Here is a 72,089-nt window from a genome sequence, read left to right on the forward strand (position 1 = left end):
GCTTAATGAACATATAAGAAATAAGTTTCACACAATGCTTCTGTGTAGTTTTTATTTGAAGATATTATTTTTCCCAATAGAGGCCTCTTAGCGCTCAGAATGTCCAATTGCAGTTTCTACAGAAAGAGTGTTTCAGAAAGGCTCAATCAAAAGTAAGGTTCAACTCTGTTAGTTGAATGCACAGAACAGAAAGAAGTTTCATACAATGCTTCTGTGTAGTTTATATTTGAACATATTCTTTTTTCCACTATTACCCACTTAGCGCTACGAATGTCCAGTTGCATTTTCTACAGACAGAGTGTTTCAAAACTGTTCAATCAAAAGTATGGTTTAACTCTGTTAGCTGAATGCTCAGATCAGAAAGAAGTTTCACAGAATGCTTCTGTGTAGTTTATATTTGAATATATTCCTTTTTCCACTACTACTCTCTTAGCGCTCCAAATGTCCAGTTGCATTTTCTACAGAAAGAGTTTTCAGATCTGCTCAATCAAAAGTATGGTTTAACTCTGTTAGCTGAATGCACAGATCAGAAAGAAGTTTCACAGAATGATTCTGTGTAGTTTATATTTGGAGACATTCCTTTTTCCACTATTACCCTCTTAGCGCTCCGAATCTCCACTTGCATTTTCTACAGAAAGAGTGTTTCAGAACGGCTCAATCAAAACTAAGGTTCAACTAGTTAAGTTGAACAAACAGAACAGAAAGATGTTTCAGACAATTCTTCTGTGTAGTTTTTATTTGTAGACATTCTTTTTCCCAATATAGGCCACCTAGCGCTCAGAATGTCCAATTGCAGTTTCTACAGAAAGAGTGTTTCAGAACGGCTCAATCAAAAGTAAGGTTCAACTCTGTTAGTTGAATGCACAGAACAGAAAGAAGTTTCATACAATGCTTCTGTGTAGTTTATATTTGAACATATTCTTTTATCCACTATTTCCCACTTAGTGCTACGAATGTCCAGTTGCATTTTCTACAGACAGAGTGTTTCAAAGCTGCTCAATCAAAAGTATGGTTTAAATCTGTTTGCTGAATGCTCAGATCAGAAAGAAGTTTCACAGAATGCTTCTGTGTAGTTTATATTTGAATATATTCCTTTTTCCACTACTACGCTGTTAGCGCTCCAAATGTCCAGTTGCATTTTCTACAGAAAGACTGTTCAGATCTGCTCAATCAAAAGTATGGTTTAAATCTGTTAGCTGAATGCACAGATCAGAAAGAAGTTTCACAGAATGATTCTGTGTAGTTTATATTTGGAGACATTCCTTTTTCCACTATTACCCTCTTAGCGCTCCGAATCTCCACTTGCATTTTCTACAGAAAGAGTGTTTCAGAACGGCTCAATCAAAACTAAGGTTCAACTAGTTTAGTTGAACAAACAGAACAGAAAGAAGTTTCACACAATTCTTCTGTGTAGTTTTTATTTGTAGACATTCTTTTTCCCATTATATGCCTCCTAGCGCTGAGAATGTCCAATTGCAGTTTCTACAGAAAGAGTGTTTCAGAAAGGCTCAATCAAAAGTAAGGTTCAAGTCTGTTAGTTGAATGCACAGAACAGAAAGAATTTTCACAGAATGCTACTGTGTAGTTTATATTTGAATATATTCCTTTTTCCACTATTACCCTCTTAGCGCTCCGAATCTCCACTTGCATTTTCTACAGAAAGAGTGTTCAGAACTGCGCAATCAAAAGTATGGTTTAACTCTGTTAGCTTAATGAACATATCAGAAATAAGTTTCACACAATGCTTCTGTGTAGTTTTTATTTGAAGATATTATTTTTCCCAATAGAGGCATCTTAGCGCTCAGAATGTCCAATTGCAGTTTCTACAGAAAGAGTGTTTCAGAACGGCTCAATCAAAAGTAAGATTCAACTCTGTTAGTTGAATGCACAGAACAGAAAGAAGTTTCATACAATGCTTCTGTGTAGTTTATATTTGAACATATTCTTTTTTCCACTATTACCCACTTAGCGCTACGAATGTCCAGTTGCATTTTCTACAGACAGAGTGTTTCAAAACTGCTCAATCAAAAGTATGGTTTAACTCTGTTAGCTGAATGCTCAAATCAGAAAGAAGTTTCACAGAATGCTTCTGTGTAGTTTATATTTGAATATATTCCTTTTTCCACTACTACGCTCTTAGAGCTCCAAATGTCCAGTTGCATTTTCTACAGAAAGAGTGTTCAGATCTGCTCAATCAAAAGTATGGTTTAACTCTGTTAGCTGAATGCACAGATCAGAAAGAAGTTTCACAGAATGATTCTGTGTAGTTTATATATGGAGACATTCCTTTTTCCACTATTACCCTCTTAGCGCTCCGAATCTCCACTTGCATTTTCTACAGAAAGAGTGTTTCAGAACGGCTCAATCAAAACTAAGGTTCAACTCTTTTAGTTGAACAAACAGAACAGAAAGTAGTTTCACACAATTCTTCTGTGTAGTTTTTATTGGTAGACCTTCTTTTTCCCAATATAGGCCTCTTAGCGCTCAGAATGTCCAATTGCAGTTTCTACAGAAAGAGTGTTTCAGAACGGCTCAATCAAAAGTAAGGTTCAACTCTGTTAGTTGAATGCACAGAACAGAAAGAAGTTTCATACAATGCTTCTGTGTAGTTTATATTTGAACATTTTCTTTTTTCCACTATTACCCACTTAGCGCTATGAATGTCCAGTTGCATTTTCTACAGACAGAGTGTTTCAAAACTGCTCAATCAAAAGTATGGTTTAACTCTGTTAGCTGAATGCTCAGATCAGAAAGAAGTTTCACAGAATGCTTCTGTGTAGTTTATATTTGAATATATTCCTTTTTCCACTACTTCTCTCTTAGCGCTCCAAATGTCCAGTGGCATTTTCTACAGAAAGAGTGTTCAGATCTGCTCAATCAAAAGTATGGTTTAACTCTGTTAGCTGAATGCACAGATCAGAAAGAAGTTTCACAGAATGATTCTGTGTAGTTTATATATGGAGACATTCCTTTTTCCACTATTACCCTCTTAGCGCTCCGAATCTCCACTTGCATTTTCTACAGAAAGAGTGTTTCAGAACGGCTCAATCAAAACTAAGGTTCAACTAGTTTAGTTGAACAAACAGAACAGAAAGAAGTTTCACACAATTCTTCTGTGTAGTTTTTATTTGTAGACATTCTTTTTCCCATTATAGGCCTCCTAGCGCTGAGAATGTCCAATTGCAGTTTCTACAGAAAGAGTGTTTCAGAAAGGCTCAATCAAAAGTAAGGTTCAAGTCTGTTAGTTGAATGCACAGAACAGAAAGAATTTTCACAGAATGCTACTGTGTAGTTTATATTTGAATATATTCCTTTTTCCACTATTACCCTCTTAGCGCTCCGAATCTCCACTTGCATTTTCTACAGAAAGAGTGTTCAGAACTGCGCAATCAAAAGAATGGTTTAACTCTGTTAGCTTAATGAACATATCAGAAATAAGTTTCACACAATGCTTCTGTGTAGTTTTTATTTGAAGATATTATTTTTCCCAATAGAGGCATCTTAGCGCTCAGAATGTCCAATTGCAGTTTCTACAGAAAGAGTGTTTCAGAACGGCTCATTCAAAAGTAAGGTTCAACTCTGTTAGTTGAATGCACAGAACAGAAAGAAGTTTCATACAATGCTTCTGTGTAGTTTATATTTGAACTTATTCTTTTTTCCACTATTACCCACTTAGCGCTACGAATGTCCAGTTGCATTTTCTACAGACAGAGTGTTTCAAAACTGCTCAATCAAAAGTATGGTTACTCTGTTAGCTGAATGCTCAGATCAGAAAGAAGTTTCACAGAATGCTTCTGTGTAGTTTATATTTGAATATGTTCCTTTTTCCACTACTACGCTCTTAGCGTTCCAAATGTCCAGTTGCATTTTCTACAGAAAGAGTGTTCAGATCTGCTCAATCAAAAATATGGTTTAACTCTGTTAGCTGAATGCACAGATCAGAAAGAAGTTTCACCGAATGATTCTGTGTAGTTTATATTTGAAGACATTCCTTTTTCCACTATTACCCTCTTAGCGCTCCGAATCTCCACTTGCATTTTCTACAAAAAGAGTGTTTCATAACTGCTCAATCAAAAATATGTTTTATCTCTGTTAACTGAATTTACAGATCAGAAATAAGTTTCACAGAATGCATCTGTGTAGTTTTTATTTGAAGATATTCTTTTTCCCAATGTAGGCCTCTTAGCGCTTAGCATGTCCAATTGCAGTTTCTACAGAAAGAGTTTTTCAAAACGGCTCAATCAAAAGTAAGGTTCAACTCTGTTAGTTGAATGCACAGAACAGAAAGAATTTTCACAGAATGCTACTGTGTAGTTTATATTTGAATATATTCCTTTTTCCACTATTACCCTCTTAGCGCTCCGAATGTCCACTTGCATTTTCTACAGAAAGAGTGTTCAGAACTGCGCAATCAAAAGTATGGTTTAACTCTGTTAGCTTAATGAACATATCAGAAATAAGTTTCACACAATGCTTCTGTGTAGTTTTTATTTGAAGATATTATTTTTCCCAATATAGGCCTCTTAGCGCTCAGAATGTCCAAATGCAGTTTCTACAGAAAGAGTGTTTCAGAAAGGCTCAATCAAAAGTAAGGTTCAACTCTGTTAGTTGAATGCACAGAACAGAAAGAAGTTTCATACAATGGTTCTGTGTAGTTTATATTTGAACATATTCTTTTTTCCACTATTACCCACTTAGCGCTACGAATGTCCAGTTGCATTTTCTACAGACAGAGTGTTTCAAAACTGCTCAATCAAAAGTATGGTTTAAATCTGTTAGCTGAATGCTCAGATCAGAAAGAAGTTTCACAGAATGCTTCTGTGTAGTTTATATTTGAATATATTCCTTTTTCCACTACTACTCTCTTAGGGCTCCAAATGTCCAGTTGCATTTTCTACAGAAAGAGTGTTCAGATCTGCTCAATCAAAAGTATGGTTTAACTCTGTTAGCTGAATGCACAGATCAGAAAGAAGTTTCACCGAATGATTCTGTGTAGTTTATATTTGAAGACATTCCTTTTTCCACTATTACCCTCTTAGCGCTCCGAATCTCCACTTGCATTTTCTACAAAAAGAGTGTTTCATAACTGCTCAATCAAAAATATGTTTTATCTCTGTTAACTGAATTTACAGATCAGAAATAAGTTTCACAGAATGCATCTGTGTAGTTTTTATTTGAAGATATTATTTTTCCCAATGTAGGCCTCTTAGCGCTTAGCATGTCCAATTGCAGTTTCTACAGAAAGAGTGTTTCAGAACGGCTCAATCAAAAGTAAGGTTCAACTCTGTTACTTGAATGCACAGAACAGAAAGAATTTTCACAGAATGCTACTGTGTAGTTTATATTTGAATATATTCCTTTTTCCACTATTACCCTCTTAGCGCTCGGAATGTCCACTTGCATTTTCTACAGAAAGAGTGTTCAGAACTGCGCAATCAAAAGTATGGTTTAACTCTGTTAGCTTAATGAACATATCAGAAATAAGTTTCACACAATGCTTCTGTGTAGTTTTTATTTGAAGATATTATTTTTCCCAATAGTGGCCTCTTAGCGCACAGAATGTCCAATTGCAGTTTCTACAGAAAGAGTGTTTCAGAAAGGCTCAATCAAAAGTAAGGTTCAACTCTGTTAGTTGAATGCACAGAACAGAAAGAAGTTTCATGCAATGCTTCTGTGTAGTTTATATTTGAACATATTCTTTTTTCCACTATTACCCACTTAGCGCTACGAATGTCCAGTTGCATTTTCTACAGACAGAGTGTTTCAAAACTGCTCAATCAAAAGTATGGTTTAAGTCTGTTAGCTGAATGCTCAGATCAGAAAGAAGTTTCACAGAATGCTTCTGTGTAGTTTATATTTGAATATATTCCTTTTTCCACTACTACTCTCTTAGCGCTCCAAATGTCCAGTTGCATTTTCTACTGAAAGAGTGTTCAGATCTGCTCAATCAAAAGTATGGTTTAACTCTGTTAGCTGAATGCACAGATCAGAAAGAAGTTTCACAGGATGATTCTGTGTAGTTTATATTTGGAGACATTCCTTTTTCCACTATTACCCTCTTAGCGCTCCGAATCTCCACTTGCATTTTCTACAGAAAGAGTGTTTCAGAACGGCTCAATCAAAACTAAGGTTCAACTAGTTTAGTTGAACAAACAGAACAGAAAGAAGTTTCACACAATTCTTCTGTGTAGTTTTTATTTGTAGACATTCTTTTTCCCATTATAGGCCTCCTAGCGCTGAGAATGTCCAATTGCAGTTTCTACACAAAGAGTGTTTCAGAAAGGCTCAATCAAAAGTAAGGTTCAAGTCTGTTAGTTGAATGCACAGAACAGAAAGAATTTTCACAGAATGCTACTGTGTAGTTTATATTTGAATATATTCCTTTTTCCACTATTACCCTCTTAGCGCTCCGAATCTCCACTTGCATTTTCTACAGAAAGAGTGTTCAGAACTGCGCAATCAAAAGTATGGTTTAACTCTGTTAGCTTAATGAACATATCAGAAATAAGTTTCACACAATGCTTCTGTGTAGTTTTTATTTGAAGATATTATTTTTCCCAATAGAGGCATCTTAGCGCTCAGAATGTCCAATTGCAGTTTCTACAGAAAGAGTGTTTCAGAACGGCTCATTCAAAAGTAAGGTTCAACTCTGTTAGTTGAATGCACAGAACAGAAAGAAGTTTCATACAATGCTTCTGTGTAGTTTATATTTGAACATATTCTTTTTTCCACTATTACCCACTTAGCGCTACGAATGTCCAGTTGCATTTTCTACAGACAGAGTGTTTCAAAACTGCTCAATCAAAAGTATGGTTTAACTCTGTTAGCTGAATGCTCAGATCAGAAAGAAGTTTCACAGAATGCTTCTGTGTAGTTTATATTTGAATATATTCCTTTTTCCACTACTACGCTCTTAGCGCTCCAAATGTCCAGTGGCATTTTCTACAGAAAGAGTGTTCAGATCTGCTCAATCAAAAGTATGGTTTAACTCTGTTAGCTGAATGCACAGATCAGAAAGAAGTTTCACGGAATGATTCTGTGTAGTTTATATATGGAGACATTCCTTTTTCCACTATTACCCTCTTAGCGCTCCGAATCTCCACTTGCATTTTCTACAGAAAGAGTGTTTCAGAACGGCTCAATCAAAACTAAGGTTCAACTCTTTTAATTGAACAAACAGAACAGAAATTAGTTTCACACAATTCTTCTGTGTAGATTTTATTTGTAGACATTCTTTTTCCCAATATAGGCCTCCTAGCGCTCAGAATGTCCAATTGCAGTTTCTACAGAAAGAGTGTTTCAGAAAGGCTCAATCAAAAGTAAGGTTCAACTCTGTTAGTTGAATGCACAGAACAGAAAGAAGTTTCATACAATGCTTCTGTGTAGTTTATATTTGAACATATTCTTTTTTCCACTATTACCCACTTAGCGCTATGAATGTCCAGTTGCATTTTCTACAGACAGAGTGTTTCAAAACTGCTCAATCAAAAGTATGGTTTAACTCTGTTAGCTGAATGCTCAGATCAGAAAGAAGTTTCACAGAATGCTTCTGTGTAGTTTATATTTGAATATATTCCTTTTTCCACTACTACTCTCTTAGCGCTCCAAATGTCCAGTTGCATTTTCTACAGAAAGAGTGTTCAGATCTGCTCAATCAAAAGTATGGTTTAACTCTGTTAGCTGAATGCACAGATCAGAAAGAAGTTTCACCGAATGATTCTGTGTAGTTTATATTTGAAGACATTCCTTTTTCCACTATTACCCTCTCAGCGCTCCGAATCTCCACTTGCATTTTCTACAAAAGGAGTGTTTCATAACTGCTCAATCAAAAATATGCTTTATCTCTGTTAACTGAATTTACAGATCAGAAATAAGTTTCACAGAATGCATCTGTGTAGTTTTTATTTGAAGATATTCTTTTTCCCAATGTAGGCCTATTAGCGCTTAGCATGTCCAATTGCAGTTTCTACAGAAAGAGTGTTTCAGAACGGCTCAATCAAAAGTAAGGTTCAACTCTGTTATTTGAATGCACAGAACAGAAAGAATTTTCACAGAATGCTACTGTGTAGTTTATATTTGAATATATTCCTTTTTCCACTATTACCCTCTTAGCGCTCCGAATGTCCACTTGCATTTTCTACAGAAAGAGTGTTCAGAACTGCGCAATCAAAAGTATGGTTTAACTCTGTTAGCTTAATGAACATATCAGAAATAAGTTTCACACAATGCTTCTGTGTAGTTTTTATTTGAAGATATTATTTTTCCCAATAGAGGCCTCTTAGCGCTCAGAATGTCCAATTGCAGTTTCTACAGAAAGAGTGTTTCAGAAAGGCTCAATCAAATGTAAGGTTCAACTCTGTTAGTTGAATGCACAGAACAGAAAGAAGTTTCATACAATGCTTCTGTGTAGTTTATATTTGAACATATTCTTTTTTCCACTATTACCCACTTAGCGCTACGAATGTCCATTTGCATTTTCTACAGACAGAGTGTTTCAAAACTGCTCAATCAAAAGTATGGTTTAACTCTGTTACCTGAATGCTCAGATCAAAAAGAAGTTTCACAGAATGCTTCTGTGTAGTTTATATTTGAATATATTCCTTTTTCCACTACTACTCTCTTAGCGCTCCAAATGTCCAGTTGCATTTTCTACAGAAAGAGTGTTCAGATCTGCTCAATCAAAAGTATGGTTTAACTCTGTTAGCTGAATGCACAGATCAGAAAGAATTTTCACAGAATGATTCTGTGTAGTTTATATTTGGAGACATTCCTTTTTCCACTATTACCCTCTTAGCGCTCCGAATCTCCACTTGCATTTTTTACAGAAAGAGTGTTTCAGAACGGCTCAATCAAAACTAAGGTTCAACTCTTTTAGTTGAACAAACAGAACAGAAAGAAGTTTCACACAATTCTTCTGTGTAGATTTTATTTGTAGACATTCTTTTTCCCAATATAGGCCTCCTAGCGCTCAGAATGTCCAATTGCAGTTTCTACAGAAAGAGTGTTTCAGAACGGCTCAATCAAAAGTAAGGTTCAACTCTGTTAGTTGAATGCACAGAACAGAAAGAAGTTTCATACAATGCTTCTGTGTAGTTTATATTTGAACATATTCTTTTTTCCACTATTACCCACTTAGCGCTACGAATGTCCAGTTGCATTTTCTACAGACAGAGTGTTTCAAAACTGCTCAATCAAAAGTATGGTTTAACTCTGTTAGCTGAATGCTCAGATCAGAAAGAAGTTTCACAGAATGCTTCTGTGTAGTTTATATTTGAATATATTCCTTTTTCCACTACTACTCTCTTAGCGCTCCAAATGTCCAGTTGCATTTTCTACAGAAAGAGTGTTCAGATCTGCTCAATCAAAAGTATGGTTTAACTCTGTTAGCTGAATGCACAGATCAGAAAGAAGTTTCACAGAATGATTCTGTGTAGTTTATATTTGGAGACATTCCTTTTTCCACTATTACCCTCTTAGCGCTCTGAATCTCCACTTGCATTTTCTACAGAAAGAGTGTTTCAGAACGGCTCAATCAAAACTAAGGTTCAACTAGTTTAGTTGAACAAACAGAACAGAAAGAAGTTTCACACAATTCTTCTGTGTAGTTTTTATTTGTAGACATTCTTTTTCCCATTATAGGCCTCCTAGCGCTGAGAATGTCCAATTGCAGTTTCTACAGAAAGAGTGTTTCAGAAAGGCTCAATCAAATGTAAGGTTCAACTCTGTTAGTTGAATGCACAGAACAGAAAGAATTTTCACAGAATGCTACTGTGTAGTTTATATTTGAATATATTCCTTTTTCCACTATTACCCTCTTAGCGCTCCGAATGTCCACTTGCATTTTCTACAGAAAGAGTGTTCAGAACTGCGCAATCAAAAGTATGGTTTAACTCTGTTAGCTTAATGAACATATCAGAAATAAGTTTCACACAATGCTTCTGTGTAGTTTTTATTTGAAGATGTTATTTTTCCCAATAGAGGCATCTTAGCGCTCAGAATGTCCAATTGCAGTTTCTACAGAAAGAGTGTTTCAGAACGGCTCAATCAAAAGTAAGGTTCAACTCGGTTAGTTGAATGCACAGAACAGAAAGAAGTTTCATACAATGCTTCTGTGTAGTTTATATTTGAACATATTCTTTTTTCCACTATTACCCACTTAGCGCTACGAATGTCCAGTTGCATTTTCTACAGACAGAGTGTTTCAAAACTGCTCAATCAAAAGTATGGTTTAACTCTGTTAGCTGAATGCTCAGATCAGAAAGAAGTTTCACAGAATGCTTCTGTGTAGTTTATATTTGAATATATTCCTTTTTCCACTACTACGCTCTTAGCGCTCCAAATGTCCAGTTGCATTTTCTACAGAAAGAGTGTTCAGATCTGCTCAATCAAAGTATGGTTTAACTCTGTTAGCTGAATGCACAGATCAGAAAGAAGTTTCACCGAATGATTCTGTGTAGTTTATATTTGAAGACATTCCTTTTTCCACTATTACCCTCTTAGCGCTCCGAATCTCCACTTGCATTTTCTACAAAAAGAGTGTTTCATCACTGCTCAATCAAAAATATGTTTTATCTCTGTTAACTGAATTTACAGATCAGAAATAAGTTTCACAGAATGCATCTGTGTAGTTTTTATTTGAAGATATTCTTTTTCCCAATGTAGGCCTCTTAGCGCTTAGCATGTCCAATTGCAGTTTCCACAGAAAGAGTGTTTCAGAACGGCTCAATCAAAAGTAAGGTTCAACTCTGTTAGTTGAATGCACAGAACAGAAAGAATTTTCACAGAATGCTACTGTTTAGTTTATATTTGAATATATTCCTTTTTCCACTATTACCCTCTTAGCGCTCCGAATGTCCACTTGCATTTTCTACAGAAAGAGTGTTCAGAACTGCGCAATCAAAAGTATGGTTTAACTCTGTTAGCTTAATGAACATATCAGAAAAAAGTTTCACACAATGCTTCTGTGTAGTTTTTATTTGAAGATATTATTTTTCCAATAGAGGCCTCTTAGCGCTCAGAATTTCCAATTGCAGTTTCTACAGAAAGAGTGTTTCAGAAAGGCTCAATCATAAGTAAGGTTCAACTCTGTTAGTTGAATACACAGAACAGAAAGAAGTTTCATACAATGCTTCTGTGTAGTTTATATTTGAACATATTCTTTTTTCCACTATTACCCACTTAGCGCTACGAATGTCCAGTTGCATTTTCTACAGACAGAGTGTTTCAAAACTGCTCAATCAAAAGTATGGTTTAACTCTGTTAGCTGAATGCTCAGATCAGAAAGAAGTTTCACAGAATGCTTCTGTGTAGTTATATTTGAATATATTCCTTTTTCCACTACTACGCTCTTAGCGCTCCAAATGTCCAGTTGCATTTTCTACAGAAAGAGTGTTCAGATCTGCTCAATCAAAAGTATGGTTTAACTCTGTTAGCTGAATGCACAGATCAGAAAGAAGTTTCACCGAATGATTCTGTGTAGTTTATATTTGAAGACATTCCTTTTTCCACTATTACCCTCTTAGCGCTCCGAATCTCCACTTGCATTTTCTACAAAAGGAGTGTTTCATAACTGCTCAATCAAAAATATGCTTTATCTCTGTTAACTGAATTTACAGATCAGAAATAAGTTTCACAGAATGCATCTGTGTAGTTTTTATTTGAAGATATTCTTTTTCCCAATGTAGGCCTCTTAGCGCTTAGCATGTCCAATTGCAGTTTCTACAGAAAGAGTGTTTCAGAACGGCTCAATCAAAAGTAAGATTCAATTCTGTTAGTTGAATGCACAGAACAGAAAGAATTTTCACAGAATGCTACTGTGTAGTTTATATTTGAATATATTCCTTTTTCCACTATTAACCTCTTAGCGCTCCGAATGTCCACTTCAATTTTCTACAGAAAGAGTGTTCAGAACTGCGCAATCAAAAGTATGGTTTAACTCTGTTAGCTTAATGAACATATCAGAAATAAGTTTCACACAATGCCTCTGTGTAGTTTTTATATGAAGATATTATTTTTCCCAATAGAGGCCTCTTACCGCTCAGAATGTCCAATTGCAGTTTCTACAGAAAGAGTGTTTCAGAAAGGCTCAATCAAAAGTAAGGTTCAACTCTGTTAGTTGAATGCACAGAACAGAAAGTAGTTTCATACAATCCTTCTGTGTAGTTTATATTTGAACATATTCTTTTTTCCACTATTACCCACTTAGCGCTACGAATGTCCAGTTGCATTTTCTACAGACAGAGTGTTTCAAAACTGCTCAATCAAAAGTATGGTTTAACTCTGTTAGCTGAATGCTCAGATCAGAAACAAGTTTCACAGAATGCTTCTGTGTAGTTTATATTTGAATATATTCCTTTTTCCACTACTACCCTCTTAGCGCTCCAAATGTCCAGTTGCATTTTCTACAGAAAGAGTGTTCAGATCTGCTCAATCAAAAGTATGGTTTAACTCTGTTAGCTGAATGCACAGATCAGAAAGAAGTTTCACCGAATGATTCTGTGTAGTTTATATTTGGAGACATTCCTTTTTCCACTATTACCCTCTTAGCGCTCCGAATCTCCACTTGCATTTTCTACAAAAAGAGTGTTTCATAACTGCTCAATCAAAAATATGTTTTATCTCTGTTAACTGAATTTACAGATCAGAAATAAGTTTCACAGAATGCATCTGTGTAGTTTTTATTTGAAGATATTCTTTTTCCCAATGTAGGCCTCTTAGCGCTTAGCATGTCCAATTGCAGTTTCTACAGAAAAAGTGTTTCAGAACGGCTCAATCAAAAGTAAGGTTCAACTCGGTTAGTTGAACAAACAGAACAGAAAGTATTTTCACAGAATGCTACTGTGTAGTTTATATTTGAATATATTCCTTTTTCCACTATTACCCTCTTAGCGCTCCGAATGTCCACTTGCATTTTCTACAGAAAGAGTGTTCAGAACTGCGCAATCAAAAGTATGGTTTAACTCTGTTAGCTTAATGAACATATCAGAAAAAAGTTTCACACAATGCTTCTGTGTAGTTTTTATTTGAAGATATTATTTTTCCAATAGAGGCCTCTTAGCGCTCAGAATGTCCAATTGCAGTTTCTACAGAAAGAGTGTTTCAGAAAGGCTCAATCATAAGTAAGGTTCAACTCTGTTAGTTGAATACACAGAACAGAAAGAAGTTTCATACAATGCTTCTGTGTAGTTTATATTTGAACATATTCTTTTTTCCACTATTACCCACTTAGCGCTACGAATGTCCAGTTGCATTTTCTACAGACAGAGTGTTTCAAAACTGCTCAATCAAAAGTATGGTTTAACTCTGTTAGCTGAATGCTCAGATCAGAAAGAAGTTTCACAGAATGCTTCTGTGTAGTTATATTTGAATATATTCCTTTTTCCACTACTACGCTCTTAGCGCTCCAAATGTCCAGTTGCATTTTCTACAGAAAGAGTGTTCAGATCTGCTCAATCAAAAGTATGGTTTAACTCTGTTAGCTGAATGCACAGATCAGAAAGATGTTTCACCGAATGATTCTGTGTAGTTTATATTTGAAGACATTCCTTTTTCCACTATTACCCCCTTAGCGCTCCGAATCTCCACTTGCATTTTCTACAAAAAGAGTGTTTCATAACTGCTCAATCAAAAGTATGCTTTATCTCTGTTAACTGAATTTACAGATCAGAAATAAGTTTCACAGAATGCATCTGTGTAGTTTTTATTTGAAGATATTCTTTTTCCCAATGTAGGCCTCTTAGCGCTTAGCATGTCCAATTGCAGTTTCTACAGAAAGAGTGTTTCAGAACGGCTCAATCAAAAGTAAGGTTCAACTCTGTTAGTTGAATGCACAGAACAGAAAGAATTTTCACAGAATGCTACTGTGTAGTTTATATTTGAATATATTCCTTTTTCCACAATTACCCTCTTAGCGCTCCGAATGTCCACTTGCATTTTCTACAGAAAGAGTGTTCAGAACTGCGCAATCAAAAGTATGGTTTAACTCTGTTAGCTTAATGAACATATCAGAAATAAGTTTCACACAATGCTTCTGTGTAGTTTTTATTTGAAGCTATTATTTTTCCCAATAGAGGCCTCTAAGCGCTCAGAATGTCCAATTGCAGTTTCTACAGAAAGAGTGTTTCAGAAAGGCTCAATCAAAAGTAAGGTTCAACTCTGTTAGTTGAATGCACAGAACAGAAAGAAGTTTCATACAATGCTTCTGTGTAGTTCATATTTGAACATATTCTTTTTTCCACTATTACCCACTTAGCGCTACGAATGTCCAGTTGCATTTTCTACAGACAGAGTGTTTCAAAACTGCTCAATCAAAAGTATGGTTTAACTCTGTTAGCTGAATGCTCAGATCAGAAAGAAGTTTCACAGAATGCTTCTGTGTAGTTTATATTTGAATATATTCCTTTTTCCACTACTAATCTCTTAGCGCTCCAAATGTCCAGTTGCATTTTCTACAGAAAGAGTGTTCAGATCTGCTCAAACAAAAGTATGGTTTAACTCTGTTAGCTGAATGCACAGATCAGAAAGAAGTTTCACAGAATGATTCTGTGTAGTTTATATTTGGAGACATTCCTTTTTCCACTATTACCCTCTTAGCGCTCCGAATCTCCACTTGCATTTTCTACAGAAAGAGTGTTTCAGAACGGCTCAATCAAAACTAAGGTTCAACTAGTTTAGTTGAACAAACAGAACAGAAAGTAGTTTCACACAATTGTTCTGTGTAGTTTTTATTTGTAGACATTCTTTTTCCCAATATAGGCCTCCTAGCGCTCAGAATGTCCAATTGCAGTTTCTACAGAAAGAGTGTTTCAGAAAGGCTCAATCAAAAGTAAGGTTCAACTCTGTTAGTTGAATGCACAGAACAGAAAGAATTTTCACAGAATGCTACTGTGTAGTTTATATTTGAATATATTCCTTTTTCCACTATTACCCTCTTAGCGCTCCGAATGTCCACTTGCATTTTCTACAGAAAGAGTGTTCAGAACTGCGCAATCAAAAGTATGGTTTAACTCTGTTAGCTTAATGAACATATCAGAAATAAGTTTCACACAATGCTTCTGTGTAGTTTTTATTTGAAGATATTATTTTTCCCAATAGAGGCCTCTTACCGCTCAGAATGTCCAATTGCAGTTTCTACAGAAAGAGTGTTTCAGAAAGGCTCAATCAAAAGTAAGGTTCAACTCTGTTAGTTGAATGCACAGAACAGAAAGTAGTTTCATACAATCCTTCTGTGTAGTTTATATTTGAACATATTCTTTTTTCCACTATTACCCACTTAGCGCTACGAATGTCCAGTTGCATTTTCTACAGACAGAGTGTTTCAAAACTGCTCAATCAAAAGTATGGTTTAACTCTGTTAGCTGAATGCTCAGATCAGAAACAAGTTTCACAGAATGCTTCTGTGTAGTTTATATTTGAATATATTCCTTTTTCCACTACTACCCTCTTAGCGCTCCAAATGTCCAGTTGCATTTTCTACAGAAAGAGTGTTCAGATCTGCTCAATCAAAAGTATGGTTTAACTCTGTTAGCTGAATGCACAGATCAGAAAGAAGTTTCACCGAATGATTCTGTGTAGTTTATATTTGAAGACATTCCTTTTTCCACTATTACCCTCTTAGCGCTCCGAATCTCCACTTGCATTTTCTACAAAAGGAGTGTTTCATAACTGCTCAATCAAAAATATGTTTTATCTCTGTTAACTGAATTTACAGATCAGAAATAAGTTTCACAGAATGCATCTGTGTAGTTTTTATTTGAAGATATTCTTTTTCCCAATGTAGGCCTCTTAGCGCTTAGCATGTCCAATTGCAGTTTCTACAGAAAGAGTGTTTCAGAACGGCTCAATCAAAAGTAAGGTTCAACTCTGTTAGTTGAACAAACAGAACAGAAAGTATTTTCACAGAATGCTACTGTGTAGTTTATATTTGAATATATTCCTTTTTCCACTATTACCCTCTTAGCGCTCCGAATGTACACTTGCATTTTCTACAGAAAGAGTGTTCAGAACTGCGCAATCAAAAGTATGGTTTAACTCTGTTAGCTTAATGAACATATCAGAAATAAGTTTCACACAATGCTTCTGTGTAGTTTTTATTTGAAGATATTATTTTGCCAATAGAGGCCTCTTAGCGCTCAGAATGTGCAATTGCAGTTTCTACAGAAAGAGTGTTTCAGAAAGGCTCAATCATAAGTAAGGTTCAACTCTGTTAGTTGAATACACAGAACAGAAAGAAGTTTCATACAATGCTTCTGTGTAGTTTATATTTGAACATATTCTTTTTTCCACTATTACCCACTTAGCGCTACGAATGTCCAGTTGCATTTTCTACAGACAGAGTATTTCAAAACTGCTCAATCAAAAGTATGGTTTAACTCTGTTAGCTGAATGCTCAGATCAGAAAGAAATTTCACAGAATACTTCTGTGTAGTTTATATTTGAATATATTCCTTTTTCCACTACTACTCTCTTAGCGCTCCAAATGTCCAGTTGCATTTTCTACAGAAAGAGTGTTCAGATCTGCTCAATCAAAACTATGGTTTAACTCTGTTAGCTGAATGCTCAGATCAGAAACAAGTTTCACAGAATGCTTCTGTGTAGTTTATATTTGAACGTATTCTTTTTTACACTATTACCCACTTAGCGCTACGAATCTCCAGTTGCATTTTCTACAGACAGAGTGTTTCAGAACGGCTCAATCAAAACTAAGCTTCAACTCTTTTAGTTGAACAAACAGAACAGAAAGAAGTTTCACACAATTCTTCTGTGTAGTTTTTATTTGTAGACATTCTTTTTCCCAATGTAGGCCTCTTAGCGCTCAGAATGTCCAATTGCAGTTTCTACAGAAAGAGGGTTTCAGAACGGCTCAGTCAAAAGTAAGGTTCAACTCTGTTAGTTGAATGCACAGAACAGAGAGAAGTTTCATACAATGCTTCTGTGTAGTTTATATTTGAATATATTCCTTTTTCCACACTACGCTCTTAGCGCTCCAAATGTCCAGTTGCATTTTCTACAGAAAGAGTGTTCAGATCTGCTCAATTAAAAGTGTGGTTTAACTCTGTTAGCTGAATGCACAGATCAGAAAAAAGTTTCACCGAATGATTCTGTGTAGTTTATATTTGAAGACATTCCTTTTTCCACTATTACCCTCTTAGCGCTCCGAATCTCCACTTGCATTTTCTACAAAAAGAGTGTTTCATAACTGCTCAATCAAAAATATGTTTTATCTCTGTTAACTGAATTTACAGATCAGAAATAAGTTTCACAGAATGCATCTGTGTAGTTTTTATTTGAAGATATTCTTTTTCCCAATGTAGGCCTCTTAGCGCTTAGCATGTCCAATTGCACTTTCTACAGAAAGAGTGTTTCAGAACGGCTCAATCAAAAGTAAGGTTCAACTCTGTTAGTTGAATGCACAGAACAGAAAGAATTTTCACAAAATGCTACTGTGTAGTTTATATTTGCATATATTCCTTTTTCCACTATTACCCTCTTAGCGCTCCGAATGTCCACTTGCATTTTCTACAGAAAGAGTGTTCAGAACTGCGCAATCAAAAGTATGGTTTAACTCTGTTAGCTTAATGAACATATCAGAAATAAGTTTCACACAATGCTTCTGTGTAGTTTTTATTTGAAGATATTATTTTTCCCAATAGAGGCCTCTTAGCGCTCAGAATGTCCAATTGCAGTTTCTACAGAAAGAGTGTTTCAGAAAGGCTCAATCAAAAGTAAGGTTCAACTCTGTTAGTTGAATGCACAGAACAGAAAGGAGTTTCATACAATGCTTCTGTGTAGTTTATATTTGAACATATTATTTATTCCACTATTACCCACTTAGCGCTACGAATGTCCAGTTGCATTTTCTACAGACAGAGTGTTTCAAAACTGCTCAATCAAAAGTATGGTTTAACTCTGTTAGCTGAATGCTCAGATCAGAAAGAAGTTTCACAGAATGCTTCTGTGTAGTTTATATTTGAATATATTCCTTTTTCCACTACTACTCTCTTAGCGCTCCAAATGTCCAGTTGCATTTTCTACAGAAAGATTGTTCAGATCTGCTCAATCAAAAGTATGGTTTAAATCTGTTAGCTGAATGCACAGATCAGAAACAAGTTTCACAAAATGATTCTGTGTAGTTTATATTTGGAGACATTCCTTTTTCCACTATTGCCCTCTCAGCGCTCCGAATCTCCACTTGCATTTTCTACAGAAATTGTGTTTCAGAACGGCTCAATCAAAAGTAAGGTTCAACTCTTTTAGTTGAACAAACAGAACAGAAAGAATTTTCACAGAATTCTACTGTGTAGTTTATATTTGAATATATTCCTTTTTCCACTATTACCCTCTTAGGGCTCCGAATGTCCACTTGCATTTTCTACAGAAAGAGTGTTCAGAACTGCGCAATCAAAAGTAATGTTCAACTTTGTTAGTTGAATGCACAGAACAGAAAGAAGTTTCATACAATGCTTCTGTGTAGTTTATATTTGAACATATTCTTTTGTCCACTATAACCCACTTAGTGCTACGAATGTCCAGTTGCATTTTCTACAGACAGAGTGTTTCAAAACTGCTCAATCAAAAGTATGGTTTAACTCTGTTAGCTGAATGCTCAGATCAGAAAGAAGTTTCACAGAATGCTTCTGTGTAGTTTATATTTGAATATATTCCTTTTTCCACTACTACGCTCTTAGCACTCCAAATGTCCAGTTGCATTTTCTACAGAAAGAGTGTTCAGATCTGCTCAATCAAAAGTATGGTTTAACTCTGTTAGCTGAATGCACAGATCATAAAGAAGTTTCACCGAATGATTCTGTGTAGTTTATATTTGAAGACATTCCTTTTTCCACTATTACCCTCTTAGCGCTCCGAATCTCCACTTGCATTTTATACAAAAAGAGTGTTTCATAACTGCTCAATCAAAAATATGTTTTATCTCTGCTAACTGAATTTACAGATCAGAAATAAGTTTCACAGAATTCATCTGTGTAGTTTTTATTTGAAGATATTCTTTTTCCCAATGTAGGCCTCTTAGCGCTTAGCATGTCCAATTGCAGTTTCTACAGAAAGAGTGTTTCAGAACGGCACAATCAAAAGTAAGGTTCAACTCTGTTAGTTGAATGCACAGAACAGAAAGAATTTTCACAGAATGCTACTGTGTAGTTTATATTTGAATATATTCCTTTTTCCACTATTACCCTCTTAGCGCTCCGAATGTTCACTTGCATTTTCTACAGAAAGAGTGTTCAGAACTGCGCAAACAAAAGTATGGTTTAACTCTGTTAGCTTAATGAACATATCAGAAATAAGTTTCACACAATGCTTCTGTGTAGTTTTTATTTGAAGATATTATTTTTCCCAATATAGGCCTCTTAGCGCTCAGAAAGTCCAATTGCAGTTTCTACAGAAAGAGTGTTTCAGAAAGGCTCAATCAAAAGCAAGGTTCAACTCTGTTAGTTGAATGCACAGAACAGAAAGAAGTTTCATACAATGCTTCTGTGTAGTTTATATTGGAACATATTCTTTTTTCCACTATTACCCACTTAGCGCTACGAATGTCCAGTTGCATTTTCTACAGACAGAGTGTTTCAAAACTGCTCAATCAAAAGTATGGTTTAACTCTGTTAGCTGAATGCTCAGATAAGAAAGAAGTTTCACAGAATGCTTCTGTGTAGTTCATATTTGAATATATTCCTTTTTCCACTACTACACTCTTAGCGCTCCAAATGTCCAGTTGCATTTTCTACAGAAAGAGTGTTCAGATCTGCTCAATCAAAAGTATGGTTTAACTCTGTTAGCTGAATGCACAGATCAGAAAGAAGTTTCACAGAATGATTCTGTGTAGTTTATATTTGGAGACATTACTTTTTCCACTATTACCCTCTTAGCGCTCCGAATCTCCACTTGCATTTTCTACAGAAAGAGTGTTTCAGAACGGCTCAATCAAAACTAAGGTTCAACTCTTTTAGTTGAACAAACAGAACAGAAAGAAGTTTCACAAAATTCTTCTGTGTAGTTTTTATTTGTAGACATTCTTTTTCCCAATATAGGCCTCTTAGCACTCAGAATGTCCAATTGCAGTTTCTACAGAAAGAGTGTTTCAGAACGGCTCAATCAAAAGTAAGGTTCAACTCTGTTAGTTGAATGCACAGAACAGAAAGAAGTTTCATACAATGCTTCTGTGTAGTTTATATTTGAACATATTCTTTTTTCCACTATTACCCACTTAGCGCTACGAATGTCCAGTTGCATTTTCTACAGACAGAGTGTTTCAAAACTGCGCAATCAAAAGTATGGTTTAACTCTGTTAGCTGAATGCTCAGATCCGAAATAAGTTTCACACAATGCTTCTGTGTAGTTTATATTTGAATATATTCCTTTTTCCACTACTACGCTCTTAGCGCTCCAAATGTCCAGTTGCATTTTCTACAGAAAGAGTGTTTCAGAAAGGCTCAATCCAAAGTAAGGTTCAACTCTGTTAGCTGAATGCACAGATCAGAAAGTAGTTTCATACAATGCTTCTGTGTAGTTTATATTTGAACATATTCTTTTTTCCACTATTACCCACTTAGCGCTACGAATGTCCACTTGCATTTTCTACAAAACGAGTGTTTCAAAACTGCTCAATCAAAAATATGTTTTATCTCTGTTAACTGAATTTACAGATCAGAAATAAGTTTCACAGAATGCATCTGTGTAGTTTTTATTTGAAGATATTCTTTTTCCCAATGTAGGCCTCTTAGCGCTTAGCATGTCCAATTGCAGTTTCTACAGAAACAGTGTTTCAGAACGGCTCAATCAAAAGTAAGGTTCAACTCTGTTAGTTGAATGCACTGAACAGAAAGTATTTTCACAGAATGCTACTGTGAAGTTTATATTTGAATATATTCCTTTTTCCACTATTACCCTCTTAGCGCTCCGAATGTCCACTTGCATTTTCTACAGAAAGAGTGTTCAGAACTGCGCAAACAAAAGTATGGTTTAACTCTGTTATCTTAATGAACATATCAGAAATAAGTTTCACACAATGCTTCTGTGTAGTTTTTATTTGAAGATATTATTTTCCCAATATAGGCCTCTTAGCGCTCAGAATGTCCAATTGCAGTTTCTACAGAAAGAGTGTTTCAGAAAGGCTCAATCAAAAGTAAGGTTCAACTCTGTTAGTTGAATGCACAGAACAGAAAGAAGTTTCATACAATGCTTCTGTGTAGTTTATATTGGAACATATTCTTTTTTCCAGTATTACCCACTTAGCGCTACGAATGTCCAGTTGCATTTTCTACAGACAGAGTGTTTCAAAACTGCTCAATCAAAAGTATGGTTTAACTCTGTTAGCTGAATGCTCAGATCAGAAAGAAGTTTCACAGAATGCTTCTGTGTAGTTTATATTTGAATATATTCCTTTTTCCACTACTACTCTCTTAGCGCTCCAAATGTCCAGTTGCATTTTCTACAGAAAGAGTGTTCAGATCTGCTCAATCAAAAGTATGGTTTAACTCTGTTAGCTGAATGCACAGATCAGAAAGACGTTTCACAGAATGATTCTGTGTAGTTTATATTTGGAGACATTCCTTTTTCCACTATTAACCTCTTAGCGCTCCGAATCTCCACTTGCATTTTCAACAAAAAGAGTGTTTCATAACTGCTCAATCAAAAATATGTTTTATCTCTGCTAACTGAATTTACAGATCAGAAATAAGTTTCACAGAATGCATCTGTGTAGTTTTTATTTGAATATATTCTTTTTCCCAATGTAGGCCTCTTAGCGCTTAGCATGTCCAATTGCAGTTTCTACAGAAAGAGTGTTTCAGAACAGCTCAATCAAAAGTAAGGTTCAACTCTGTTAGTTGAATGCACAGAACAGAAAGAATTTTCACAGAATGCTACTGTGAAGTTTATATTTGAATATATTCCTTTTTCCACTATTACCCTCTTAGCGCTCCGAATGTCCACTTGCATTTTCTACAGAAAGAGTGTTCAGAACTGCGCAAACAAAAGTATGGTTTAACTCTGTTATCTTAATGAACATATCAGAAATAAGTTTCACACAATGCTTCTGTGTAGTTTTTATTTGAAGATATTATTTTCCCAATATAGGCCTCTTAGCGCTCAGAATGTCCAATTGCAGTTTCTACAGAAAGAGTGTTTCAGAAAGGCTCAATCAAAAGTAAGGTTCAACTCTGTTAGTTGAATGCACAGAACAGAAAGAAGTTTCATACAATGCTTCTGTGTAGTTTATATTGGAACATATTCTTTTTTCCAGTATTACCCACTTAGCGCTACGAATGTCCAGTTGCATTTTCTACAGACAGTGTGTTTCAAAACTGCTCAATCAAAAGTATGGTTTAACTCTGTTAGCTGAATGCTCAGATCAGAAAGAAGTTTCACAGAATGCTTCTGTGTAGTTTATATTTGAATATATTCCTTTTCCCACTACAACTCTCTTAGCGCACCAAATGTCCAGTTGCATTTTCTCCAGAAAGAGTGTTCAGATCTGCTCAATCAAAAGTATGGTTTAACTCTGTTAGCTGAATGCACAGATCAGAAAGACGTTTCACAGAATGATTCTGTGTAGTTTATATTTGGAGACATTCCTTTTTCCACTATTACCCTCTTAGCGCTCCGAATCTCCACTTGCATTTTCTACAGAAAGAGTGTTTCAGAACGGCTCAATCAAAACCAAGGTTCAACTCTTTTAGTTGAACAAACAGAACAGAAAGAAGTTTCACACAATTCTTCTGTGTAGTTTTTATTTGTAGACATTCTTTTTCCCAATATAGGCCTCTTAGCACTCAGAATGTCCAATTGCAGTTTCTACAGAAAGAGTGTTTCAGAACGGCTCAATCAAAAGTAAGGTTCAACTCTGTTAGTTGAATGCACAGAACAGAAAGAAGTTTCATACAATGCTTCTGTGTAGTTTATATTTGAACATATTCTTTTGTCCACTATAACCCACTTAGCGCTACGAATGTCCAGTTGCATTTTCTACAGACAGAGTGTTTCAAAACTGCTCAATCAAAATTATGGTTTAACTCTGTTAGCTGAATGCTCAGATCAGAAAGAAGATTCACAGAATGCTTCTGTGTAGTTTATATTTGAATATATTCCTTTTTCCACTACTACGTTCTTAGCGCTCCAAATGTCCAGTTGCATTTTCTACAGAAAGAGTGTTCAGATCTGCTCAATCAAAAGTATGGTTTAACTCTGTTAGCTGAATGCACAGATCAGAAAGAAGTTTCACCGAATGATTCTGTGTAGTTTATATTTGAAGACATTCCTTTTTCCACTATTACCCTCTTAGCGCTCCGAATCTCCACTTGCATTTTCTACAAAAAGTGTGTTTCATAAGTGCTCAATCAAAAATATGTTTTATCTCTGCTAACTGAATTTACAGATCAGAAATAAGTTTCACAGAATTCATCTGTGTAGTTTTTATTTGAAGATATTCTTCTTCCCAATGTAGGCCTCTTAGCGCTTAGCATGTCCAATTGCAGTTTCTACAGAAAGAGTGTTTCAGAACGGCACAATCAAAAGTAAGGTTCAACTCTGTTAGTTGAATGCACAGAACAGAAAGAATTTTCACAGAATGCTACTGTGTAGTTTATAATTGAATATATTCCTTTTTCCACTATTGCCCTCTTAGCGCTCCGAATGTCCACTTGCATTTTCTACAGAAAGAGTGTTCAGAACTGCGCAAACAAAAGTATGGTTTAACTCTGTTAGCTTAATGAACATATCAGAAATAAGTTTCACACAATGCTTCTGTGTAGTTTTTATTTGAAGATATTATTTTTCCCAATATAGGCCTCTTAGCGCTCAGAATGGCCAATTGCAGTTTCTACAGAAAGAGTGTTTCAGAAAGGCTCAATCAAAAGTAAGGTTCAACTCTGTTAGTTGAATGCACAGAACAGAAAGAAGTTTCATACAATGCTTCTGTGTAGTTTACATTTTAACATATTCTTTTTTCCACTATTACCCACTTAGCGCTACGAATGTCCAGTTGCATTTTCTACAGACAGAGTGTTTCAAAACTGCTCAATCAAAAGTATGGTTAAACTCTGTTAGCTGAATGCTCAGATCAGAAAAAAGTTTCACAGAATGCTTCTGTGTAGTTTATATTTGAATATGTTCCTTTTTCCACTACTACTCTCTTAGCGCTCCAAATGTCCACTTGCATTTTCTACAGAAAGAGTGTTCAGATCTGCTCAATCAAAAGTATGGTTTAACTCTGTTAGCTGAATGCACAGATCAGAATGAAGTTTCACAGAATGATTCTGTGTAGTTTATATTTGGAGACATTCCTTTTTCCACTATTACCCTCTTAGCGCTCCGAATCTCCACTTGCTTTTTCTACAGAAAGAGTGTTTCAGAATGGCTCAATCAAAACTAAGGTTCAACTCTTTTAGTTGAACAAAGAGAACAGAAAGAAGTTTCACACAATTCTTCTGTGTAGTTTTTATTTGTAGACATTCTTTTTCCCAATATAGGCCTCTTAGCGCTTAGAATGTCCAATTGCAGTTTCTACAGAAAGAGTGTTTCAGAACGGCTCAATCAAAAGTAAGGTTCAACTCTGTTAGTTGAATGCACAGAACAGAAAGAAGTTTCATACAATGCTTCTGTGTAGTTTATATTTGAACATATTCTTTTTTCCACTATTACCCACTTAGCGCTACGAATGTCCAGTTGCATTTTCTACAGACAGATTGTTTCAAAACTGCGCAATCAAAAGTATGGTTTAACTCTGTTAGCTGAATGCTCAGATCCGAAATAAGTTTCACACAATGCTTCTGTGTAGTTTATATTTGAATATATTCCTTTTTCCACTACAACGCTCTTAGCGCTCCAAATGTCCAGTTGCATTTTCTACAGAAAGAGTGTTTCAGAAAGGCTCAATCCAAAGTAAAGTTCAACTCTGTTAGCTGAATGCACAGATCAGAAAGAAGTTTCATACAATGCTTCTGTGTAGTTTATATTTGAACATATTCTTTTTTCCACTATTACCCACTTAGCGCTACGAATGTCCACCTGCATTTTCTACAAAAAGAGTGTTTCAAAACTGCTCAATCAAAAATATGTTTTATCTCTGTTAACTGAATTTACAGATCAGAAATAAGTTTCACAGAATGCATCTGTGTAGTTTTTATTTGAAGATATTCTTTTTCCCAATGTAGGCCTCTTAGCGCTTAGCATGTCCAATTGCAGTTTCTACAGAAAGAGTGTTTCAGAACGGCTCAATCAAAAGTAAGGTTCAACTCTGTTAGTTGAATGCACAGAACAGAAAGAATTTTCACAGAATGCTACTGTGTAGTTTATATTTGAATATATTCCTTTTTCCACTATTACCCTCTTAGCGCTCCGAATGTCCACTTGCATTTTCTACAGAAAGAGTGTTCAGAACTGCGCAATCAAAAGTATGGTTTAACTCTGTTAGCTTAATGAACATATCAGAAATAAGTTTCACACAATGCTTCTGTGTAGTTTTTATTTGAAGACATTATTTTTCCCAATATAGGCCTCTTAGCGCTCAGAATGTCCAATTGCAGTTTCTACAGAAAGAGTGTTTCAGAAAGGCTCAATCAAAAGTAAGGTTCAACTCTGTTAGTTGAATGCACAGAACAGAAAGAAGTTTCATACAATGCTTCTGTGTAGTTTATATTTGAACATATTCTTTTTTCCACTATTACCCACTTAGCGCTACGAATGTCCAGTTGCATTTTCTACAGACAGAGTGTTTCAAAACTGCTCAATCAAAAGTATGGTTTAACTCTGTTAGCTGAATGCTCAGATCAGAAAGAAGTCTCACCGAATGCTTCTGTGTAGTTTATATTTGAATATATTCCTTTTTCCACTACTACGCTCTTAGCGCTCCAAATGTCCAGTTGCATTTTCTACAGAAAGAGTGTTCAGATCTGCTCAATCAAAAGTATGGTTTAACTCTGTTAGCTGAATGCACAGATCAGAAAGAAGTTTCACAGAATGATTCTGTGTAGTTTATATTTGGAGACATTCCTTTTTCCACTATTACCCACTTAGCGCTCCGAATCTCCACTTGCATTTTCTACAGAAAGAGTGTTTCAGAACGGCTCAGTCAAAACTAAGGTTCAACTCTTTTAGTTGAACAAACAGAACAGAAAGAAGTTTCACACAATTCTTCTGTCTAGTTTTTATTTGTAGACATTCTTTTTCCCAATGTAGGCCTCTTAGCGCTCAGAATGTCCAATTGCCGTTTCTACAGAAAGAGTGTTTCAGAACGGCTCAATCAAAAGTAAGGTTCAACTCTGTTAGTTGAATGCACAGAACAGAAAGAAGTTTCATACAATGCTTCTGTGTAGTTTATATTTGTACATATTCTTTTTTCCACTATTACCCACTTAGCGCTACGAATGTCCAGTTGCATTTTCTACAGACAGAGTGTTTCAAAACTGCTCAATCAAAAGTATGGTTTAACTCTGTTAGCTGAATGCTCAGATCAGAAAAAAGTTTCACAGAATGCTTCTGTGTAGTTTATATTTGAATATGTTCCTTTTTCCACTACTACTCTCTTAGCGCTCCAAATGTCCACTTGCATTTTCTACAGAAAGAGTGTTCAGATCTGCTCAATCAAAAGTATGGTTTAACTCTGTTAGCTGAATGCACAGATCAGAATGAAGTTTCACAGAATGATTCTGTGTAGTTTATATTTGGAGACATTCCTTTTTCCACTATTACCCTCTTAGCGCTCCGAATCTCCACTTGCTTTTTCTACAGAAAGAGTGTTTCAGAATGGCTCAATCAAAACTAAGGTTCAACTCTTTTAGTTGAACAAACAGAACAGAAAGAAGTTTCACACAATTCTTCTGTGTAGTTTTTATTTGTAGACATTCTTTTTCCCAATATAGGCCTCTTAGCGCTCAGAATGTCCAATTGCAGTTTCTACAGAAAGAGTGTTTCAGAACGGCTCAATCAAAAGTAAGGTTCAACTCTGTTAGTTGAATGCACAGAACAGAAAGAAGTTTCATACAATGCTTCTGTGTAGTTTATATTTGAACATATTCTTTTTTCCACTATTACCCACTTAGCGCTACGAATGTCCAGTTGCATTTTCTACAGACAGAGTGTTTCAAAACTGCGCAATCAAAAGTATGGTTTAACTCTGTTAGCTGAATGCTCAGATCCGAAATAAGTTTCACACAATGCTTCTGTGTTGTTTATATTTGAAAATATTCCTTTTTCCACTACAACGCTCTTAGCGCTCCAAATGTCCAGTTGCATTTTCTACAGAAAGAGTGTTTCAGAAAGGCTCAATCCAAAGTAAAGTTCAACTCTGTTAGCTGAATGCACAGATCAGAAAGAAGTTTCATACAATGCTTCTGTGTAGTTTATATTTGAACATATTCTTTTTTCCACTATTACCCACTTAGCGCTACGAATGTCCACCTGCATTTTCTACAAAAAGAGTGTTTCAAAACTGCTCAATCAAAAATATGTTTTATCTCTGTTAACTGAATTTACAGATCAGAAATAAGTTTCACAGAATGCATCTGTGTAGTTTTTATTTGAAGATATTCTTTTTCCCAATGTAGGCCTCTTAGCGCTTAGCATGTCCAATTGCAGTTTCTACAGAAAGAGTGTTTCAGAACGGCTCAATCAAAAGTAAGGTTCAACTCTGTTAGTTGAATGCACAGAACAGAAAGAATTTTCACAGAATGCTACTGTGTAGTTTATATTTGAATATATTCCTTTTTCCACTATTACCCTCTTAGCGCTCCGAATGTCCACTTGCATTTTCTACAGAAAGAGTGTTCAGAACTGCGCAATCAAAAGTATGGTTTAACTCTGTTAGCTTAATGAACATATCAGAAATAAGTTTCACACAATGCTTCTGTGTAGTTTTTATTTGAAGACATTATTTTTCCCAATATAGGCCTCTTAGCGCTCAGAATGTCCAATTGCAGCTTCTACAGAAAGAGTGTTTCAGAAAGGCTCAATCAAAAGTAAGGTTCAACTCTGTTAGTTGAATGCACAGAACAGAAAGAAGTTTCATACAATGCTTCTGTCTAGTTTATATTTGAACATATTCTTTTTTCCACTATTACCCACTTAGCGCTACGAATGTCCAGTTGCATTTTCTACAGACAGAGTGTTTCAAAACTGCTCAATCAAAAGTATGGTTTAACTCTGTTAGCTGAATGCTCAGATCAGAAAGAAGTCTCACCGAATGCTTCTGTGTAGTTTATATTTGAATATATTCCTTTTTCCACTACTACGCTCTTAGCGCTCCAAATGTCCAGTTGCATTTTCTACAGAAAGAGTGTTCAGATCTGCTCAATCAAAAGTATGGTTTAACTCTGTTAGCTGAATGCACAGATCAGAAAGAAGTTTCACAGAATGATTCTGTGTAGTTTATATTTGGAGACATTCCTTTTTCCACTATTACCCTCTTAGCGCTCCGAATCTCCACTTGCATTTTCTACAGAAAGAGTGTTTCAGAACGGCTCAGTCAAAACTAAGGTTCAAATCTTTTAGTTGAACAAACAGAACAGAAAGAAGTTTCACACAATTCTTCTGTCTAGTTTTTATTTGTAGACATTCTTTTTCCCAATGTAGGCCTCTTAGCGCTCAGAATGTCCAATTGACGTTTCTACAGAAAGAGTGTTTCAGAACGGCTCAATCAAAAGTAAGGTTCAACTCTGTTAGTTGAATGCACAGAACAGAAAGAAGTTTCATACAATGCTTCTGTGTAGTTTATATTTGTACATATTCTTTTTTCCACTATTACCCACTTAGCGCTACGAATGTCCAGTTGCATTTTCTACAGACAGAGTGTTTCAAAACTGCTCAATCAAAAGTATGGTTTAACTCTGTTAGCTGAATGCTCAGATCAGAAAGAAGTTTCACAGAATGCTTCTGTGTAGTTTATATTTGAATATATTCCTTTTTCCACTACTACGCTCTTAGCGCTCCAAATGTCCAGTTGCATTTTCTACAGAAAGAGTGTTCAGATCTGCTCAATCAAAAGTATGGTTTAACTCTGTTAGCTGAATGCACAGATCAGAAAGAAGTTTCACCGAATGATTCTGTGTAGTTTATATTTGAAGACATTCCTTTTTCCACTATTACCCTCTTAGCGCTCCGAATCTCCACTTGCATTTTCTACAAAAAGAGTGTTTCATAACTGCTCAATCAAAAATATGTTTTATCTCTGTTAACTGAATTTACAGAACAGAAATAAGTTTCACAGAATGCATCTGTGTAGTTTTTATTTGAAGATATTCTTTTTCCCAATGTAGGCCTCTTAGCGCTTAGCATGTCCAATTGCAGTTTCCACAGAAAGAGTGTTTCAGAACGGCTCAATCAAAAGTAAGGTTCAACTCTGTTAGTTGAATGCACAGAACAGAAAGTATTTTCACAGAATGCTACTGTGTAGTTTATATTTGAATATATTCCTTTTTCCACTATTACCCTCTTAGCGCTCCGAATGTCCACTTGCATTTTCTACAGAAAGAGTGTTCAGAACTGCGCAATCAAAAGTATGGTTTAACTCTGTTAGCTTAATGAACATATCAGAAATAAGTTTCACACAATGCTTCTGTGTAGTTTTTATTTGAAGATATTATTTTTCCCAATAGAGGCCTCTTAGCGCTCAGAATGTCCAATTGCAGTTTCTACAGAAGGAGTGTTTCAGAAAGGCTCAATCAAAAGTAAGGTTCAACTCTGTTAGTTGAATGCACAGAACGGAAAGAAGTTTCATACAATGCTTCTGTGTAGTTTATATTTCAACATATTCTTTTTTCCACTATTACCCACTTAGCGCTACGAATGTCCAGTTGCATTTTCTACAGACAGAGTGTTTCAAAACTGCTCAATCAAAAGTATGGTTTAACTCTGTTAGCTGAATGCTCAGATCAGAAAGAAGTTTCACAGAATGCTTCTGTGTAGTGTATATTTGAATATATTCCTTTTTCCACTACTACTCTCTTAGCGCTCCAAATGTCCAGTTGCATTTTCTACAGAAAGAGTGTTCAGATCTGCTCAATCAAAAGTATGGTTTAACTCTGTTAGCTGAATGCACAGATCAGAAAGAAGTTTCACAGAATGATTCTGTGTAGTTTATATTTGGAGACATTCCTTTTTCCACTATTACCCTCTTAGCGCTCCGAATCTCCACTTGCATTTTCTACAGAAAGAGTGTTTCAGAACGGCTCAATCAAAACTAAGGTTCAACTCTTTTTTTGTTGAACAAACAGAACAGAAAGAAGTTTCACACAATTCTTCTGTGTAGTTTTTATTTGTAGACATTCTTTTTACCAATGTAGGCCTCTTAGCGCTCAGAATGTCCAATTGCAGTTTCTACAGAAAGAGTGTTTCAGAACGGCTCAATCAAAAGTAAGGTTCAACTCTGTTAGTTGAATGCACAGAACAGAAAGAAGTTTCATACAATGCTTCTGTGTAGTTTATATTTGAACATATTCTTTTTTCCACTATTACCCACTTAGCGCTACGAATGTCCAGTTGCATTTTCTACAGACAGAGTGTTTCAAAACTGCTCAATCAAAAGTATGGTTTAACTCTGTTAGCTGAATGCTCAGATCAGAAAGAAGTTTCACAGAATGCTTCTGTGTAGTTTATATTTGAATATATTCCTTTTTCCACTACTACGCTCTTAGCACTCCAAATGTCCAGTTGCATTTTCTACAGAAAGAGTGTTCAGATCTGCTCAATCAAAAGTATGGTTTAACTCTGTTAGCTGAATGCACAGATCAGAAAGATGTTTCACCGAATGATTCTGTGTAGTTTATATTTGAAGACATTCCTTTTTCCACTATTACCCACTTAGCGCTCCGAATCTCCACTTGCATTTTCTACAAAATAGTGTTTCATAACTGCTCAATCAAAAATATTTTTTATCTCTGTTAACTGAATTTACAGATCAGAAATAAGTTTCACAGAATGCATCTGTGTAGTTTTTATTTGAAGATATTCTTTTTCCCAATGTAGGCCTCTTAGTGCTTAGCATGTCCAATTGCAGTTTCTACAGAAAGAGTGTTTCAGAACTGCTCAATCAAAAGTATGGTTTAACTCTGTTAGCTGAATGCTCAGATCAGAAAGAAGTTTCACAGAATGCTACTGTGTAGTTTATATTTGAATATATTCCTTTTTCCACTACTACGCTCTTAGCGCTCCAAATGTCCAGTTGCATTTTCTACAGAAAGAGTGTTTCAGAAAGGCTCAATCCAAAGTAAAGTTCAACTCTGTTAGCTGAATGCACAGATCAGAAAGAAGTTTCATACAATGCTTCTGTGTAGTTTATATTTGAACATATTCTTTTTTCCACTATTACCCACTTAGCGCTACGAATGTCCACCTGCATTTTCTACAAAAAGAGTGTTTCAAAACTGCTCAATCAAAAATATGTTTTATCTCTGTTAACTGAATTTACAGATCAGAAATAAGTTTCACAGAATGCATCTGTGTAGTTTTTATTTGAAGATATTCTTTTTCCCAATGTAGGCCTCTTAGCGCTTAGCATGTCCAATTGCAGTTTCTACAGAAAGAGTGTTTCAGAACGGCTCAATCAAAAGTAAGGTTCAACTCTGTTAGTTGAATGCACAGAACAGAAAGAATTTTCACAGAATGCTACTGTGTAGTTTATATTTGAATATATTCCTTTTTCCACTATTACCCTCTTAGCGCTCCGAATGTCCACTTGCATTTTCTACAGAAAGAGTGTTCAGAACTGCGCAATCAAAAGTATGGTTTAACTCTGTTAGCTTAATGAACATATCAGAAATAAGTTTCACACAATGCTTCTGTGTAGTTTTTATTTGAAGATGTTATTTTTCCCAATATAGACCTCTTCGCGCTCAGAATGTCCAATTGCAGTTTCTACAGAAAGAGTGTTTCAGAAAGGCTCAATCAAAAGTAAGGTTCAACTCTGTTAGTTGAATGCACAGAACAGAAAGAAGTTTCATACAATGCTTCTGCGTAGTTTATATTTGAACATATTCTTTTTTCCACTATTACCCACTTAGCGCTACGAATGTCCAGTTGCATTTTCTACAGACAGAGTGTTTCAAAACTGCTCAATCAAAAGTATGGTTTAACTCTGTTAGCTGAATGCTCAGATCAGAAAGAAGTTTCACAGAATGCTTCTGTGTAGTTTATATTTGAATATATTCCTTTTTCCACTACTACGCTCTTAGCGCTCCAAATGTCCAGTTGCATTTTCTACAGAAAGAGTGTTCAGATCTGCTCAATTAAAAGTGTGGTTTAACTCTGTTAGCTGAATGCACAGATCAGAAAAAAGTCTCACCGAATGATTCTGTGTAGTTTATATTTGAAGACATTCCTTTTTCCACTATTACCCTCTTAGCGCTCCGAATCTCCACTTGCATTTTCTACAAAAAGAGTGTTTCATAACTGCTCAATCAAAAATATGTTTTATCTCTGTTAACTGAATTTACAGATCAGAAATAAGTTTCACAGAATGCATCTGTGTAGTTTTTATTTGAAGATATTCTTTTTCCCAATGTAGGCCTCTTAGCGCTTAGCATGTCCAATTGCAGTTTCTACAGAAAGAGTGTTTCAGAACGGCTCAATCAAAAGTAAGGTTCAACTCTGTTAGTTGAATGCACAGAACAGAAAGAATTTTCACAGAATGCTACTGTGTAGTTTATATTTGAATATATTCCTTTTTCCACTATTACCCTCTTAGCGCTCCGAATGTCCACTTGCATTTTCTACAGAAAGAGTGTTCAGAACTGCGCAATCAAAAGTATGGTTTAACTCTGTTAGCTTAATGAACATATCAGAAATAAGTTTCACACAATGCTTCTGTGTAGTTTTTATTTGAAGATATTATTTTTCCCAATATAGGCCTCTTAGCGCTCAGAATGTCCAATTGCAGTTTCTACAGAAAGAGTGTTTCAGAACGGCTCAATCAAAGGTAAGGTTCAACTCTGTTAGTTGAATGCACAGAACAGAAAGAAGTTTCATACAATGCTTCTGTGTAGTTTATATTGGAACATATTCTTTTTTCCACTATTACCCACTTAGCGCTACGAATGTCCAGTTGCATTTTCTACAGACAGAGTGTTTCAAAACTGCTCAATCAAAAGTATGGTTTAACTCTGTTAGCTGAATGCTCAGATCAGAAAGAAGTTTCACAGAATGCTTCTGTATAGTTTATATTTGAATATATTTCTTTTTCCACTACTAATCTCTTAGCGCTCCAAATGTCCAGTTGCATTTTCTACAGAAAGAGTGTTCAGATCTGCTCAATCAAAAGTATGGTTTAACTCTGTTAGCTGAATGCACAGATCAGAAAGAAGTTTCACAGAATGATTCTGTGTAGTTTATATTTGGAGACATTCCTTTTTCCACTATTAACCTCTTAGCGCTCCGAATCTCCACTTGCATTTTCTACAGAAAGAGTGTTTCAGAACGGCTCAATCAAAACTAAGGTTCAACTCTTTTAGTTGAACAAACAGAACAGAAAGAAGTTTCACACAATTCTTCTGTGTAGTTTTTATTTGTAGACATTCTTTTTCCCAATATAGGCCTCTTAGCGCTCTGAATGTCCAATTGCAGTTTCTACAGAAAGAGTGTTTCAGAACGGGTCAATCAAAAGTAAGGTTCAACTCTGTTAGTTGAATGCACAGAACAGAAAGAAGTTTCATACAATGCTTCTGTGTAGTTTATATTTGAACATATTCTTTTTTCCACTATTACCCACTTAGCGCTACGAATGTCCAGTTGCATTTTCTACAGACAGAGTGTTTCAAAACTGCGCAATCAAAAGTATGGTATAACTCTGTTAGCTGAATGCTCAGATCAGAAATAAGTTTCACACAATGCTTCTGTGTAGTTTATATTTGAATATATTCCTTTTTCCACTACTACGCTCTTAGCGCTCCAAATGTCCAGTTGCATTTTCTACAGAAAAAGTGTCTCAGAAAGGCTCAATCCAAAGTATGGTTCAACTCTGTTAGCTGAATGCACAGATCAGAAAGAAGTTTCATACAATGCTTCTGTGTAGTTTATATTTGAACATATTCTTTTTTCCACTATTACCCACTTCGCGCTACGAATGTCCAGTTGCATTTTCTACAGACAGAGTGTTTCAAAACTGCTCAATCAAAAGTATGGTTTAACTCTGTTAGCTGAATGCTCAGATCAGAAAGAAGTTTCACAGAATGCTTCTGTGTAGTTTATATTTGAATATATTACTTTTTCCACTACTACGCTCTTAGCGCTCCAAATGTCCAGTTGCATTTTCTACAGAAAGAGTGTTCAGATCTGCTCAATCAAAAGTATGGTTTAACTCTGTTAGCTGAATGCACAGATCAGAAAGAAGTTTCACCGAATGATTCTGTGTAGTTTATATTTGAAGACATTCCTTTTTCCACTATTACCCTCTTAGCGCTCCGAATCTCCACTTGCATTTTCTACAAAAAGAGTGTTTCATAACTGCTCAATCAAATATATGTTTTATCTCTGTTAACTGAATTTACAGATCAGAAATAAGTTTCACAGAATGCATCTGTGTAGTTTTTATTTGAAGATATTCTTTTTCCCAATGTAGGCCTCTTAGCGCTTAGCATGTCCAATTGCAGTTTCTACAGAAAGAGTGTTTCAGAACTCCTCAATCAAAAGTAAGGTTCAACTCTGTTAGATGAATGCAAAGAACAGAAAGAATTTTCACAGAATGCTACTGTGTATTTTATATTTGAATATATTCCTTTTTCCACTATTACCCTCTTAGCGCTCCGAATGTCCACTTGCATTTTCTACAGAAAGAGTGTTCAGAACTGCGCAATCAAAAGTATGGTTTAACTCTGTTAGCTTAATGAACATATCAGAAATAAGTTTCACACAATGCTTCTGTGTAGTTTTTATTTGAAGATATTACTTTTCCCAATAGAGGCCTCTTAGTGCTCAGACTGTCCAATTGCAGTTTCTACAGAAAGAGTGTTTCAGAAAGGCTCAATCAAAAGTAAGGTTCAACTCTGTTAGTTGAATGCACAGAACAGAAAGAAGTTTCATACAATGCTTCTGTGTAGTTTATATTTGAACATACTCTTTTTTCCACTATTACCCACTTAGCGCTACGAATGTCCAGTTGCATTTTCTACAGACAGAGTGTTTCAAAACTGCTCAATCAAAAGTATGGTTTAACTCTGTTAGCTGAATGCTCAGATCAGAAAGAAGTTTCACAGAATGCTTCTGTGTAGTTTATATTTGAATATATTCCTTTTTCCACTACTACTGTCTTAGTGCTCCAAATGTCCAGTTGCATTTTCTACAGAAAGAGTGTTCAGATCTGCTCAATCAAAAGTATGGTTTAACTCTGTTAGCTGAATGCACAGATCAGATAGAAGTTTCACAGAATGATTCTGTGTAGTTTATATTTGGAGACATTCCTTTTTCCACTATTACCCTCTTAGCGCTCCGAATCTCCACTTGCATTTTCTACAGAAAGAGTGTTTCAGAACGGCTCAATCAAAACTAAGGTTCAACTCTTTTAGTTGAACAAACAGAACAGAAAGAAGTTTCACACAATTCTTCTGTGTAGTTTTTATTTTTAGACATTCTTTTTCCAAATATAGGCCTCTTAGCGCTCAGAATGTCCAATTGCAGTTTCTACAGAAAGAGTGTTTCAGAACGGCTCAATCAAAATTAAGGTTCAACTCTGTTAGTTGAATGCACAGAACAGAAAGAAGTTTCATACAATGCTTCTGTGTAGTTTATATTTGAACATATTCTTTTTTCCACTATTACCCACTTAGCGCTACGAATGTCCAGTTGCATTTTCTACAGACAGAGTGTTTCAAAACTGCTCAATCAAAAGTATGGTTTAACTCTGTTAGCTGAATGCTCAGATCAGAAAGAAGTTTCACAGAATGCTTCTGTGTAGTTTATATTTGAATATATTCCTTTTTCCACTACTACGCTCTTAGCGCTCCAAATGTCCAGTTGCATTTTCTACAGAAAGAGTGTTCAGATCTGCTCAATCAAAAGTATGGTTTAACTCTGTTAGCTGAATGCACAGATCAGAAAGAAGTTTCACCGAATGATTCTGTGTAGTTTATATTTGAAGACATTCCTTTTTCCACTATTACCCTCTTAGCGCTCCGAATCTCCACTTGCATTTTCTACAAAAAGAGTGTTTCATAACTGCTCAATCAAAAATATGTTTTATCTCTGTTAACTGAATTTACAGATCAGAAATAAGTTTCACAGAATGCATCTGTGTAGTTTTTATTTGAAGATATTCTTTTTCCCAATGTAGGCCTCTTAGCGCTTAGCATGTCCAATTGCAGTTTCTACAGAAAGAGTGTTTCAGAACGGCTCAATCAAAAGTAAGGTTCAACTCTGTTAGTTGAATGCACAGAACAGAAAGTATTTTCACAGAATGCTACTGTGAAGTTTATATTTGAATATATTCCTTTTTCCACTATTACCCTCTTAGCGCTCCGAATGTCCACTTGCATTTTCTACAGAAAGAGTGTTCAGAACTGCGCAAACAAAAGTATGGTTTAACTCTGTTATCTTAATGAACATATGAGAAATAAGTTTCACACAATGCTTCTGTGTAGTTTTTATTTGAAGATATTATTTTCCCAATATAGGCCTCTTAGCGCTCAGAATGTCCAATTGCAGTTTCTACAGAAAGAGTGTTTCAGAAAGGCTCAATCAAAAGTAAGGTTCAACTCTGTTAGTTGAATGCACAGAACAGAAAGAAGTTTCATACAATGCTTCTGTGTAGTTTATATTGGAACATATTCTTTTTTCCAGTATTACCCACTTAGCGCTACGAATGTCCAGTTGCATTTTCTACAGACAGAGTGTTTCAAAACTGCTCAATCAAAAGTATGGTTTAACTCTGTTAGCTGAATGCTCAGATCAGAAAGAAGTTTCACAGAATGCTTCTGTGTAGTTTATATTTGAATATATTCCTTTTTCCACTACTACTCTCTTAGCGCTCCAAATGTCCAGTTGCATTTTCTACAGAAAGAGTGTTCAGATCTGCTCAATCAAAAGTATGGTTTAACTCTGTTAGCTGAATGCACAGATCAGAAAGACGTTTCAAAGAATGATTCTGTGTAGTTTATATTTGGAGACATTCCTTTTTCCACTATTACCCTCTTAGCGCTCCGAATCTCCACTTGCATTTTCAACAAAAAGAGTGTTTCATAACTGCTCAATCAAAAGTATGTTTTATCTCTGCTAACTGAATTTACAGATCAGAAATAAGTTTCACAGAATGCATCTGTGTAGTTTTTATTTGAAGATATTCTTTTTCCCAATGTAGGCCTCTTAGCGCTTAGCATGTCCAATTGCAGTTTCTACAGAAAGAGTGTTTCAGAACGGCTCAATCAAAAGTAAGGTTCAACTCTGTTAGTTGAATGCACAGAACAGAAAGAATTTTCACAGAATGCTACTGTGAAGTTTATATTTGAATATATTCCTTTTTCCACTATTACCCTCTTAGCGCTCCGAATGTCCACTTGCATTTTCTACAGAAAGAGTGTTCAGAACTGCGCAAACAAAAGTATGGTTTAACTCTGTTATCTTAATGAACATATCAGAAATAAGTTTCACACAATGCTTCTGTGTAGTTTTTATTTGAAGATATTATTTTCCCAATATAGTCCTCTTAGCGCTCAGAATGTCCAATTGCAGTTTCTACAGAAAGAGTGTTTCAGAAAGGCTCAATCAAAAGTAAGGTTCAACTCTGTTAGTTGAATGCACAGAACAGAAAGAAGTTTCATACAATGCTTCTGTGTAGTTTATATTGGAACATATTCTTTTTTCCAGTATTACCCACTTAGCGCTACGAATGTCCAGTTGCATTTTCTACAGACAGAGTGTTTCAAAACTGCTCAATCAAAAGTATGGTTTAACTCTGTTAGCTGAATGCTCAGATCAGAAAGAAGTTTCACAGAATGCTTCTGTGTAGTTTATATTTGAATATATTCCTTTTTCCACTACTACTCTCTTAGCGCACCAAATGTCCAGTTGCATTTTCTACAGAAAGAGTGTTCAGATCTGCTCAATCAAAAGTATGGTTTAACTCTGTTAGCTGAATGCACAGATCAGAAAGACGTTTCACAGAATGATTCTGTGTAGTTTATATTTGGAGACATTCCTTTTTCCACTATTACCCTCTTAGCGCTCCGAATCTCCACTTTCATTCTCTACAGAAAGAGTGTTTCAGAACGGCTCAATCAAAACCAAGGTTCAACTCATTTAGTTGAACAAACAGAACAGAAAGAAGTTTCACACAATTCTTCTGTGTAGTTTTTATTTGTAGACATTCTTTTTCCCAATATAGGCCTCTTAGCACTCAGAATGTCCAATTGCAGTTTCTACAGAAAGAGTGTTTCAGAACGGCTCAATCAAAAGTAAGGTTCAACTCTGTTAGTTGAATGCACAGAACAGAAAGAAGTTTCATACAATGCTTCTGTGTAGTTTATATTTGAACATATTCTTTTTTCCACTACTACCCACTTAGCGCTACGAATGTCCAGTTGCATTTTCTACAGACAGAGTGTTTCAAAACTGCTCAATCAAAAGTATGGTTTAACTCTGTTAGCTGAATGCTCAGATCAGAAAGAAGTTTCACAGAATGCTACTGTGTAGTTTATATTTGAATATATTCCTTTTTCCACTACTACGCTCTTAGCGCTCCAAATGTCCAGTTGCATTTTCTACAGAAAGAGTGTTTCAGAAAGGCTCAATCCAAAGTAAAGTTCAACTCTGTTAGCTGAATGCACAGATCAGAAAGAAGTTTCATACAATGCTTCTGTGTAGTTTATATTTGAACATATTCTTTTTTCCACTATTACCCACTTAGCGCTACGAATGTCCACCTGCATTTTCTACAAAAAGAGTGTTTCAAAACTGCTCAATCAAAAATATGTTTTATCTCTGTTAACTGAATTTACAGATCAGAAATAAGTTTCACAGAATGCATCTGTGTAGTTTTTATTTGAAGATATTCTTTTTCCCAATGTAGGCCTCTTAGCGCTTAGCATGTCCAATTGCAGTTTCTACAGAAAGAGTGTTTCAGAACGGCTCAATCAAAAGTAAGGTTCAACTCTGTTAGTTGAATGCACAGAACAGAAAGAATTTTCACAGAATGCTACTGTGTAGTTTATATTTGAATATATTCCTTTTTCCACTATTACCCTCTTAGCGCTCCGAATGTCCACTTGCATTTTCTACAGAAAGAGTGTTCAGAACTGCGCAATCAAAAGTATGGTTTAACTCTGTTAGCTTAATGAACATATCAGAAATAAGTTTCACACAATGCTTCTGTGTAGTTTTTATTTGAAGATGTTATTTTTCCCAATATAGACCTCTTCGCGCTCAGAATGTCCAATTGCAGTTTCTACAGAAAGAGTGTTTCAGAAAGGCTCAATCAAAAGTAAGGTTCAACTCTGTTAGTTGAATGCACAGAACAGAAAGTAGTTTCATACAATGCTTCTGCGTAGTTTATATTTGAACATATTCTTTTTTCCACTATTACCCACTTAGCGCTACGAATGTCCAGTTGCATTTTCTACAGACAGAGTGTTTCAAAACTGCTCAATCAAAAGTATGGTTTAACTCTGTTAGCTGAATGCTCAGATCAGAAAGAAGTTTCACAGAATGCTTCTGTGTAGTTTATATTTGAATATATTCCTTTTTCCACTACTACGCTCTTAGCGCTCCAAATGTCCAGTTGCATTTTCTACAGAAAGAGTGTTCAGATCTGCTCAATTAAAAGTGTGGTTTAACTCTGTTAGCTGAATGCACAGATCAGAAAAAAGTCTCACCGAATGATTCTGTGTAGTTTATATTTGAAGACATTCCTTTTTCCACTATTACCCTCTTAGCGCTCCGAATCTCCACTTGCATTTTCTACAAAAAGAGTGTTTCATAACTGCTCAATCAAAAATATGTTTTATCTCTGTTAACTGAATTTACAGATCAGAAATAAGTTTCACAGAATGCATCTGTGTAGTTTTTATTTGAAGATATTCTTTTTCCCAATGTAGGCCTCTTAGCGCTTAGCATGTCCAATTGCAGTTTCTACAGAAAGAGTGTTTCAGAACGGCTCAATCAAAAGTAAGGTTCAACTCTGTTAGTTGAATGCACAGAACAGAAAGAATTTTCACAGAATGCTACTGTGTAGTTTATATTTGAATATATTCCTTTTTCCACTATTACCCTCTTAGCGCTCCGAATGTCCACTTGCATTTTCTACAGAAAGAGTGTTCAGAACTGCACAATCAAAAGTATGGTTTAACTCTGTTAGCTTAATGAACATATCAGAAATAAGTTTCACACAATGCTTCTGTGTAGTTTTTATTTGAAGATATTATTTTTCCCAATATAGGCCTCTTAGCGCTCAGAATGTCCAATTGCAGTTTCTACAGAAAGAGTGTTTCAGAACGGCTCAATCAAAAGTAAGGTTCAACTCTGTTAGTTGAATGCACAGAACAGAAAGGAGTTTCATACAATGCTTCTGTGTAGTTTATATTGGAACATATTCTTTTTTCCACTATTACCCACTTAGCGCTACGAATGTCCAGTTGCATTTTCTACAGACAGAGTGTTTCAAAACTGCTCAATCAAAAGTATGGTTTAACTCTGTTAGCTGAATGCTCAGATCAGAAAGAAGTTTCACAGAATGCTTCTGTATAGTTTATATTTGAATATATTTCTTTTTCCACTACTAATCTCTTAGCGCTCCAAATGTCCAGTTGCATTTTCTACAGAAAGAGTGTTCAGATCTGCTCAATCAAAAGTATGGTTTAACTATGTTAGCTGAATGCACAGATCAGAAAGAAGTTTCACAGAATGATTCTGTGTAGTTTATATTTGGAGACATTCCTTTTTCCACTATTAACCTCTTAGCGCTCCGAATCTCCACTTGCATTTTCTACAGAAAGAGTGTTTCAGAACGGCTCAATCAAAACTAAGGTTCAACTCTTTTAGTTGAACAAACAGAACAGAAAGAAGTTTCACACAATTCTTCTGTGTAGTTTTTATTTGTAGACATTCTTTTTCCCAATATAGGCCTCTTAGCGCTCTGAATGTCCAATTGCAGTTTCTACAGAAAGAGTGTTTCAGAACGGGTCAATCAAAAGTAAGGTTCAACTCTGTTAGTTGAATGCACAGAACAGAAAGAAGTTTCATACAATGCTTCTGTGTAGTTTATATTTGAACATATTCTTTTTTCCACTATTACCCACTTAGCGCTACGAATGTCCAGTTGCATTTTCTACAGACAGAGTGTTTCAAAACTGCGCAATCAAAAGTATGGTTTAACTCTGTTAGCTGAATGCTCAGATCAGAAATAAGTTTCACACAATGCTTCTGTGTAGTTTATATTTGAATATATTCCTTTTTCCACTACTACGCTCTTAGCGCTCCAAATGTCCAGTTGCATTTTCTACAGAAAGAGTGTTCAGATCTGCTCAATCAAAAGTATGGTTTAACTCTGTTAGCTGAATGCACAGATCAGAAAGAAGTTTCACCAAATGATTCTGTGTAGTTTATATTTGAAGACATTCCTTTTTCCACTATTACCCTCTTAGCGCTCCGAATCTCCACTTGCATTTTCTACAAAAAGAGTGTTTCATAACTGCTCAATCAAATATATGTTTTATCTCTGTTAACTGAATTTACAGATCAGAAATAAGATTCACAGAATGCATCTGTGTAGTTTTTATTTGAAGATATTCTTTTTCCCAATGTAGGCCTCTTAGCGCTTAGCATGTCCAATTGCAGTTTCTACAGAAAGAGTGTTTCAGAACTCCTCAATCAAAAGTAAGGTTCAACTCTGTTAGTTGAATGCAAAGAACAGAAAGAATTTTCACAGAATGCTACTGTGTATTTTATATTTGAATATATTCCTTTTTCCACTATTACCCTCTTAGCGCTCCGAATGTCCACTTGCATTTTCTACAGAAAGAGTGTTCAGAACTGCGCAATCAAAAGTATGGTTTAACTCTGTTAGCTTAATGAACATATCAGAAATAAGTTTCACACAATGCTTCTGTGTAGTTTTTATTTGAAGATATTATTTTTCCCAATAGAGGCCTCTTAGTGCTCAGACTGTCCAATTGCAGTTTCTACAGAAAGAGTGTTTCAGAAAGGCTCAATCAAAAGTAAGGTTCAACTCTGTAAGTTGAATGCACAGAACAGAAAGAAGTTTCATACAATGCTTCTGTGTAGTTTATATTTGAACATATTCTTTTTTCCACTATTACCCACTTAGCGCTACGAATGTCCAGTTGCATTTTCTACAGACAGAGTGTTTCAAAACTGCTCAATCAAAAGTATGGTTTAACTCTGTTAGCTGAATGCTCAGATCAGAAAGAAGTTTCACAGAATGCTTCTGTGTAGTTTATATTTGAATATATTCCTTTTTCCACTACTACTGTCTTAGTGCTCCAAATGTCCAGTTGCATTTTCTACAGAAAGAGTGTTCAGATCTGCTCAATCAAAAGTATGTTTTAACTCTGTTAGCTGAATGCACAGATCAGATAGAAGTTTCACAGAATGATTCTGTGTAGTTTATATTTGGAGACATTCCTTTTTCCACTATTACCCTCTTAGCGCTCCGAATCTCCACTTGCATTTTCTACAGAAAGAGTGTTTCAGAACGGCTCAATCAAAACTAAGGTTCAACTCTTTTAGTTGAACAAACAGAACAGAAAGAAGTTTCACACAATTCTTCTGTGTAGTTTTTATTTTTAGACATTCTTTTTCCAAATATAGGCCTCTTAGCGCTCAGAATGTCCAAATGCAGTTTCTACAGAAAGAGTGTTTCAGAACGGCTCAATCAAAATTAAGGTTCAACTCTGTTAGTTGAATGCACAGAACAGAAAGAAGTTTCATACAATGCTTCTGTGTAGTTTATATTTGAACATATTCTTTTTTCCACTATTACCCACATAGCGCTACGAATGTCCAGTTGCATTTTCTACAGACAGAGTGTTTCAAAACTGCTCAATCAAAAGTATGGTTTAACTCTGTTAGCTGAATGCTCAGATCAGAAAGAAGTTTCACAGAATGCTTCTGTGTAGTTTATATTTGAATATATTCCTTTTTCCACTACTACGCTCTTAGCGCTCCAAATGTCCAGTTGCATTTTCTACAGAAAGAGTGTTCAGATCTGCTCAATCAAAAGTATGGTTTAACTCTGTTAGCTGAATGCACAGATCAGAAAGAAGTTTCACCGAATGATTCTGTGTAGTTTATATTTGAAGACATTCCTTTTTCCACTATTACCCTCTTAGCGCTCCGAATCTCCACTTGCATTTTCTACAAAAAGAGTGTTTCATAACTGCTCAATCAAAAATATGTTTTATCTCTGTTAACTGAATTTACAGATCAGAAATAAGTTTCACAGAATGCATCTGTGTAGTTTTTATTTGAAGATATTCTTTTTCCCAATGTTGGCCTCTTAGCGCTTAGCATGTCCAATTGCAGTTTGTACAGAAAGAGTGTTTCAGAACGGCTCAATCAAAAGTAAGGTTCAACTCTGTTAGTTGAATGCACAGAACAGAAAGAATTTTCACAGAATGCTACTGTGTAGTTTATATTTGAATATATTCCTTTTTCCACTATTACCCTCTTAGCGCTCCGAATGTCCACTTGCATTTTCTACAGAAAGAGTGTTCAGAACTGCGCAATCAAAAGTATGGTTTAACACTGTTAGCTTAATGAACATATCAGAAATAAGTTTCACACAATGCTTCTGTGTAGTTTTTATTTGAAGATATTATTTTTCCCAATAGAGGCCTCTTAGCGCTCAGAATGTCCAATTGCAATTTCTACAGAAAGAGTGTTTCAGAAAGGCTCAATCAAAAGTAAGGTTCAACTCTGTTAGTTGAATGCACAGAACAGAAAGAAGTTTCATACAATGCTTCTGTGTAGTTTATATTTGAACATATTCTTTTTTCCACTATTACCCACTTAGCGCTACGAATGTCCAGTTGCATTTTCTACAGACAGAGTGTTTCAAAACTGCTCAATCAAAAGTATGGTTTAACTCTGTTAGCTGAATGCTCAGATCAGAAAGAAGTTTCACAGAATGCTTCTGTGTAGTTTATATTTGAATATATACCTTTTTCCACTACTACTCTCTTAGCGCTCCGAATCTCCACTTGCGTTTTCTACAGAAAGAGTGTTTCAGAACGGCTCAATCAAAACTAAGGTTCAAATCTTTTAGTTGAACAAACAGAACAGAAAGAAGTTTCACACAATTCTTCTGTGTAGTTTTTATTTGTAGACATTCTTTTTCCCAATATAGGCCTCTTAGCACTCAGAATGTCCAATTGCAGTTTCTACAGAAAGAGTGTTTCAGAACGGCTCAATCAAAAGTAAGGTTCAACTCTGTTAGTTGAATGCACAGAATAGAAAGAAGTTTCATACAATGCTTCTGTGTAGTTTATATTTGAACATATTCTTTTTTCCACTATTACCCATTTAGCGCTACGAATGTCCAGTTGCATTTTCTACAGACAGAGTGTTTCAAAACTGCTCAATCAAAAGTATGGTTTAACTCTGTTAGCTGAATGCTCAGATCAGAAAGAAGTTTCACAGAATGCTTCTGTGTAGTTTATATTTGAATATATTCCTTTTTCCACTATTACGCTCTTAGCGCTCCAAATGTCCAGTTGCATTTTCTACAGAAAGAGTGTTCAGATCTGCTCAATCAAAAGTATGGTTTAACTCTGTTAGCTGAATGCACAGATCAGAAAGAAGTTTCACCGAATGATTCTGTGTAGTTTATATTTGAAGACATTCCTTTTTCCACTAGTACCCTCTTAGCGCTCCGAATCTCCACTTGCATTTTCTACAAAAAGAGTGTTTCATAACTGCTCAATCAAAAATATATTTTATCTCTGTTAACTGAATTTACAGATCAGAAATAAGTTTCACAGAATGCATCTGTGTAGTTTTTATTTGAAGATATTTTTTTTCCCAATGTAGGCCTCTTAGCGCTTAGCATGTCCAATTGCAGTTTCTACAGAAAGAGTGTTTCAGAACGGCTCAATCAAAAGTAAGGTTCAACTCTGTTAGTTGAATGCACAGAACAGAAAGAATTTTCACAGAATGCTACTGTGTAGTTTATATTTGAATATATTCCTTTTTCCACTATTACCCTCTTAGCGCTCCGAATGTCCACTTGCATTTTCTACAGAAAGAGTGTTCAGAACTGCGCAATCAAAAGTATGGTTTAACTCTGTTAGCTTAATGAACATATCAGAAATAAGTTTCACACAATGCTTCTGTGTAGTTTTTATTTGAAGATATTATTTTTCCCAATAGAGGCCTCTTAGCGCTCAGAATGTCCAATTGCAGTTTCTACAGAAAGAGTGTTTCAGAACGGCTCAATCAAAAGTAAGGTTCAACTCTGTTAGTTGAATGCACAGAACAGAAAGAAGTTTCATACAATGCTTCTGTGTAGTTTATATTTGAACATATTCTTTTTACCACTATTACCCACTTAGCGCTACGAATGTCCAGTTGCATTTTCTACAGACAGAGTGTTTCAAAACTGCTCAATCAAAAGTATGGTTTAACTCTGTTAGCTGAATGCTCAGATCAGAAAGAAGTTTCACAGAATGCTTCTGTGTAGTTTATATTTGAATATATTCCTTTTTCCACTACTACTCTCTTAGCGCTCCAAATGTCCAGTTGCATTTTCTACAGAAAGAGTGTTCAGATCTGCTCAATCAAAAGTATGGTTTAACTTTGTTAGCTGAATGCACAGATCAGAAAGAAGTTTCAAAGAATGATTCTGTGTAGTTTATATTTGGAGACATTCCTTTTTCCACTATTACCCTCTTAGCGCTCCGAATCTCCACTTGCATTTTCTACAGAAAGAGTGTTTCAGAACGGCTCAATCAAAACTAAGGTTCAACTCTTTTAGTTGAACAAACAGAACAGAAAGAAGTTTCACACAATTCTTCTGTGTAGTTTTTATTTGTAGACATTCTTTTTCCCAATATAGGCCTCTTAGCGCTCCGAATGTCCAATTGCAGTTTCTACAGAAAGAGTGTTTCAGAACGGCTCAATCAAAAGTAAGGTTCAACTCTGTTAGTTGAATGCACAGAACAGAAAGAAGTTTCATACAATGCTTCTGTGTAGTTTATATTTGAACATATTCTTTTTTCCACTATTACCCACTTAGCGCTACGAATGTCCAGTTGCATTTTCTACAGACAGAGTGTTTCAAAACTGCTCAATTAAAGGTATGGTTTAATTCTGTTAGCTGAATGCTCAGATCAGAAAGAAGTTTCACAGAATGCTTCTGTGTAGTTTATATTTGAATATATTCCTTTTTCCACTACTACGCTCTTAGCGCTCCAAATGTCCAGTTGCATTTTCTACAGAAAGAGTGTTCAGATCTGCTCAATCAAAAGTATGGTTTAACTCTGTTAGCTGAATGCACAGATCAGAAAGAAGTTTCACCGAATGATTCTGTGTAGTTTATATTTGAAGACATTCCTTTTTCCACTAGTACCCTCTTAGCGCTCCGAATCTCCCCTTGCATTTTCTACAAAAAGAGTGTTTCATAACTGCTCAATCAAAAATATATTTTATCTCTGTTAACTGAATTTACAGAACAGAAATATGTTTCACAGAATGCATCTGTGTAGTTTTTATTTGAAGATATTCTTTTTCCCAATGTAGGCCTCTTAGCGCTTAGCATGTCCAATTGCAGTTTCTACAGAAAGAGTGTTTCAGAACGGCTCAATCAAAAGTAAGGTTCAACTCTGTTAGTTGAATGCACAGAACAGAAAGAATTTTCACAGAATGCTACTGTGTAGTTTATATTTGAATATATTCCTTTTTGCACTATTACCCTCTTAGCGCTCCAAATGTCCACTTGCATTTTCTACAGAAAGAGTGTTCAGAACTGCGCAATCAAAAGTATGGTTTAACTCTGTTAGCTTAATGAACATATCAGAAATAAGTTTCACACAATGCTTCTGTGTAGTTTTTATTTGAAGATATTATTTTTCCCAATAGAGGCCTCTTAGCGCTCAGAATGTCCAATTGCAGTTTCTACAGAAAGAGTGTTTCAGAACGGCTCAATCAAAAGTAAGGTTCAACTCTGTTAGTTGAATGCACAGAACAGAAAGAAGTTTCATACAATGCTTCTGTGTAGTTTATATTTGAACATATTCTTTTTTCCACTATTACCCACTTAGCGCTACGAATGTCCAGTTGCATTTTCTACAGACAGAGTGTTTCAAAACTGCTCAATCAAAAGTATGGTTTAACTCTGTTAGCTGAATGCTCAGATCAGAAAGAAGTTTCACAGAATGCTTCTGTGTAGTTTATATTTGAATATATTCCTTTTTCCACTACTACTCTCTTAGCGCTCCAAATGTCCAGTTGCATTTTCTACAGAAAGAGTGTTCAGATCTGCTCAATCAAAAGTATGGTTTAACTCTGTTAGCTGAATGCACAGATCAGAAAGAAGTTTCACAGAATGATTCTGTGTAGTTTATATTTGGAGACATTCCTTTTTCCACTATTACCCTCTTAGCGCTCCGAATCTCCACTTGCATTTTCTACAGAAAGAGTGTTTCAGAACGGCTCAATCAAAACTAAGGTTCAACTCTTTTAGTTGAACAAACAGAACAGAAAGAAGTTTCACACAATTCTTCTGTGTAGTTTTTATTTGTAGACATTCTTTTTCCCAATATAGGCCTCTTAGCGCTCAGAATGTCCAATTGCAGTTTCTACAGAAAGAGTGTTTCAGAACGGCTCAATCAAAAGTAAGGTTCAACTCTGTTAGTTGAATGCACAGAACAGAAAGAAGTTTCATACAATGCTTCTGTGTAGTTTATATTTGAACATATTCTTTTTTCCACTATTACCCACTTAGCGCTACGAATGTCCAGTTGCATTTTCTACAGACAGAGTGTTTCAAAACTGCTCAATTAAAGGTATGGTTTAACTCTGTTTGCTGAATGCTCAGATCAGAAAGAAGTTTCACAGAATGCTTCTGTGTAGTTTATATTTGAATATATTCCTTTTTCCACTACTACGCTCTTAGCGCTCCAAATGTCCAGTTGCATTTTCTACAGAAAGAGTGTTCAGATCTGCTCAATCAAAAGTATGGTTTAACTCTGTTAGCTGAATGCACAGATCAGAAAGAAGTTTCACCGAATGATTCTGTGTAGTTTATATTTGAAGACATTCCTTTTTCCACTAGTACCCTCTTAGCGCTCCGAATCTCCACTTGCATTTTCTACAAAAAGAGTGTTTCATAACTGCTCAATCAAAAATATGTTTTATCTCTGTTAACTGAATTTACAGATCAGAAATAAGTTTCACAGAATACATCTGTGTAGTTTTTATTTGAAGATATTCTTTTTCCCAATGTAGGCCTCTTAGCGCTTAGCATGTCCAATTGCAGTTTCTACAGAAAGAGTGTTTCAGAACGGCTCAATCAAAAGTAAGGTTCAACTCTGTTAGTTGAATGCACAGAACAGAAAGAATTTTCACAGAATGCTACTGTGTAGTTTATATTTGAATATATTCCTTTTTCCACTATTACCCTCTTAGCGCTCCGAATGTCCACTTGCATTTTCTACAGAAAGAGTGTTCAGAACTGCGCAATCAAAAGTATGGTTTAACTCTGTTAGCTTAATGAACATATCAGAAATAAGTTTCACACAATGCTTCTGTGTAGTTTTTATTTGAAGATATTATTTTTCCCAATAGAGGCCTCTTAGCGCTCAGAATGTCCAATTGCAGTTTCTACAGAAAGAGTGTTTCAGAACGGCTCAATCAAAAGTAAGGTTCAACTCTGTTAGTTGAATGCACAGAACAGAAAGAAGTTTCATACAATGCTTCTGTGTAGTTTATATTTGAACATATTCTTTTTTCCACTATTACCCACTTAGCGCTACGAATGTCCAGTTGCATTTTCTACAGACAGAGTGTTTCAAAACTGCTCAATCAAAAGTATGGTTTAACTCTGTTAGCTGAATGCTCAGATCAGAAAGAAGTTTCACAGAATGCTTCTGTGTAGTTTATATTTGAATATATTCCTTTTTCCACTACTACTCTCTTAGCGCTCCAAATGTCCAGTTGCATTTTCTACAGAAAGAGTGTTCAGATCTGCTCAATCAAAAGTATGGTTTAACTCTGTTAGCTGAATGCACAGATCAGAAAGAAGTTTCACAGAATGATTCTGTGTAGTTTATATTTGGAGACATTCCTTTTTCCACTATTACCCTCTTAGCGCTCCGAATCTCCACTTGCATTTTCTACAGAAAGAGTGTTTCAGAACGGCTCAATCAAAACTAAGGTTCAACTCTTTTAGTTGAACAAACAGAACAGAAAGAAGTTTCACACAATTCTTCTGTGTAGTTTTTATTTGTAGACATTCTTTTTCCCAATATAGGCCTCTTAGCGCTCAGAATGTCCAATTGCAGTTTCTACAGAAAGAGTGTTTCAGAACGGCTCAATCAAAAGTAAGGTTCAACTCTGTTAGTTGAATGCACAGAACAGAAAGAAGTTTCATACAATGCTTCTGTGTAGTTTATATTTGAACATATTCTTTTTTCCACTATTACCCACTTAGCGCTACGAATGTCCAGTTGCATTTTCTACAGACAGAGTGTTTCAAAACTGCTCAATTAAAGGTATGGTTTAACTCTGTTAGCTGAATGCTCAGATCAGAAAGAAGTTTCACAGAATGCTTCTGTGTAGTTTATATTTGAATATATTCCTTTTTCCACTACTACGCTCTTAGCGCTCCAAATGTCCAGTTGCATTTTCTACAGAAAGAGTGTTCAGATCTGCTCAATCAAAAGTATGGTTTAACTCTGTTAGCTGAATGCACAGATCAGAAAGAAGTTTCACCGAATGATTCTGTGTAGTTTATATTTGAAGACATTCCTTTTTCCACTAGGACCCTCTTAGCGCTCCGAATCTCCACTTGCATTTTCTACAAAAAGAGTGTTTCATAAGTGCTCAATCAAAAATATATTTTATCTCTGTTAACTGAATTTACAGATCAGAAATATGTTTCACAGAATGCATCTGTGTAGTTTTTATTTGAAGATATTCTTTTTCCCAATGTAGGCCTCTTAGCGCTTAGCATGTCCAATTGCAGTTTCTACAGAAAGAGTGTTTCAGAACGGCTCAATCAAAAGTAAGGTTCAACTCTGTTAGTTGAATGCACAGAACAGAAAGAATTTTCACAGAATGCTACTGTGTAGTTTATATTTGAATATATTCCTTTTTCCACTATTACCCTCTTAGCGCTCCAAATGTCCACTTGCATTTTCTACAGAAAGAGTGTTCAGAACTGCGCAATCAAAAGTATGGTTTAACTCTGTTAGCTTAATGAACATATCAGAAATAAGTTTCACACAATGCTTCTGTGTAGTTTTTATTTGAAGATATTATTTTTCCCAATAGAGGCCTCTTAGCGCTCAGAATGTCCAATTGCAGTTTCTACAGAAAGAGTGTTTCAGAACGGCTCAATCAAAAGTAAGGTTCAACTCTGTTAGTTGAATGCACAGAACAGAAAGAAGTTTCATACAATGCTTCTGTGTAGTTTATATTTGAACATATTCTTTTTTCCACTATTACCCACTTAGCGCTACGAATGTCCAGTTGCATTTTCTACAGAGTGTTTCAAAACTGCTCAATCAAAAGTATGGTTTAACTCTGTTAGCTGAATGCTCAGATCAGAAAGAAGTTTCACAGAATGCTTCTGTGTAGTTTATATTTGAATATATTCCTTTTTCCACTACTAATCTCTTAGCGCTCCAATTGTCCAGTTGCATTTTCTACAGAAAGAGTGTTCAGATCTGCTCAATCAAAAGTATGGTTTAACTCTGTTAGCTGAATGCACAGATCAGAAAGAAGTTTCACAGAATGATTCTGTGTAGTTTATATTTGGAGACATTCCTTTTTCCACTATTACCCTCTTAGCGCTCCGAATCTCCACTTGCATTTTCTACAGAAAGAGTGTTTCAGAACGGCTCAATCAAAACTAAGGTTCAACTCTTTTAGTTGAACAAACAGAACAGAAAGAAGTTTCACACAATTCTTCTGTGTAGTTTTTATTTGTAGACATTCTTTTTCCCAATATAGGCCTCTTAGCGCTCAGAATGTCCAATTGCAGTTTCTACAGAAAGAGTGTTTCAGAACGGCTCAATCAAAAGTAAGGTTCAACTCTGTTAGTTGAATGCACAGAACAGAAAGAAGTTTCATACAATGCTTCTGTGTAGTTTATATTTGAACATATTCTTTTTTCCACTATTACCCACTTAGCGCTACGAATGTCCAGTTGCATTTTCTACAGACAGAGTGTTTCAAAACTGCTCAATTAAAGGTATGGTTTAACTCTGTTTGCTGAATGCTCAGATCAGAAAGAAGTTTCACAGAATGCTTCTGTGTAGTTTATATTTGAATATATTCCTTTTTCCACTACTACGCTCTTAGCGCTCCAAATGTCCAGTTGCATTTTCTACAGAAAGAGTGTTCAGATCTGCTCAATCAAAAGTATGGTTTAACTCTGTTAGCTGAATGCACAGATCAGAAAGAAGTTTCACCGAATGATTCTGTGTAGTTTATATTTGAAGACATTCCTTTTTCCACTAGTACCCTCTTAGCGCTCCGAATCTCCACTTGCATTTTCTACAAAAAGAGTGTTTCATAACTGCTCAATCAAAAATATGTTTTATCTCTGTTAACTGAATTTACAGATCAGAAATAAGTTTCACAGAATACATCTGTGTAGTTTTTATTTGAAGATATTCTTTTTCCCAATGTAGGCCTCTTAGCGCTTAGCATGTCCAATTGCAGTTTCTACAGAAAGAGTGTTTCAGAACGGCTCAATCAAAAGTAAGGTTCAACTCTGTTAGTTGAATGCACAGAACAGAAAGAATTTTCACAGAATGCTACTGTGTAGTTTATATTTGAATATATTCCTTTTTCCACTATTACCCTCTTAGCGCTCCGAATGTCCACTTGCATTTTCTACAGAAAGAGTGTTCAGAACTGCGCAATCAAAAGTATGGTTTAACTCTGTTAGCTTAATGAACATATCAGAAATAAGTTTCACACAATGCTTCTGTGTAGTTTTTATTTGAAGATATTATTTTTCCCAATAGAGGCCTCTTAGCGCTCAGAATGTCCAATTGCAGTTTCTACAGAAAGAGTGTTTCAGAACGGCTCAATCAAAAGTAAGGTTCAACTCTGTTAGTTGAATGCACAGAACAGAAAGAAGTTTCATACAATGCTTCTGTGTAGTTTATATTTGAACATATTCTTTTTTCCACTATTACCCACTTAGCGCTACGAATGTCCAGTTGCATTTTCTACAGACAGAGTGTTTCAAAACTGCTCAATCAAAAGTATGGTTTAACTCTGTTAGCTGAATGCTCAGATCAGAAAGAAGTTTCACAGAATGCTTCTGTGTAGTTTATATTTGAATATATTCCTTTTTCCACTACTACGCTCTTAGCGCTCCAAATGTCCAGTTGCATTTTCTACAGAAAGAGTGTTCAGATCTGCTCAATCAAAAGTATGGTTTAACTCTGTTAGCTGAATGCACAGATCAGAAAGAAGTTTCACCGAATGATTCTGTGTAGTTTATATTTGAAGACATTCCTTTTTCCACTAGTACCCTCTTAGCGCTCCGAATCTCCACTTGCATTTTCTACAAAAAGAGTGTTTCATAACTGCTCAATGAAAAATATATTTTATCTCTGTTAACTGAATTTACAGATCAGAAATATGTTTCACAGAATGCATCTGTGTAGTTTTTATTTGAAGATATTCTTTTTCCCAATGTAGGCCTCTTAGCGCTTAGCATGTCCAATTGCAGTTTCTACAGAAAGAGTGTTTCAGAACGGCTCAATCAAAAGTAAGGTTCAACTCTGTTAGTTGAATGCACAGAACAGAAAGAATTTTCACAGAATGCTACTGTGTAGTTTATATTTGAATATATTCCCTTTTCCACTATTACCCTCTTAGCGCACCAAATGTCCACTTGCATTTTCTACAGAAAGAGTGTTCAGAACTGCGCAATCAAAAGTATGGTTTAACTCTGTTAGCTTAATGAACATATCAGAAATAAGTTTCACACAATGCTTCTGTGTAGTTTTTATTTGAAGATATTATTTTTCCCAATAGAGGCCTCTTAGCGCTCAGAATGTCCAATTGCAGTTTCTACAGAAAGAGTGTTTCAGAACGGCTCAATCAAAAGTAAGGTTCAACTCTGTTAGTTGAATGCACAGAACAGAAAGAAGTTTCATACAATGCTTCTGTGTAGTTTATATTTGAACATATTCTTTTTTCCACTATTACCCACTTAGCGCTACGAATGTCCAGTTGCATTTTCTACAGACAGAGTGTTTCAAAACTGCTCAATCAAAAGTATGGTTTAACTCTGTTAGCTGAATGCTCAGATCAGAAAGAAGTTTCACAGAATGCTTCTGTGTAGTTTATATTTGAATATATTCTTTTTTCCACTACTAATCTCTTAGCGCTCCAAATGTCCAGTTGCATTTTCTACAGAAAGAGTGTTCAGATCTGCTCAATCAAAAGTATGGTTTAACTCTGTTAGCTGAATGCACAGATCAGAAAGAAGTTTCACAGAATGATTCTGTGTAGTTTATATTTGGAGACATTCCTTTTTCCACTATTACCCTCTTAGCGCTCCGAATCTCCACTTGCATTTTCTACAGAAAGAGTGTTTCAGAACGGCTCAATCAAAACTAAGGTTCAACTCTTTTAGTTGAACAAACAGAACAGAAAGAAGTTTCACACAATTCTTCTGTGTAGTTTTTATTTGTAGACATTCTTTTTCCCAATATAGGCCTCTTAGCGCTCAGAATGTCCATTTGCAGTTTCTACAGAAAGAGTGTTTCAGAATGGCTCAATCAAAAGTAAGGTTCAACTCTGTTAGTTGAATGCACAGAACAGAAAGAAGTTTCATACAATGCTTCTGTGTAGTTTATATTTGAACATATTCTATTTTCCACTATTACCCACTTAGCGCTACGAATGTCCAGTTGCATTTTCTACAGACAGAGTGTTTCAAAACTGCTCAATTAAAGGTATGGTTTAACTCTGTTTGCTGAATGCTCAGATCAGAAAGAAGTTTCACAGAATGCTTCTGTGTAGTTTATATTTGAATATATTCCTTTTTCCACTACTACGCTCTTAGCGCTCCAAATGTCCAGTTGCATTTTCTACAGAAAGAGTGTTCAGATCTGCTCAATCAAAAGTATGGTTTAACTCTGTTAGCTGAATGCACAGATCAGAAAGAAGTTTCACCGAATGATTCTGTGTAGTTTATATTTGAAGACAGTCCTTTTTCCACTAGTACCCTCTTAGCGCTCCGAATCTCCACTTGCATTTTCTACAAAAAGAGTGTTTCATAACTGCTCAATCAAAAATATGTTTTATCTCTGTTAACTGAATTTACAGATCAGAAATAAGTTTCACAGAATACATCTGTGTAGTTTTTATTTGAAGATATTCTTTTTCCCAATGTAGGCCTCTTAGCGCTTAGCATGTCCAATTGCAGTTTCTACAGAAAGAGTGTTTCAGAACGGCCCAATCAAAAGTAAGGTTCAACTCTGTTAGTTGAATGCACAGAACAGAAAGAATTTTCACAGAATGCTACTGTGTAGTTTATATTTGAATATATTCCTTTTTCCACTATTACCCTCTTAGCGCTCCGAATGTCCACTTGCATTTTCTACAGAAAGAGTGTTCAGAACTGCGCAATCAAAAGTATGGTTTAACTCTGTTAGCTTAATGAACATATCAGAAATAAGTTTCACACAATGCTTCTGTGTAGTTTTTATTTGAAGATATTATATTTCCCAATAGAGGCCTCTTAGCGCTCAGAATGTCCAATTGCAGTTTCTACAGAAAGAGTGTTTCAGAAAGGCTCAATCAAAAGTAAGTTTCAACTCTGTTAGTTGAATGCACAGAACAGAAAGAAGTTTCATACAATGCTTCTGTGTAGTTTATATTTGAACATATTCTTTTTTCCACTATTACCCACTTAGCGCTACGAATGTCCAGTTGCATTGTCTACAGACAGAGTGTTTCAAAACTGCTCAATTAAAGGTATGGTTTAACTCTGTTAGCTGAATGCTCAGATCAGAAAGAAGTTTCACAGAATGCTTCTGTGTAGTTTATATTTGAATATATTCCTTTTTCCACTACTACGCTCTTAGCGCTCCAAATGTCCAGTTGCATTTTCTACAGAAAGAGTGTTCAGATCTGCTCAATCAAAAGTATGGTTTAACTCTGTTAGCTGAATGCACAGATCAGAAAGAAGTTTCACCGAATGATTCTGTGTAGTTTATATTTGAAGGCATTCCTTTTTCCACTAGTACCCTCTTAGCGCTCCGAATCTCCACTTGCATTTTCTACAAAAAGAGTGTTTCATAACTGCTCAATCAAAAATATGTTTTATCTCTGTTAACTGAATTTACAGATCAGAAATAAGTTTCACAGAATACATCTGTGTAGTTTTTATTTGAAGATATTCTTTTTCCCAATGTAGGCCTCTTAGCGCTTAGCATGTCCAATTGCAGTTTCTACTGAAAGAGTGTTTCAGAACGGCTCAATCAAAAGTAAGGTTCAACTCTGTTAGTTGAATGCACAGAACAGAAAGAATTTTCACAGAATGCTACTGTGTAGTTTATATTTGAATATATTCCTTTTTCCACTATTACCCTCTTAGCGCTCCGAATGTCCACTTGCATTTTCTACAGAAAGAGTGTTCAGAACTGCGCAATCAAAAGTATGGTTTAACTCTGTTAGCTTAATGAACATATAAGAAATAAGTTTCACACAATGCTTCTGTGTAGTTTTTATTTGAAGATATTATTTTTCCCAATAGAGGCCTCTTAGCTCTCAGAATGTCCAATTGCAGTTTCTACAGAAAGAGTGTTTCAGAAAGGCTCAATCAAAAGTAAGGTTCAACTCTGTTAGTTGAATGCACAGAACAGAAAGAAGTTTCATACAATGCTTCTGTGTAGTTTATATTTGAACATATTCTTTTTTCCACTATTACCCACTTAGCGCTACGAATGTCCAGTTGCATTTTCTACAGACAGAGTGTTTCAAAACTGCTCAATCAAAAGTATGGTTTAACTCTGTTAGCTGAATGCTCAGATCAGAAAGAAGTTTCACAGAATGATTCTGTGTAGTTTATATTTGAATATATTCCTTTTTCCACTACTACTCTCTTAGCGCTCCAAATGTCCAGTTGCATTTTCTACAGAAAGAGTGGTCAGATCTGCTCAATCAAAAGTATGGTTTAACTCTGTTAGCTGAATGCACAGATCAGAAAGAAGTTTCACAAAATGATTCTGTGTAGTTTATATTTGGAGACATTCCTTTTTCCACTATTACCCTCTTAGCGCTCCGAATCTCCACTTGCATTTTCTACAGAAAGAGTGTTTCAGAACGGCTCAATCAAAACTAAGGTTCAACTCTTTTAGTTGAACAAACAGAACAGAAAGAAGTTTCACACAATTCTTCTGTGTAGTTTTTATTTGTAGACATTCTTTTTCCCAATATAGGCCTCTTAGCGCTCAGAATGTCCAATTGCAGTTTCTACAGAAAGAGTGTTTCAGAACGGCTCAATCAAAAGTAAGGTTCAACTCTGTTAGTTGAATGCACAGAACAGAAAGAAGTTTCATACAATGCTTCTGTGTAGTTTATATATGAACATATTCTTTTTTCCACTATTACCCACTTAGCGCTACGAATGTCCAGTTGCATTTTCTACAGACAGAGTGTTTCAAAACTGCTCAATCAAAAGTATGGTTTAACTCTGTTAGCTGAATGCTCAGATCAGAAAGAAGTTTCACAGAATGCTTCTGTGTAGTTTATATTTGAATATATTCCTTTTTCCACTACTACGCTCTTAGCGCTCCAAATGTCCAGTTGCATTTTCTACAGAAAGAGTGTTCAGATCTGCTCAATCAAAAGTATGGTTTAACTCTGTTAGCTGAATGCACAGATCAGAAAGAAGTTTCACCGAATGATTCTGTGTAGTTTATATTTGAAGACATTCCTTTTTCCACTAGTACCCTCTTAGCGCTCCGAATCTCCACTTGCATTTTCTACAAAAAGAGTGTTTCATAACTGCTCAATCAAAAATATGTTTTATCTCTGTTAACTGAATTTACAGATCAGAAATAAGTTTCACAGAATGCATCTGTGTAGTTTTTATTTGAAGATATTCTTTTTCCCAATGTAGGCCTCTTAGCGCTAAGCATGTCCAATTGCAGTTTCTACAGAAAGAGTGTTTCAGAACGGCTCAATCAAAAGTAAGGTTCAACTCTGTTAGTTGAATGCACAGAACAGAAAGAATTTTCACAGAATGCTACTGTGTAGTTTATATTTAAACATATTCCTTTTTCCACTATTACCCTCTTAGCGCTCCGAATGTCCACTTGTATTTTCTACAGAAAGATTGTTCAGAACTGCGCATTCAAAAGTACGGTTTAACTCTGTTAGCTTAATGAACATATCAGAAATAAGTTTCACACAATGCTTCTGTGTAGTTTTTATTTGAAGTTATTATTTTTCCCAATAGAGGCTTCTTAGCGCTCAGAATGTCCAATTGCAGTTTCTACAGAAAGAGTGTTTCAGAAAGGCTCAATAAAAAGTAAGGTTCAACTCTGTTAGTTGAATGCACAGAACAGAAAGTTGTTTCATACAATGCTTCTGTGTAGTTTATATTTGAACATATTCTTTTTTCCACTATTACCCACTTAGCGCTACGAATGTCCAGTTGCATTTTCTACAGACAGAGTGTTTCAAAACTGCTCAATCAAAAGTATGGTTTAACTCTGTTAGCTGAATGCTCAGATCAGAAAGAAGTTTCACAGAATGATTCTGTGTAGTTTATATTTGGAGACATTCCTTTTTCCACTATTACCCTCTTAGCGCTCCGAATCTCCCCTTGCATTTTCTACAGAAAGAGTGTTTCAGAACGGCTCAATCAAAACTAAGGTTCAACTCTTTTAGTTGAACAAACAGAACAGAAAGAAGTTTCACACAATTCTTCTGTGTAGTTTTTATTTGAAGATATTATTTTTCCCAATAGAGGCCTCTTAGCGCTCAGAATGTCCAATTGCAGTTTCTACAGAAAGAGTGTTTCAGAAAGGCTCAATCAAAAGTAAGGTTCAACTCTGTTAGTTGAATGCACAGAACAGAAAGAAGTTTCATACAATGCTTCTGTGTAGTTTATATTTGAACATATTCTTTTTTCCACTATTACCCACTTAGCGCTACGAATGTCCAGTTGCATTTTCTACAGACAGAGTGTTTCAAAACTGCTCAATCAAAAGTATGGTTTAACTCTGTTAGCTGAATGCTCAGATCAGAAAGAAGTTCCACAGAATGCTTCTGTGTAGTTTATATTTGAATATATTCCTTTTTCCACTACTACTCTCTTAGCGCTTCAAATGTCCAGTTGCATTTTCTACAGAAAGAGTGGTCAGATCTGCTCAATCAAAAGTATGGTTTAACTCTGTTAGCTGAATGCACAGATCAGAAAGAAGTTTCACAGAATGATTCTGTGTAGTTTATATTTGGAGACATTCCTTTTTCCACTATTACCCTCTTAGCGCTCCGAATCTCCACTTGCATTTTCTACAGAAAGAGTGTTTCAGAACGGCTCAATCAAAACTAAGGTTCAACTCTTTTAGTTGAACAAACAGAACAGAAAGAAGTTTCACACAATTCTTCTGCGTAGTTTTTATTTGTAGACATTCCTTTTCCCAATATAGGCCTCTTAGCGCTCAGAATGTCCAATTGCAGTTTCTACAGAAAGAGTGTTTCAGAACGGCTCAATCAAAAGTAAGGTTCAACTCTGTTAGTTGAATGCACAGAACAGAAAGAAGTTTCATACAATGCTTCTGTGTAGTTTATATTTGAACATATTCTTTTTTCCACTATTACCCACTTAGCGCTACGAATGTCCAGTTGCATTTTCTACAGACAGAGTGTTTCAAAACTGCTCAATCAAAAGTATGGTTTAACTCTGTTAGCTGAATGCTCAGATCAGAAAGAAGTTTCACAGAATGCTTCTGTGTAGTTTATATTTGAATATATTCCTTTTTCCACTACTACGCTCTTAGCGCTCCAAATGTCCAGTTGCATTTTCTACAGAAAGAGTGTTCAGATCTGCTCAATCAAAAGTATGGTTTAACTCTGTTAGCTGAATGCACAGATCAGAAAGAAGTTTCACCGAATGATTCTGTGTAGTTTATATTTGAAGACATTCCTTTTTCCACTAGTACCCTCTTAGCGCTCCGAATCTCCACTTGCATTTTCTACAAAAAGAGTGTTTCATAACTGCTCAATCAAAAATATGTTTTATCTCTGTTAACTGAATTTACAGATCAGAAATAAGTTTCACAGAATGCATTTGTGTAGTTTTTATTTGAAGATATTCTTTTTCCCAATGTAGGCCTCTTAGCGCTTAGCATGTCCAATTGCAGTTTCTACAGAAAGAGTGTTTCAGAACGGCTCAATCAAAAGTAAGGTTCAACTCTGTTAGTTGAATGCACAGAACAGAAAGAAGTTTCACAGAATGCTACTGTGTAGTTTATATTTGAATATATTCCTTTTTCCACTATTACCCTCTTAGCGCTCCGAATGTCCACTTGCATTTTCTACAGAAAGAGTGTTCAGAGCTGCGCAATCAAAAGTATGGTTTAACTCTGTTAGCTTAATGAACATATCAGAAATAAGTTTCACACAATGCTTCTGTGTATTTTTTATTTGAAGATATTATTTTTCCCAATAGAGGCCTCTTAGCGCTCAGAATGTCCAATTGCAGTTTCTACAGAAAGAGTGTTTCAGAATGGCTCAATCAAACTAAGGTTCAACTCTATTAGTTGAATGCACAGAACAGAAAGAAGTTTCATACAATGCTTCTGTGTAGTTTATATTTGAACATATTCTTTTTTCCACTATTACCCACATAGCGCTACGAATGTCAAGTTGCATTTTCTACAGACAGAGTGTTTCAAAACTGCTCAATTAAAAGTATGGTTTAACTCTCTTAGCTGAATGCTCAGATCAGAAAGAAGTTTCACAGAATGCTTCTGTGTAGTTTATATTTGAATATATTCCTTTTTCCACTACTATGCTCTTAGCGTTCCAAATGTCCAGTTGCATTTTCAACAGAAAGAGTGTTCAGATCTGCTCAATCAAAAGCATGGTTTAACTCTGTTAGCTGAATGCACAGATCAGAAAGAAGTTTCACAGAATGATTCTGTGTAGTTTATATTTGAAGACATTCCTTTTTCCACTATTACCCTCTTAGCGCTCCGAATGTCCACTTGCATTTTCTACAGAAAGAGTGTTCAGAACTGCGCAATCAAAAGTATGGTTTAACTCTGTTAGCTTAATGAACATATCAGAAATAAGTTTCACACAATGCTTCTGTGTAGTTTTTATTTGAAGATATTATTTTTCCCAATATAGGCCTCTTAGCGCTCAGAATGTCCAATTGCAGTTTCTACAGAAAGAGTGTTTCAGAAAGGCTCAATCAAAAGTAAGGTTCAACTCTGTTAGTTGAATGCACAGAACAGAAAGAAGTTTCATACAATGCTTCTGTGTAGTTTATATTTGAACATATTCTTTTTTCCACTACTACCCACTTAGCGCTAAGAATGTCCAGTTGCATTTTCTACAGACAGAGTGTTTCAAATCTGCTCAATCAAAAGTATGGTTTAAATCTGTTAGCTGAATGCTCAGATCAGAAAGAAGTTTCACAGAATGCTTCTGCGTAATTTATATTTGAATATATTCCTTTTTCCACTACTATGCTCTTAGCGCTCCAAATGTCCAGTTGCATTTTCAACAGAAAGAGTGTTCAGATCTGCTCAATCAAAAGTATGGTTTAACTCTGTTAGCTGAATGCACAGATCAGAAAGAAGTTTCACCGAATGATTCTGTGTAGTTTATATTTGAAGACATTCCTTTTTCCACTATTAACCTCTTAGCGCTCCGAATCTCCACTTGCATTTTCTACAAAAAGAGTGTTTCATAACTGCTCAATCAAAAATATGTTTTGTCTCTGTTAACTGAATTTACAGATCAGAAATAAGTTTCACAGAATGCATCTGTGTAGTTTTTATTTGAAGATATTCTTTTTCCCAATGTAGGCCTCTTAGCGCTTAGCATGTCCAATTGCAGTTTCTACAGAAAGAGTGTTTCAGAACGGCACAATCAAAAGTAAGGTTCAACTCTGTTAGTTGAATGCACAGAACAGAAAGAATTTTCACAGAATGCTACTGTGTAGTTTATATTTGAATATATTCCTTTTTCCACTATTACCCTCTTAGCGCTCCGAATGTCCACTTGCATTTTCTACAGAAAGAGTGTTCAGAACTGCGCAATCAAAAGTATGGTTTAAATCTGTTAGCTTAATGAACATATCAGAAATAAGTTTCACACAATTCTTCTGTGTAGTTTTTATTTGTAGACATTCTTTTTCCCAATATAGGCCTCTTAGCGCTCAGAATGTTCAATTGCAGTTTCTACAGAAAGAGTGTTTCAGAAAGGCTCAATCAAAAGTAAGCTTCAACTCTGTTAGTTGAATGCACAGAACAGAAAGAAGTTTCATACAATGTTTCTGTGTTGTTTATATTTGAACATATTCTTTTTTCCACTATTACCCACTTAGCGCTACGAATGTCCAGTTGCATTTTCTACAGACAGAGTGTTTCAAAACTGCTCAATCAAAAGTATGGTTTAACTCTGTTAGCTGAATGCTCAGATCAGAAAGAAGTTTCACAGAATGCTTCTGTGTAGTTTATATTTGAATATATTCCTTTTTCCACTACTACGCTCTTAGCGCTCCAAATGTCCAGTTGCATTTTCTACAGAAAGAGTGTTCAGATCTGCTCAATCAAAAGTATGGTTTAACTCTGTTAGCTGAATGCACAGATCAGAAAGAATTTTCACAGAATGCTACTGTGTAGTTTATATTTGAATATATTCCTTTTTCCACTATTACCCTCTTAGCGCTCCGAATGTCCACTTGCATTTTCTACAGAAAGAGTGTTCAGAACTGCGCAATCAAAAGTATGGTTTAACTCTGTTAGCTTAATGAACATATCAGAAATAAGTTTCACACAATGCTTCTGTGTAGTTTTTATTTGAAGATATTATATTTCCCAATAGAGGCCTCTTAGCGCTCAGAATGTCCAATTGCAGTTTCTACAGAAAGAGTGTTTCAGAAAGGCTCAATCAAAAGTAAGTTTCAACTCTGTTAGTTGAATGCACAGAACAGAAAGAAGTTTCATACAATGCTTCTGTGTAGTTTATATTTGAACATATTCTTTTTTCCACTATTACCCACTTAGCGCTACGAATGTCCAGTTGCATTGTCTACAGACAGAGTGTTTCAAAACTGCTCAATTAAAGGTATGGTTTAACTCTGTTAGCTGAATGCTCAGATCAGAAAGAAGTTTCACAGAATGCTTCTGTGTAGTTTATATTTGAATATATTCCTTTTTCCACTACTACGCTCTTAGCGCTCCAAATGTCCAGTTGCATTTTCTACAGAAAGAGTGTTCAGATCTGCTCAATCAAAAGTATGGTTTAACTCTGTTAGCTGAATGCACAGATCAGAAAGAAGTTTCACCGAATGATTCTGTGTAGTTTATATTTGAAGGCATTCCTTTTTCCACTAGTACCCTCTTAGCGCTCCGAATCTCCACTTGCATTTTCTACAAAAAGAGTGTTTCATAACTGCTCAATCAAAAATATGTTTTATCTCTGTTAACTGAATTTACAGATCAGAAATAAGTTTCACAGAATACATCTGTGTAGTTTTTATTTGAAGATATTCTTTTTCCCAATGTAGGCCTCTTAGCGCTTAGCATGTCCAATTGCAGTTTCTACTGAAAGAGTGTTTCAGAACGGCTCAATCAAAAGTAAGGTTCAACTCTGTTAGTTGAATGCACAGAACAGAAAGAATTTTCACAGAATGCTACTGTGTAGTTTATATTTGAATATATTCCTTTTTCCACTATTACCCTCTTAGCGCTCCGAATGTCCACTTGCATTTTCTACAGAAAGAGTGTTCAGAACTGCGCAATCAAAAGTATGGTTTAACTCTGTTAGCTTAATGAACATATAAGAAATAAGTTTCACACAATGCTTCTGTGTAGTTTTTATTTGAAGATATTATTTTTCCCAATAGAGGCCTCTTAGCTCTCAGAATGTCCAATTGCAGTTTCTACAGAAAGAGTGTTTCAGAAAGGCTCAATCAAAAGTAAGGTTCAACTCTGTTAGTTGAATGCACAGAACAGAAAGAAGTTTCATACAATGCTTCTGTGTAGTTTATATTTGAACATATTCTTTTTTCCACTATTACCCACTTAGCGCTACGAATGTCCAGTTGCATTTTCTACAGACAGAGTGTTTCAAAACTGCTCAATCAAAAGTATGGTTTAACTCTGTTAGCTGAATGCTCAGATCAGAAAGAAGTTTCACAGAATGATTCTGTGTAGTTTATATTTGAATATATTCCTTTTTCCACTACTACTCTCTTAGCGCTCCAAATGTCCAGTTGCATTTTCTACAGAAAGAGTGGTCAGATCTGCTCAATCAAAAGTATGGTTTAACTCTGTTAGCTGAATGCACAGATCAGAAAGAAGTTTCACAAAATGATTCTGTGTAGTTTATATTTGGAGACATTCCTTTTTCCACTATTACCCTCTTAGCGCTCCGAATCTCCACTTGCATTTTCTACAGAAAGAGTGTTTCAGAACGGCTCAATCAAAACTAAGGTTCAACTCTTTTAGTTGAACAAACAGAACAGAAAGAAGTTTCACACAATTCTTCTGTGTAGTTTTTATTTGTAGACATTCTTTTTCCCAATATAGGCCTCTTAGCGCTCAGAATGTCCAATTGCAGTTTCTACAGAAAGAGTGTTTCAGAACGGCTCAATCAAAAGTAAGGTTCAACTCTGTTAGTTGAATGCACAGAACAGAAAGAAGTTTCATACAATGCTTCTGTGTAGTTTATATATGAACATATTCTTTTTTCCACTATTACCCACTTAGCGCTACGAATGTCCAGTTGCATTTTCTACAGACAGAGTGTTTCAAAACTGCTCAATCAAAAGTATGGTTTAACTCTGTTAGCTGAATGCTCAGATCAGAAAGAAGTTTCACAGAATGCTTCTGTGTAGTTTATATTTGAATATATTCCTTTTTCCACTACTACGCTCTTAGCGCTCCAAATGTCCAGTTGCATTTTCTACAGAAAGAGTGTTCAGATCTGCTCAATCAAAAGTATGGTTTAACTCTGTTAGCTGAATGCACAGATCAGAAAGAAGTTTCACCGAATGATTCTGTGTAGTTTATATTTGAAGACATTCCTTTTTCCACTAGTACCCTCTTAGCGCTCCGAATCTCCACTTGCATTTTCTACAAAAAGAGTGTTTCATAACTGCTCAATCAAAAATATGTTTTATCTCTGTTAACTGAATTTACAGATCAGAAATAAGTTTCACAGAATGCATCTGTGTAGTTTTTATTTGAAGATATTCTTTTTCCCAATGTAGGCCTCTTAGCGCTAAGCATGTCCAATTGCAGTTTCTACAGAAAGAGTGTTTCAGAACGGCTCAATCAAAAGTAAGGTTCAACTCTGTTAGTTGAATGCACAGAACAGAAAGAATTTTCACAGAATGCTACTGTGTAGTTTATATTTAAACATATTCCTTTTTCCACTATTACCCTCTTAGCGCTCCGAATGTCCACTTGTATTTTCTACAGAAAGATTGTTCAGAACTGCGCATTCAAAAGTACGGTTTAACTCTGTTAGCTTAATGAACATATCAGAAATAAGTTTCACACAATGCTTCTGTGTAGTTTTTATTTGAAGTTATTATTTTTCCCAATAGAGGCTTCTTAGCGCTCAGAATGTCCAATTGCAGTTTCTACAGAAAGAGTGTTTCAGAAAGGCTCAATAAAAAGTAAGGTTCAACTCTGTTAGTTGAATGCACAGAACAGAAAGTTGTTTCATACAATGCTTCTGTGTAGTTTATATTTGAACATATTCTTTTTTCCACTATTACCCACTTAGCGCTACGAATGTCCAGTTGCATTTTCTACAGACAGAGTGTTTCAAAACTGCTCAATCAAAAGTATGGTTTAACTCTGTTAGCTGAATGCTCAGATCAGAAAGAAGTTTCACAGAATGATTCTGTGTAGTTTATATTTGGAGACATTCCTTTTTCCACTATTACCCTCTTAGCGCTCCGAATCTCCCCTTGCATTTTCTACAGAAAGAGTGTTTCAGAACGGCTCAATCAAAACTAAGGTTCAACTCTTTTAGTTGAACAAACAGAACAGAAAGAAGTTTCACACAATTCTTCTGTGTAGTTTTTATTTGAAGATATTATTTTTCCCAATAGAGGCCTCTTAGCGCTCAGAATGTCCAATTGCAGTTTCTACAGAAAGAGTGTTTCAGAAAGGCTCAATCAAAAGTAAGGTTCAACTCTGTTAGTTGAATGCACAGAACAGAAAGAAGTTTCATACAATGCTTCTGTGTAGTTTATATTTGAACATATTCTTTTTTCCACTATTACCCACTTAGCGCTACGAATGTCCAGTTGCATTTTCTACAGACAGAGTGTTTCAAAACTGCTCAATCAAAAGTATGGTTTAACTCTGTTAGCTGAATGCTCAGATCAGAAAGAAGTTCCACAGAATGCTTCTGTGTAGTTTATATTTGAATATATTCCTTTTTCCACTACTACTCTCTTAGCGCTTCAAATGTCCAGTTGCATTTTCTACAGAAAGAGTGGTCAGATCTGCTCAATCAAAAGTATGGTTTAACTCTGTTAGCTGAATGCACAGATCAGAAAGAAGTTTCACAGAATGATTCTGTGTAGTTTATATTTGGAGACATTCCTTTTTCCACTATTACCCTCTTAGCGCTCCGAATCTCCACTTGCATTTTCTACAGAAAGAGTGTTTCAGAACGGCTCAATCAAAACTAAGGTTCAACTCTTTTAGTTGAACAAACAGAACAGAAAGAAGTTTCACACAATTCTTCTGCGTAGTTTTTATTTGTAGACATTCCTTTTCCCAATATAGGCCTCTTAGCGCTCAGAATGTCCAATTGCAGTTTCTACAGAAAGAGTGTTTCAGAACGGCTCAATCAAAAGTAAGGTTCAACTCTGTTAGTTGAATGCACAGAACAGAAAGAAGTTTCATACAATGCTTCTGTGTAGTTTATATTTGAACATATTCTTTTTTCCACTATTACCCACTTAGCGCTACGAATGTCCAGTTGCATTTTCTACAGACAGAGTGTTTCAAAACTGCTCAATCAAAAGTATGGTTTAACTCTGTTAGCTGAATGCTCAGATCAGAAAGAAGTTTCACAGAATGCTTCTGTGTAGTTTATATTTGAATATATTCCTTTTTCCACTACTACGCTCTTAGCGCTCCAAATGTCCAGTTGCATTTTCTACAGAAAGAGTGTTCAGATCTGCTCAATCAAAAGTATGGTTTAACTCTGTTAGCTGAATGCACAGATCAGAAAGAAGTTTCACCGAATGATTCTGTGTAGTTTATATTTGAAGACATTCCTTTTTCCACTAGTACCCTCTTAGCGCTCCGAATCTCCACTTGCATTTTCTACAAAAAGAGTGTTTCATAACTGCTCAATCAAAAATATGTTTTATCTCTGTTAACTGAATTTACAGATCAGAAATAAGTTTCACAGAATGCATTTGTGTAGTTTTTATTTGAAGATATTCTTTTTCCCAATGTAGGCCTCTTAGCGCTTAGCATGTCCAATTGCAGTTTCTACAGAAAGAGTGTTTCAGAACGGCTCAATCAAAAGTAAGGTTCAACTCTGTTAGTTGAATGCACAGAACAGAAAGAAGTTTCACAGAATGCTACTGTGTAGTTTATATTTGAATATATTCCTTTTTCCACTATTACCCTCTTAGCGCTCCGAATGTCCACTTGCATTTTCTACAGAAAGAGTGTTCAGAGCTGCGCAATCAAAAGTATGGTTTAACTCTGTTAGCTTAATGAACATATCAGAAATAAGTTTCACACAATGCTTCTGTGTATTTTTTATTTGAAGATATTATTTTTCCCAATAGAGGCCTCTTAGCGCTCAGAATGTCCAATTGCAGTTTCTACAGAAAGAGTGTTTCAGAATGGCTCAATCAAACTAAGGTTCAACTCTATTAGTTGAATGCACAGAACAGAAAGAAGTTTCATACAATGCTTCTGTGTAGTTTATATTTGAACATATTCTTTTTTCCACTATTACCCACATAGCGCTACGAATGTCAAGTTGCATTTTCTACAGACAGAGTGTTTCAAAACTGCTCAATTAAAAGTATGGTTTAACTCTCTTAGCTGAATGCTCAGATCAGAAAGAAGTTTCACAGAATGCTTCTGTGTAGTTTATATTTGAATATATTCCTTTTTCCACTACTATGCTCTTAGCGTTCCAAATGTCCAGTTGCATTTTCAACAGAAAGAGTGTTCAGATCTGCTCAATCAAAAGCATGGTTTAACTCTGTTAGCTGAATGCACAGATCAGAAAGAAGTTTCACAGAATGATTCTGTGTAGTTTATATTTGAAGACATTCCTTTTTCCACTATTACCCTCTTAGCGCTCCGAATGTCCACTTGCATTTTCTACAGAAAGAGTGTTCAGAACTGCGCAATCAAAAGTATGGTTTAACTCTGTTAGCTTAATGAACATATCAGAAATAAGTTTCACACAATGCTTCTGTGTAGTTTTTATTTGAAGATATTATTTTTCCCAATATAGGCCTCTTAGCGCTCAGAATGTCCAATTGCAGTTTCTACAGAAAGAGTGTTTCAGAAAGGCTCAATCAAAAGTAAGGTTCAACTCTGTTAGTTGAATGCACAGAACAGAAAGAAGTTTCATACAATGCTTCTGTGTAGTTTATATTTGAACATATTCTTTTTTCCACTACTACCCACTTAGCGCTAAGAATGTCCAGTTGCATTTTCTACAGACAGAGTGTTTCAAATCTGCTCAATCAAAAGTATGGTTTAAATCTGTTAGCTGAATGCTCAGATCAGAAAGAAGTTTCACAGAATGCTTCTGCGTAATTTATATTTGAATATATTCCTTTTTCCACTACTATGCTCTTAGCGCTCCAAATGTCCAGTTGCATTTTCAACAGAAAGAGTGTTCAGATCTGCTCAATCAAAAGTATGGTTTAACTCTGTTAGCTGAATGCACAGATCAGAAAGAAGTTTCACCGAATGATTCTGTGTAGTTTATATTTGAAGACATTCCTTTTTCCACTATTAACCTCTTAGCGCTCCGAATCTCCACTTGCATTTTCTACAAAAAGAGTGTTTCATAACTGCTCAATCAAAAATATGTTTTGTCTCTGTTAACTGAATTTACAGATCAGAAATAAGTTTCACAGAATGCATCTGTGTAGTTTTTATTTGAAGATATTCTTTTTCCCAATGTAGGCCTCTTAGCGCTTAGCATGTCCAATTGCAGTTTCTACAGAAAGAGTGTTTCAGAACGGCACAATCAAAAGTAAGGTTCAACTCTGTTAGTTGAATGCACAGAACAGAAAGAATTTTCACAGAATGCTACTGTGTAGTTTATATTTGAATATATTCCTTTTTCCACTATTACCCTCTTAGCGCTCCGAATGTCCACTTGCATTTTCTACAGAAAGAGTGTTCAGAACTGCGCAATCAAAAGTATGGTTTAAATCTGTTAGCTTAATGAACATATCAGAAATAAGTTTCACACAATTCTTCTGTGTAGTTTTTATTTGTAGACATTCTTTTTCCCAATATAGGCCTCTTAGCGCTCAGAATGTTCAATTGCAGTTTCTACAGAAAGAGTGTTTCAGAAAGGCTCAATCAAAAGTAAGCTTCAACTCTGTTAGTTGAATGCACAGAACAGAAAGAAGTTTCATACAATGTTTCTGTGTTGTTTATATTTGAACATATTCTTTTTTCCACTATTACCCACTTAGCGCTACGAATGTCCAGTTGCATTTTCTACAGACAGAGTGTTTCAAAACTGCTCAATCAAAAGTATGGTTTAACTCTGTTAGCTGAATGCTCAGATCAGAAAGAAGTTTCACAGAATGCTTCTGTGTAGTTTATATTTGAATATATTCCTTTTTCCACTACTACGCTCTTAGCGCTCCAAATGTCCAGTTGCATTTTCTACAGAAAGAGTGTTCAGATCTGCTCAATCAAAAGTATGGTTTAACTCTGTTAGCTGAATGCACAGATCAGAAAGAAGTTTCACAGAATGATTCTGTGTAGTTTATATTTGAAGACATTCCTTTTTCCACTACTACCCTCTTAGCGCTCCAAATGTCCACTTGCATTTTCTACAGAAAGACTGTTCAGAACTGCGCAATCAAAAGTATGGTTTAACTCTGTTAGCTTAATGAACATATCAGAAATAAGTTTCACACAATGCTTCTGTGTAGTTTTTATTTGAAGATATTATTTTTCCCAATATAGGCCTCTTAGCGCTCAGAATGTCCAATTGCAGTTGCTACAGAAAGAGTGTTTCAGAACGGCTCAATCAAAAGTAAGGTTCAACTCTGTTAGTTGAATGCACAGAACAGAAAGAAGTTTCATACAATGCTTCTGTGTAGTTTATATTTGAAAATATTCTTTTTTCCACTCTTACCCACTTAGCGCTACGAATGTCCAGTTGCATTTTCTACAGACAGAGTGTTTCAAAACTGCTCAATCATAAGTATGGTTTAACTCTGTTAGCTGAATGCTCAGATCAGAAAGAAGTTTCACAGAATGCTTCTGTGTAGTTTATATTTGAATATATTCCTTTTTCCACTACTACTCTCTTAGCGCTCCAAATGTCCAGTTGCATTTTCTGCAGAAAGAGTGTTCAGATCTGCTCAATCAAAAGTATGGTTTAACTCTGTTAGCTGAATGCACAGATCAGAAAGAAGTTTCACAGAATGATTCTGTGTAGTTTATATTTGGAGACATTCCTTTTTCCACTATTACCCTCTTAGCGCTCCGAAACTCCACTTGCATTTTCTACAGAAAGAGTGTTTCAGAACGGCTCAATCAAAACTAAGGTTCAACTATTTTAGTTGAACAAACAGAACAGAAAGTAGTTTCACACAATTCTTCTGTGTAGTTTTTATTTTTAGACATTCTTTTTCCCAATATAGGCCTCTTAGCGCTCAGAATGTCCAATTGCAGTTTCTACAGAAAGAGTGTTTCAGAACGGCTCAATCAAAAGTAAGGTTCAACTCTGTTAGTTGAATGCACAGAACAGAAAGAAGTTTCATACAATGCTTCTGTGTAGTTTATATTTGAACATATTCTTTTTTCCACTATTACCCACTTAGCGCTACGAATGTCCAGTTGCATTTTCTACAGACAGAGTGTTTCAAAACTGCTCAATCAAAAGTATGGTTTAACTCTGTTAGCTGAATGCTCAGATCAGAAAGAAGTTTCACAGAATGCTTCTGTGTAGTTTATATTTGAATATATTCCTTTTTCCACTACTACGCTCTTAGCGCTCCAAATGTCCAGTTGCATTTTCTACAGAAAGAGTGTTCAGATCTGCTCAATGAAAAGTATGGTTTAACTCTGTTAGCTGAATGCACAGATCAGAAAGAAGTTTCACAGAATGATTCTGTGTAGTTTATATTTGAAGACATTCCTTATTCCACTACTACCCTCTTAGCGCTCCGAATGTCCACTTGCATTTTCTACAGAAAGAGTGTTCAGAACTGCGCAATCAAAAGTATGGTTTAACTCTGTTAGCTTAATGAACATATCAGAAATAAGTTTCACACAATGCTTCTGTGTAGTTTTTATTTGAAGATATTATTTTTCCCAATATAGGCCTCTTAGCGCTCAGAATGTCCAATTGCAGTTGCTACAGAAAGAGTGTTTCAGAAAGGCTCAATCAAAACTAAGGTTCAACTCTGTTAGTTGAATGCACAGAACAGAAAGAAGTTTCATACAATGCTTCTGTGTAGTTTATATTTGAACATATTCTTTTTTCCACTATTACCCACTTAGCGCTACGAATGTCCAGTTGCATTTTATACAGACAGAGTGTTTCAAAACTGCTCAATCAAAAGTATGGTTTAACTCTGTTAGCTGTATGCTCAGATCAGAAAGAAGTTTCACAGAATGCTTCTGTGTAGTTTATATTTGAATATATTCCTTTTTCCACTACTACGCTCTTAGCGCTCCAAATGTCCAGTTGCATTTTCAACAGAAAGAGTGTTCAGATGTGCTCAATCAAAAGTATGGTTTAACTCTGTTAGCTGAATGCACAGATCAGAAAGAAGTTTCACCGAATGATTCTGTGTAGTTTATATTTGAAGACATTCCTTTTTCCACTATTACCCTCTTAGCGCTCCGAATCTCCACTTGCATTTTCTACAAAAAGAGTGTTTCATATCTGCTCAATCAAAAATATGTTTTATCTCTGTTAACTGAATTTACAGATCAGAAATAAGTTTCACAGAATGCATCTGTGTAGTTTTTATTTGAAGATATTCTTTTTCCCAATGTAGGCATCTTAGCGCTTAGCATGTCCAATTGCACTTTCTACAGAAAGAGTGTTTCAGAACGGCTCAATCAAAAGTAAGGTTCAACTCTGTTAGTTGAATGCACAGAACAGAAAGAATTTTCACAGAATGCTACTGCGTAGTTTATATTTGAAAATATTCCTTTTTCCACTATTACCCTCTTAGCGCTCCGAATGTCCACTTGCATTTTCTACAGAAAGAGTGTTCAGAACTGCGCAATCAAAAGTATGGTTTAACTCTGTTAGCTTAATGAACATATCAGAAATAAGTTTCACACAATGCTTCTGTGTAGTTTTTATTTGAAGATATTATTTTTCCCAATAGAGGCCTCTTAGCGCTCAGAATGTCCAATTGCAGTTTCTACAGAAAGAGTGTTTCAGAAAGGCTCAATCAAAAGTAAGGTTCAACTCTGTTAGTTGAATGCACAGAACAGAAAGAAGTTTCATACAATGCTTCTGTGTAATTTATATTTGAACATATTCTTTTG

Source organism: Symphalangus syndactylus, chromosome 14 (genome assembly GCF_028878055.3).
Source record: "Symphalangus syndactylus isolate Jambi chromosome 14, NHGRI_mSymSyn1-v2.1_pri, whole genome shotgun sequence".
Classification (NCBI taxonomy): Eukaryota; Metazoa; Chordata; class Mammalia; order Primates; family Hylobatidae; genus Symphalangus; species Symphalangus syndactylus.